This window comes from Mustela erminea, chromosome 11 (genome assembly GCF_009829155.1).
Source record: "Mustela erminea isolate mMusErm1 chromosome 11, mMusErm1.Pri, whole genome shotgun sequence".
In the NCBI taxonomy this organism is placed as follows: Eukaryota; Metazoa; Chordata; class Mammalia; order Carnivora; family Mustelidae; genus Mustela; species Mustela erminea.
The window spans coordinates 11117241-11189329 of NC_045624.1; the positions used below are offsets into that span (position 1 = coordinate 11117241).

Below are 72089 nucleotides of genomic sequence, written 5' to 3' on the forward strand. Positions count from 1 at the left end.
CTGCCTGAGTGTCTGCCTCAGCACCTGGAACGGAACTGGGTCTCTATTTAAGGCTAAATCAATACAGATTGACCAACTCATCCCAGTGACTTTTTTTTTTTTTTTTTGGGCTACTTATGGGATCATGGGAAGTTCTACTTCAGCCTCAGGAATGCAGATTCTGTTCCTAGCTTTCTGTGAGTGGTTAAGCCTTCCCTAGACATGTCCCACCAGCTTTATTTTCCTTTTTAAAATCATGAGGTTGTATGAGATTATCACTAAGGTCTTCATCTGTATCTTGTTTTTGTGATTTTGTGACACACCACAGAAAGCAGCTCAAAGTGATAGAGTAGGGCAGGGAGGAGGAAACAGAAACAGGGCGTAAAGACACACTCGCTGCCTTGAGGAGCTGAGGCTGAGAGCAGTGTAATACTCCTGGCAATACAGGACCCAACAAATAACAACTAAGATCTGAAGGCAGGGAGTGTAAGTGGAGGTCAAGAGTGATACACTGTAAGGAAAGGGCCCAAATTTAAGGCTTCTTTGGAAAAAGCATGTTGAGAATTCTAGTCCAGGAGGCAGGCAAAACTACATAAGTTAATAAAAGGCCAACACGAAGTGTGTGGGGGTGGGAAGAAGTGTCAGGGCGGCTGGTAATGCACCTGGGAGCCATACCCCCTCTCTGCAGCCACTACTTCCTCCCAGCCTCTAAATTCCATCTAGCCTTTCCTCAACCAGTGGGGCGGAGGAGCTATACCCTCAAGCTCTCCCTGTCCCCATTTCTTTCCCTACAGGTACCTCTGGGCAAGCCAGTGCATGGACAGCTCCAGCAATGCCACCATGCCCTGTGGCTTTCTCCTTCAGGGCTTCTCTGAGTTCCCGCACCTGAGGCCGGTGCTCTTCTTGCTGCTGCTGGCTGTGCACCTAGCCACCCTGGGCGGGAACCTGCTCATCCTTGTGGCCGTGGCCTCAGTGCCCAGCCGGCCGCCCATGCTGCTCTTCCTGTGCCAGCTGTCAGCCATCGAGCTCTGTTACACTCTGGTGGTGGTGCCCCGCTCCCTGGCCGACCTGGCCGCACCAGGCCCTGGCAGGGGCAGCCCCATCTCCTTTCTGGGCTGCGCTGTTCAGATGCAGATGTTCGTGGCTCTGGGTGGGGCTGAGTGCTTCCTGCTGGCCACCATGGCCTACGATCGCTATGTAGCTATTTGCCACCCGCTGCGTTACACCTCAGTAGTGACCCCAGGGCTATGCACAAGGCTGGCCCTGGCCTGTTGCCTTGGGGGACTGGCAGTATCCGTGGGGCTCACAGTGGCTGTCTTCCACCTGCCCTTCTGTGGCTCCCGCCTGCTGGTGCATTTCTTCTGCGACATCACGGCACTGTTGGACCTGGCTTGCACACGGAGCTACGTTGATGAGCTTCCCCTGCTGGGCGCCTGCCTGGTGCTCCTGCTGCTGCCCTCACTGCTCATTCTGTCCTCCTACGGCGCCATCGCTGCCGCCTTGCACCGCCTGCGCTCCCCTGGGGGTCGGCGCAAGGCTGCCTCCACCTGCGCCTCGCACCTGGCTGTCACCTTCTTACACTATGGCTGTGCCACCTTCATGTATGTGCGGCCCAAGTCCAGCTACTCCCCGCGGCGGGACCGCACACTTGCACTTGTCTACACCAATGTCACGCCACTATTGTACCCACTCATCTACAGCCTGCGCAACCGCGAAATCACTGCTGCCATCCGCAGGGTGCTGGGGCGCGGGCGGCAGGGACAAGGTCTGCGTGGGCCCTGACAGCAGGCAGGGTGCCAGGCCAGAGGGGACAGCTCTGCTCCCTAAAGTTTTCTCTGTCAGGAGGTGTCTGTGTCAGGAACGCCACCAGGGGGGACTCAATGACTGGATTGGGGAAAGAGAACCTGTAAAAGTGGCCACAAAAGAAGAGTCTCCCAGCAGGTGATCCATCCTCCAACCCCTCTTTTTGAGGAATGGCCAAAGACAGTGAGGTATAGACCCTAGACCTAAAGACAGTGGCCCCATCAGCACTTGCTGGTTCTCGCCATGCACTGGGCCCTGTGCAGGGTGATGGGCTCACAGTGATGAAGAAGGCACAACTCTTGGCCACTGGGGCTCACAGATGGGAGCAGAAGGGGTGAAGAGGCAATGGATAGAATGGCTCCTGAGGAGGAGTCTCTGTGGTAGACTTTTTGAGAGGAGAGGGAGTCAGGGAAAACCTCTTGTAAAACAAGGGTGACTAAGTGGATTACTAGAAGTTGAGTAGAGGCCAATCAGAAGAGGAGGGTAAAGAATGGTCGAAGCTACAAGGGTCCAACAGGGGCGGGGACATTGGGGGAAAGACCCTGTAAACAGCAGAAAGAAGTGAATTCCCAGAGTGAGCTGTTGACTGGCGGTTCCTGTGTCCTCCCTCTGGCCACAGTATGGAGAAGGACCCAGGCCCGTGGAGGCCTGTCTGGGGAGCTCCGCCCTATTACAGGAGAAAGGTGACGGAGTGTGGACAAGGTGATGGAGTCTGGACCAGAGGACTGACACATGGGATTAGGGACATGGAGTCAAGAGATATGCAAGACGTGGAGACTACAGAACCTTGACTGGATATGGAGGTGTGAAAGAAAAGGGAGCTAAGGAGCACTTCTAATCTGGGTCACTAGGAACGTGGTGGTGCCATTTGATAAAAAAGAGAACGCAGGAGCAAGTTGGAAAGGTGGTGATGGAGGCTTCTGGGTTGAACTTGTGGCGCTGAAATGCTGCCAGGACAAACCTGTGAAGATGCTGATTGAGGCAGATCCGGTAATCCAGAACACAGGCTCCAGAGAAGGGTAGACTTGGGTTTACAGATGTACACTGGGACCATGAACTAGGTGATGTCACTCACCAAAATGTTAATAACTGTTCCCTATAGGATGAGATTATGGATCATTTTTATTTTCTTGACTATATATTTCCAGATTTCTCCTAATCATTCTCAATGGATGTTACTTTTATACAGAAACAACTGTTACTTAAGAACAAGCATTTTGGGGGCCTGTTCATTGAATCATAGAGACTTCTTACCCTCCATCATGGAGATAAAGGCCTGCACCCGCTTGGCTAAAAACTGTCTCCTCACTAACAGTTCGGGAGTAGAGAGGAACTAGAGTAAGCTTTGCAGGGACAGGTCCAGTGTGTGGTACAGGGTAGAAATGTACCAAGGAACTTTAATCCACCCATGGTCTGCAGGAAATATTGCTGTCATAGAAACAGGGAGGAGACACTGAAAGGAAGAATTACTAATTTAGAATTAATTACTAAAGAATTACTAATCTACATTATGATGTAAAACCAACAAAGAAGATAAAGTCCCTTGATGTGACTGTTTCTAAACAATGTTACATTCGAATATCTTGGCATAATAAAGGGGACAAACAGGCACAAAACCTTAAGTACAAATGTTAGGGTACACTGGGAAAATCCCAGAAGCTACTCATTTATCTATATGCATAATAAATAGTTGTTTATTGAGTGATGGTTCCATGCCAAGAACTTGACAGTTAAGGATTCAACTGTGATTAAAATGCCAAGGATTTTGAGCACCTCAACCCAAATTACTCAAGGAATGAAGATGAAGCCCATGTGTAATTTAAAATCTATAGGGGACTCAGGCAAATAAATAGGCATTGCAATATTATGTGACAGGTACCATGATGGGAAAAATACATGACCCTGTGGGAAGAAATTAGCCTAGAGATGGGGTGGTAGGGGCATCAGGAAAAGGTTATGATTGAGTGATGTGTTAGGACCTCAGTGCAAGAAGGGATAGCTGAGCCAAACAAAGACAGCTGGGAAAGGAACATCCAGGCAGAGGAAAAGCATGGGCAAATGCACCAAGTCAAAAGAGACCATTATACATTCCAGGAGCTTATTGATGGGACTGACTCTAATTGGTGAAAATGGGTGGTTGGAGGGCTAAGTATTTCAAGTATTAAGAGATTATGCTAGCGGCACTGGAGCACACAAGCCTTCAAGCCATACTAAAAGTTTGGGCTTCACTCTAAAGTAAAAAGAGGAGAAAAGAGAAGGGGTGGGTGGGCAGGGAAGAGGAAAAGAAGGAAAAGCAGTTAAAGATGTTCAAAGGGGAAAGTGATATGATCCAATCTGAACACTGACTACTGTGGTAAGAAGGAACTGGGAAGGACATGACAAAAATATATTTTCTAGGAAGCCTAGATAGAAGTACAGGTTGGAGATAATGTTGGCCCATTTTAGGCAAGTGGTACTAGAAATGGAGGGCAGTGAACAGGGTAGAGAAAGATTTAGAAGGTAGCTATAGCAAAACTTAATGCAAATTGCTTAGGGATAAAAAAGAAAGAGGAGTCAGGCATGACACAGATTACCTGGAGAAGATGGCAGAACAGGCCCCCGGAGATGGAGCGCAAAGGAAGAATAACTAGGTTGAGGGCCGGACAAGGTAGAGAAGGTGAATTCAGTATGGATAACGTTGACATGGGGTGTGGAGCTATATGGTTGGCAGGTGGGTATAAGTGAGGAGAATGGGGGCTAGAGAAACATATTTGGAATTCACCGGCTTAGTCGCAACTGACACGGCCGCGAAGAACAGAAGAGACAGGAGGATCAGAGCAGTTCCAACAAAAGGACTATGAGGAACAGCAGCACTGAAGGGTGGACTGACTGAGCATGACACAAAACATATAATTTGTTAACTAGATGTAAAACAGCTTGATTCATGGGACACTACCTTAAACAAAATGAAACAAGAGATGAACTTCCATACTTAACATATGGAAGAGGCCCATTTCATAAATGCAGAAGGAATTCTTGCCAACTGGTAAGAAAAAGATGAAGACTCACAAAGAAGAAATGGGCAAAGAAAAAGAGAAGCAAGGTTTTTACTCATAGGAAAAGAATTTTTACCTCATTCATGAGAAAAGTTCAAAATAAAATTTTAAAATGCTATTTGGAGCATTTATTTAGATGATACTCGAAGGGCAAACACACAGCTTAAGGGTGAAATATGGACTCCCATACCTTGTTGCTGAAAGTACACATTTGTTCAATTCTATAGAGGGCAACTGGGTACATCAATTAAATATTAATTAGAATTAAAGGCACATATCATTTGTTCCTATCACTCTACTTCCCGGGTATGTCCTTACCAATGTTATCTGTCTTATGGGCAAATATGTATGTTCAGAAATATTCCTGTCAAAATTGCTTGGATCAGCAAAAAAAAAATTTTTTTATTTAAATAATAATATGTGACCAGTTAAGTACATTATGGTTTATCCATTTAATGGAATCCTATACAGTTGCTGAAAAGAAAAAGCAGTTTAATCAGTGACAGACACGAAGCCATCTTTTATGTGTTGTCAAGTGAAAAAGCAAGGTATACAGCAATAGTATACATTGTAGTCATCCTTGATTCTGGCCTTTTTACTTGTGATTTCCACTCCTGTGCTCTTCCCTCCATTTTCAGAGACTGGCTCTTTGTCATTCAGATGCTGTCTGGACTCAAATACTAATTCCTTGTAGAAGACTTCACTGATCGTGCAATATAATATTGCCTCTCTGTCTTCCATCACATTATCATGCTTTAATTTCTAATCATCTCTCATTATTTGAAATGATGTTTCTTTCTTTTTAATGTTTTAATTACCTGTCCCTCCCAGCAGAATATAAACTCTATGAAAATGGGTCTATTCACCACAGTATTTCCTGTTCCTAGACAGTGTCTGGCATGTTTAGCTTCTAGTACATTGTTGAATGAAAGAGTGAATAAGTCAGTGTTACGGTATAATAGCATTTATTTATAAAAACACATAGAATGCGTGTATGTACATATCACGTGTCTGTATATGTCCTGTATATTTTACATATACATACATATTGTAACCAAATTAAAAGTCTGGGGAACTGGAGCATAGGGTGAGACAGACCTTTACTCTTCATTGAATACCCTTCTTGCATACATATATTTTACTTATTCAACAAATGGTTTCAAAATAAAAATAAAAGCTAGGCAGAGAAGGCAGAACGCACAGAGAAGTTTGTTTGTTTGTTTGTTTGTTTAAAGAGCAAGCAGGAGAGTAGAAGAGAATCAAAGAGAGTGCGGCATCATGAAAGTCAAGGAAAGAGCATTTCAAGGATGGAGTGGTTAACAGTGCCAAATGATACTACTATTTCTAGAATAACATGGTACTGGCACCAGAGATATCTTTAAGGATGTCTAATCCAGCCCAGAGGGCACCAAATTCACCTGTACAAACCTCAGCAAAGGCCTCAGCACGTGCAAGTCCTGGAAGGCAAACAACAAACCCCACATCTAGAAATGCCATCTACTCAGGGATCGTGCAATGTCTCCCAGGCCTCAGCCAACATGGAAGAAATATGGAGAACCAAATCAAACCATGTTTAATCACCTGCTGGAATGGGAAGTAAAATTGGATTTCAAATGCTTCAAGTTTTGTACCTGGGATTTTTTTTTCATCAGATACCGTAAGGTAACAGACAGAGAGACAACTAGCCCTTGACAGTAGGAGTTTATTAGTTACAATTCCCAAGAGAAGGGATGCATCACACCATGAAGGACCACTTGGGGAAGCATGGGTCAGTCGGGAGGCAGAAAGAAGGGAAAGCAGGGCCTTGAGACTTTCTTGTGATTTCTGTGGGAAAGAATGGGCAAGGCAAGGTAGGAAAGCTTGAGCTTTCCTTATCCAAGTTTAATTGGATAGTTTGAATAATTTCAGGGGGCTCTGGGATATCAGAGGGGTCTCTAGCTGTCTGGTTTAGCTGACCTGGCCCTGGGGTTACAGGGCAGGCAACTTGCTGGTTTGGTACAGAAGAGTCAGATGAAGGGGGTAGTTGAGGATACGCGTTCAGAACTGGTCAGTTTGCATATGAAAGGCACAGTCACAGGAAGCTGGTTTAGTATCTCAAGGAATTAGCTAGCTCTGGGAGGGGCAGGAGGCCTATCCTCAACCAGCAAGGCCCCCAAGATGTCAGAAGATAAAGTATAGAAAATAAAAGACACAGACTCTAAGACAGCATGTGTAACTTCTCAAATACAGATCTGTGAGCCCTTAGAACTGCTGAAGAAGCTCTCACAGCTCTTCACGTTGGTGCCACTGGAATTTTAACAGATTTAGACTCAGCCAGAAATTAGCCTCCATCCACAATACATCGATTTCAGTGGGTCCCTCACTTGGCTGCACACTGAAATCACTGGAAGTCCTTTAAAAATACTGCTGTCTGGAACCAAATACTAAGGATTCTGACTGAATCGGTCTTATGAAGGTCAGGCATTGGAATTTTTAAAAGCTGCCCCCTAAGTAATTGTGAGGTGCAGCGAAGATTGAGAAGATTGAGTGGCAGTATAAGAGACTCCAGCCCTTCAGAGAGGTTGTCCCCCCTCACTTAAATGTAATCCTTCCGCCTGAGTTCCAGGTCCCATCTCAAACACTCATACATTTCTTACTGCTACTCTCTGCCAAAGCTTGAACTCGAGCATAAAAACATCTTTAAGATAGGAAAATTCCCACTTCTCTGATGGCACGAGGTCTTATCCTTGAAGTGGACAGTTCTAAGTGAGGGGAGGTGGCTAGATCACTAAGAATCACAGTTTGTGTCAGTGAACACTTCCACAAGCTAGGCCGATACCAGGACAAGCAGGTTAGAAGGGGCAGAGGGGAGAGAATTAGAATGTGGTCATGCAGACCGGATAAAGGAAGGTGACGTAAACATGGAAGATGCTGATTTACCTTTATGAAATTCCTCTGCATATGAAACTGTTTCCTACATCTAGTTTTAAGGCCCACTTACAGAACTAATACTTGTGTAGCCCTGTGGGGGCCACAAGTCTTCAAGAAATTTGAGACATAGATAACAGTTTAGCCATTCTATTAATGACTTAAATCTTTACCTAGAGTTTCTGACATTCCAGTTCCACGTGGTAGACAACTAAGATGTCTGTGCCTCCTGACAATGGGTACAAGCACCTTATTCATCTCATAATGATAGGAAAAGGCCTCATAACCATATAATCTTCCTTAATCATCAGGTATTCCCATCCCCTATAGGGTCGGTTTCCTCTTCTGGCTGTTGCTGGCATGTTAGTCTTAGGGCCTTATCGCAGAGGTCCAGATTGCCTCCAAACTTCAGCTGCTCCCTAAAGGAGTCACTACCCTTGTGGGAAACATCAAAGGAAATGAGCTTAATCCATTCTATCATTACAAATAAACACATATCCATGAAGAGGAAAGTAAAGCCCTTCACCAGAGCATTCCTGGAACATGGCAGCTATAGAGGCAAGGTAGACCCTCTTGGAGAAAAGTGGCAGTGCTATGACCATCGCTGGGGCATTGTGCCAGGCTACTTAGTTCTGAATTCCGGGCCCCTGAATTCCTAACTGTGACCTTGGACAAGTTACTCTAACCTCCCTGGACCTGTGAGTCTTCACTGGATAATCTGGAATTGATATTAGTACCTGTCTCATATCACCTATTGTAAAAATTAAAGTTAATACAGGAAATGTGCTAAAACAGTATCTGGCATTAAATCATCATTAATGGGGGATATTTTCTGACGGGCAGGACTGAACGCTGAAGTCTCAAAGTTATTCTAGGCAAAGAACATGTGTACCCCTACACCTCAAGCCCTATACCCTGAAATGGCATACATATATTAGAGGAAAGAGGGTGTATATGTAGTAGAGCATGGGCAAGGGGGTTGCTAGTTGGGATTACAGGAAAAGGAGAAAGCAGGCTGCATTCTACCCTTTTCACCTCTACTTGGGTATTTCTTGGGTAGGTCTGTCTACAAGCTCTTGTATATTTGCTCTCATTTTTTGTCATTGTTTTCCTGGATGAACTGAGGATCCCAAGGTGGTTGCAGTTTTTGTTTTTCTGGACTGCTTTCTGCCTCTCTCCTTACCTAACAAGGGAGTTCTGAGGTAAGAAGCCTAGTAAAGTGAAATCTCTGAAAAGACTGAGACCTGGCTTATGGATTGAGGTTGAGATCAACAGGTAGATCAGTAAGTATTTTGGTTGCACTAAAAAAATAATAACAATCCACTATTGTAATTTAAGCAATTTAAGCAAAAAAAAAAAAAAAATGTTTGTTATGGCTATTAAAATACCTGTAGAATCCCTAGGAGGGCTGTAAAGTTGGGTATGTTGTCAGTGAAGCCAGGAACCTACCTACTCCACCCAGCAGAATGCTTTGGTGAAGACTGCAAGCCTCTGCTTCTAGGACAGACCATGTATGATGCTGGGCACTGGATACCAGACCTGTCCTGAGAACCTGGATCCTTCCATCATCTCCTTCTCTACATGGGATGCCTGCTTCTTCACACTGCTCTTTCCAGAAACAAACTAATACATGGGCATCTGGCTGAGGAAGCCTAGGCTATGGGGAAAGAGGTAGCTATAATGGGCAGAGGGATTTCAAGGAAAAAAATCAAAAGACATTTAGGGTGATTTTTAGAAAGGCTTGCTGTGTGACATATGAGGTAGCCCTCACTTCCTCAATTTATCACACTCTACAGTGAAATCAATAACCTTTCAGTGCACTGGGATTTACAGTTCATGTGGTGGATGCAATCCTTAGAAAAGGAAGTCTAAGGAGTTTCAGTTATGGTGTGATTATGTTTGCAAAATATGGGCTTATTTCAGCTTTGTCTAATGTCACTTCTAAAACTGAAAGTAACTTATCATCGATAAAAATGTTTTTGCTGCATGAGTAGTTAAAATTAAAATCTTCAGCAGAAGAAATTCACATTTAACTATTTAAAAAAATATTTACCTATGATATTCCTGGCAATTTACATCTTCAGGTCGTGTATCATGCTATAAATTACATTTTCCTAAAAGAACAGTATTATCAGCAGATAATTCTCTATCCAAAAATTGTCACTAAATTAGTCCTCTATGTGGCCAAAAATAGATCATAAAATAAAAATAAATAAAACAAACAATTAATTAAAAATAAGTAAAATAATTTACTTATAAATTTTTACAATTCATAATTTTATTATTATATAGGATGCATAATATACACATTTAATAATTTAATATATTCTATATAATATAATAAATAAAAAATTTAAAAGATAAATAATAATAAAAATAAAAAACAAACTTTCTAAACAATTTGATGTGGTGAAATAAATATTCTAAAGTCTTATAAAGTGGGTATAAACCATCCCTAATTTGAATGTAAGGCTCCCAACCATAAAAGGCACATATAGATAATCTTAAAAACATAACTTATGTGACATACTTGATTTTTAAAAATAATATGCTAGCTTTAATAGTCTTGTTGTTTTTCTTGGAAAGAAATTTGGAGTAAATATTTGGACAATCTAGGTATCTTAAAATTTCTTGTCAAAGGTTTTGAAATAGGTATCTTTTTTTTTCTTTAAATGCGTATCTTTTTTATAAGCAGAAGCCTTCAAAATCATTCCACTGATCTTATTGCTACTTCAAACTGATAGTATAGGATTTTAAACATGTTTGATGGTGTGGTGGTAATAATGATTTTAGCACTGCTCCCACTAGATTCTTAAAAGAGCCAACCTACATTCATCAATAGAAGGACAGATAAAGAAGATATGAGGTAGCTATAATGGAATGTTACTCAGTCATGAAAAAGAATGAAAAAAAAAAAAGAATGAGATCTTGACATTTGAGACAACATGGGTATACTTAGAAGTTATTATGCTATGAAATAAGTCAGAGAAAGACAAATACCATATGATTTCACCTATATGTGGAATCTAAAAATAAAAAAAATTAACAAACAAAAAAGCAGAAACAGATCCATAAATACAGAGAACAAAATGATGGGGGGATGGACAAAAATGAGTAGAGAGCGGGAGGTACGGGCTTTCAGTTATGGAATGAATAAGTCATGGGGATGAGAGGTACCCCACAGGGAACATAGTGCTATTGTAATAGCATTGTTTGGTGACAGATGGTGGCTACACTTGTGGTGAAAAAAGTATAATGTATAGAGCTGTGGAATCACAACAGTGAACACCTGAAACTGCATAACATGGTGTGTCAACTATACTTCAATTTAAAAAGAAAAGAATAGACTTTTCCTAGATGGTTAGATTTGGCCATTAATAAATGCAAAGAGCCAATCTAATGTAGGCTGGAGTCAGAACCCTTGGAGTCAGATTTAGGAAATATTTGACCTTGGAAAAATTTATATAGCCCAATTCAGCCTCGATTTCTCCTTCCCCAGTGAGATAGTGCTGATGAAATTCCTTAAAAATAATTAAACACAATGCAAATGAAGTTTTTTTCCTTTTTTATGATGAAGAGAAGTTGAACCCCCATCTGCAAGAACAGATCAGGAAAGTCAGGTGACTTTCTTATGGCAGCTGAGGGAATTCCTTTGGATTTTTTTCGCCCACTGGACTTGGAGATAGATGGAGAGAGGGAAGAAGTCTATAAGGCAGTTTCTAAGACAGACCCTTCCATCTCCACCCTTTATGACACCAGCAGTAAGTTCACTGTTAATAGGAGCAGGGGCAAGATGAGAAGGGGTTCTTATCTCTGTGGATAGCTTCTGGACCCATATTTGCTCTTTGATAATCATTCCCAGCCCCTATACTCATTTTCTTTTATAACTTCCCTGATGCCTCAGTGTCCCCATACCCACCTCACCTGGCTGGAAGAAGGCTTCCTGAGCTGGAATCTAGCCTCTGCTTGTGGGCTAGACCCAGCTGCCCTCCACAGCTCCATGGGCCAGGAGTTCTGAAGCTTTCTGCACTTAACGCAAAGTTTGAGGGGTAACAAAACCATGGAGGCCATGGAAGCTTCTAAAAAGATACTTCCAAAATGTCTCACAAAATTCCCAAATCAGCATAAAACACTTTGATTTTGATGCAGAGAACTGTTGGAACAGCTTGTATTTTGCAAAAGGGAAAACTAGAAAAAATTGAGTTTACAAGGCTCAACAGGATAGAAGTAAATGTACGAAGGAAAAATTTTACTTTCTATTTGTAGCACTAGTTTGACTAGCACCTCTCTTCTAAAGTGTTGGTGGTAATTTTTCACAGAGCTAGAACAAACAATCCTGAAATTTGTACAGAACTACAAAAGACCACAAATAGCCAAAGCAATCCTGAAAAAGCAAAACAAAGCTGTAGACATCACAATTCTGGACTTCATGCTATATTACAAAGCTGTAGTCACCAAGACAGTATGGTACTGGCACAAAACCAGACAAATCAAGTAATGAAATGGAAGAGAAAAGCCAGAAATTGACCTATAACTGTATGATTAACTAATCTTTGACAAGCAGAATAAAATATCCAATAGAAAAAAGGCAGTCTTTTCAACAAATTGTGCTGGGAAAACTGAACAACAACATGTAGAAGAATGAAACTGGACCAGTTTCTTACACTATACCCAAAAATAAATTCAAAGTGGATTAAAGACCTAAATGTGAGACAGGAATCCATCAAAATCCTAGAGAAGAACACAGGCAATAACCTCTTTGACCTTGGCCATAGCAACTTCTGCTAGATATATGCTGCCAGAAACAAAAGCAAAAATGAGCTATTGGGACTTCACTGAGATAAAAAGCTTCCAGGGGCACATGGGTAGCTCAGTCGATTAAATGTCTGCCTTCAGTTCAGGTCATGATCTCAGGGTCCTGAGATGGAGCCCCACGTTGAGATCCCTGCTCAATGGGGATTCTGCTTCTCCCTCTCTTTTTGTCCCACCCCCCCTTCATGTTCTCTCTTTCAAATAATTAAATTAAATCTTAAAAAAAAAATAAAAGATAAAAACCTTCCAGGCAGGGAAGGAAACAATCAACAAAATTAAAAGGCAGTCTACAGAATGGGACAAGATATTTCCAAATGTCTTATCAGATAAAGAGCTAGTATCCAAAATCAATAAAGAACTTATCAAACTCAACACCCAAGAAACAAATAATCTAGCCAATAAATGGGCAGAAGACATGAATAGACACTTTTCCAAAGACATCCAGATGGCTAATAGACACAAGAAAAGATGCTCAACATCACTCAGCATCAGGGAAATGCAAATCAAAACCACGATGAGCTAGCACCTCACCCTGTCAGAATGGCTAAAATTAACAACACGAGAAACAACAGATGTTTGTGAGTATGTGGAAAAGGGGGAGACTTCTTACACTGCTGTGGGAATGCAAACAGGTGCAGCCACACTAGAAAACAGTATGAAGGTTCCTTAAAAGTTAAAAATAGAATACCCTGAAACCCAGAAATTGCACACAAGGTATTTACCTAAAAGATACAAAAATACAGATTAGACAGGGTACATGCACCCTGATATTTATAGCAGCCTTATCAACAATAGCCAAACTATGGAAAGAGCCCAAGTGTACACTGGCTGATGAATGGATAAAGAAGATGTGGTGTGTGTATGTGTATATGTGTGTATGCATGTATGTGTATGTATACATACACACACACACACACACACACACACACACACTGGAATATTACTCAGCCATCAAAAGAATGAAATCTTGCCATTTGCAGTGACATGGCTGGAGCTAGAGTGCATTATGCTAAGCAAAATAAGTCAGTCTGATAAAAACAAGTACCACGTGATTTCACTCATATGTGGAATTTTGGAAACAAAAAAGATGAATATATGGGAAGGGAAAAGCAAAAGAGAAAGAGGGAAGCAAACCATAGGCTCTTAACAAACTGAAGGTGGAGGTGAGCGGGGAATGGGCTAAATGAGTGATGGGCATTAAGGAGGGCACTTGTTAGGATGAGCACAGGGTGTTATATGCAAGTGATGAATAACTAAATTCTACTTCTGAAGCCAATATTACACTGTATGTTAACTAACTTGAGTTTAAATAAAAATTTGGAAGAAAAATTTAAAAATGAAGTGTTGGCAGTATTTCAAACATAAAAATACCTCACATTTGTGGGGGGTTCACCATAGACTAGACACTGTGCTCAGTGCTTTACATGGACTACCTCATTTAATCCTCATGAAAGCCCCACAGTCATGCAATGGCTGCCAGGTCCCAGCCAATAGTGAAAAAATGTGGAGAACCAACACAAATCATGTTTAATCACCTGCTGGAGTGGAAGTAACACTGGCTTTCATTTTATCATTCTTTCCTTTTGACATCTGAGGGGACTGAGGCAACAGAGACTTCAACTTGTCCAATGTCATAAATGTACTGGAGGAGAGCCAAGATTTAAATGCATGCATTCAGAGTTTAGAACTTATGCCTTTAGTCACCAGGCATTAGTACCTCAGCCAGGCCACGGTCTGCTAAGTAAATAAAACAACCTTGGCTACACAGAGTCCATCCAAGCCCGAAACAGGTTTGATAGTCTTGGGAAAAGGTCATGGCCAAGATGGAATTCCAGGCTTCAAACCACAAGATCTCAAGTCTATCATATTCTGGAAACTAAGAAATGGTTAACTGAACATGCTGAATTCTCAGAGTATTAGCCAACTAACTTTATTCCTTTTGACCCCCATACTCTCAAACCTACACCATGGGGATAGTTCTTCCCCCATTCCTGAACCAAATCCACAACATGGAGCATTGATGCCCTGGCTCCTCTTGGAAAGTAAAAACTCTCCAGGTGCTTTCAGTCCCCAAAATATTATTATTTCATTATTAAAAGTAGCTTTTTATAAAGCTATAGATATAAATATATATATCAATATAAAATACAAAACATAATAAAATAAATATGACTCTCATTCCAAGTCGACACTTCTCTTCACCCTCAACTCCAGAAGCCTACATTAGAAGGGTCTGCTTCTTCCTATTCTCTAGACTCCTTCCTCACCTCTGTCTCCTGACTGGTCTTCACTAGACTGCTCCTGACTTTTCCTAGGTTGGAGCAGGGGAAAGATACCAGTAAGAGGTGGAAATGTCTTTCTTGACCAGCAATGGTGCCCTTTGAGAGCAGATTCCCAAGGTCAGCTGTATTCAAAAGCACCTTCACAATTTCCTCAGAGATTCTTCCCTGGGTTCACTGCAGTTCCCTTGATGTCCTAAAAGTTTCTGCTCTCCCCAACAAATATTTCCCTCTTCTCCCCCAGCTCTGGTGACCACAAATAGTTTCTCCCTAAATCTCTGGGTATCTGAAGGTCCACCCTTCTGTGAGGGTCACATTTCCCTTCCAAGCAGTCTCTTGGGGAAGAATCAGTGACACCTGGCTGACTCACTTCCACTGAGCCCATGTCTGATCTACAAGAAACCTTCAACCAACTCTGTTGCACCTTCAGGTGAAAGGCCATCTACTGCCCTGCAGCCCTCTTCCTTCTCTGCTTTGCCTTCTCTAGCTTCTCTAGCCATGGCTCCTCTTACCAGTCCTTAGCTTCCCAAACTCAAGGGGTACAGAGTAACAGAAGACAACGAATGGCCTCAGGTGGGAGGGAAACCCTCCCATTCTTTATGCATGGAGGTGAGGGATGACAAACACTAACAAATACCAACTCTCTCCAAGAAACTCTTTTCTTCGATCTTTTCTCCCTCCTCTTCAATTTCAACCCTTTCATACTGGGCTGGGGGGATGGGACAAGAGCCACCAGTTGATTTTAGAAATCCTCTCTGAAAGCTCTGCAAAAGCTCTTCTCTTTGGAAAATTTGGACATAAAGCACTGATCTGGTTGTTCTCACACAGAGGCAAAACAGAAATGGAATCCATTTTACTGTTCTTTTATACAAGTTGCAAAGCCTTTGGAGAAAAAGGAGGAAGCAGCTGGGGTCTTCATAAGTAGCTTAGATGATGTAAAATGCCTCTGGGACCCAGAGAGTCAATAAGTCCTTGAGCTATTGTGACTTGTGTCCTGAAACAACCCCGCACAGGGGCAAAGGAGGCAAGAAGCTGAGCACAGACATGCCTGCACTCCACACTTACCACATGAAAGGCAGGAAGATCGGAGTCAGAAAAAGATGTGTTGATAGAAAGAAGAGTCAGCAGTGATATGAGGAAGCACTCACGAGTCAAGGAAGGCAGGTGGCCTCTAAAAAAGGCAAGGAAAGTGTTCTCTTCTGAAGTCTCCAAAAGGAACAAGCTTTGCCAACAGCTTGACCTGAGCCCAGTAAAAAGGTTTTGGACTTCTGACACCCAGAACTATAAGATAATAAATTTTTTTTGTTTTAAACCACTAAATGTGTGGTCGTTTATTTTAGCGGCAATAGGAATCTAATACAGATTCTCATCTCTTTCCTTATTCTTCACCCCGAGGTTCCCCTGCCATTAATTCACAATTAATAATGTTTCTACTTTGTTCTCTGTACCTTGCCTTATCTTCTTGCATCTGACCTTCTGCCTCTCCATCTCTGTCCCTCAGACTGTGGACTCTGTTTGCAGAATTTTCTGATCATCTTGTCCCCCAATAGACAGTACAAGTTAGGAATTCTGCTTTCCTCAGAATAGGTGATTCCTCCGCCAGCCTTAGTTCACGTTGAGGGACACTTCTTGCTGCCTCAGTTGAGAAGGGGCTCTAGCATTTAGTGATAATATTGGGGATATCCAGGACCATCCCAGATAATCTCCCCATCTGAGAATTCTTAACTTAATCACTTAACTCCTCTGCCATAGAAGGTAAAATTCATAGGCTCCAGAGATCAGGATGAAGACATTAGTGGGGAGATGGGGGCATTATTTAGCCTACCACAGGACCCAAAGTGTTAAGGCAAAATTGAGGCAAATGTTTAGGCCTAGAAGTGAGTCAGCAGACTTCAAAGGAAAAAAACAAGTCAGTTTCCTCGTATAAAGGCCAGGAAGCAACCATATCTAAGAGTGGCAGGAAACACCCAGTCAGAAACATTTTCCCTGCTCCTTTTGAGTATAAAGAGATATGGTTTTGCTTAATTGGGACATGGAAAAGATTCTGAAGCAGAAAGATACTGCCTCCCCTTTTGCATATCTCTATGTAGAGAATTTCAGCAAGTCAGAGCATCGAGAGACCTCCGCATTCTTCCATTTGCAACCACGTCATTTCAGAAAGGGAGGAATGGTGGAGGCAGAATGGTCTAGTAAAAAAAAGCGTAAGATTTGACATCAGACATATATTGATTCTCATCTGCACTGGTTCTTTACCAATTGTCCAGCTCTGGCCAGGTCTGTGTCTACCTGAATTTGACAGATTAATGTTTCCCTCTCTCATTCCTTAGGACACGGCACATACCCAGTCCCCAAGTTATGACCAACCCTGTATTAAGCAAGGGGAACTGAGAAGGGCCTCTCAAGTAGATTCAAACAGGGTCTTTTAGCAAAATATTTCACATACCTTTTGCTTAGTGATCACAATCTGATTGTCATGTTGTTGCTTGGTCCTGCAGTCAGATATGTTGTGGCTACATCCCTCCATCCCCTCCACCCATATGGTCCATAGGCCCAGTCAGTTGTAAACATGGAAGAACAGAATGGAACAGAATAGCTGGCAACCCAGGCCAAAGACCAAGAAGAAACTGTATTCTAGATCATAGCCGGGATGCATATGGAGCACAAAGACTAAAAGAGCTCATGGAGAGAGAAGTGAGGAGAATATCCTCAATGGAAACTGAGGGAGTTGAAAATGAAGATCCAACTTGTCCAGTGGGGGCAGGTGTGATGAGCTGAACAGAGGACAGAAGAGGTACCTGATTCCTCCTGAAAGATGGGCACTATGTGAAAAATAGTGGGTATAACAAATAATACTTTGGGATTATTCGTTTTTTGTTTTTTGTTTTTTGTAAGAGGGGCAGAGGGAGAGGGAGACAGAATCTCAAGGAGACTCCACACTCAGCATGGAGTCTGACGTACTGGGGTGCATCCTACAACCCTGAGATCCTGACCTGAGCCAAAATCAAGAATCAGATACTTAATCAACTGAACCACCCAGGCACCCAGGTATATCAGATTAATATAGTTTAATCTTGATTAATTCTACACTCCTTATTGTCCTGAAGCACCCAAAGTCTTTGGATTTGAATTATCAAACTGAGATTTTGATAAACTAGGAGCACAGGGAATTCAGGAAAGGATATAGGGGGCATCCCTGCATTCCTTAGAGGAGAAAAACCTTTCCCACTGACACAGGTATGGGAAGAAATAAAGGAAGAAAAAAGTAATGGAAGCAGAAGTCTAATATATGTGTCCTGACCATATCTTTGAGGGACAAGTTCCCCAAGGATAGAGAAGTGATAGGTGAGGAGAGGGTCAAGAGTGGAAATACTTTCCTGATCCCCACTGGAGACCTGTCAAGACATGATTGTTCGAGGTGGCTCAGAAACTCCAAAGAGGTTAAGGGATTTCAGAGCAGCAGTGGAGGAGCACACCAAATAGGTCAATCTGAGACATGTTCCTGGCAACTAGGTTGCAGGATATATGTCCCAATTCTGCATGCCTCCAATGTGGTATAGAATGAGACAACCTGCTAAGGGAGGATCAGCATTTTAGAAAGGAGGGGCAAAAAAATGAAGTTCCTTAGCTAGGGCCCCAGAAGGAATTGGAGTCGGTTCTTGGAGGTGGGGTGGTGGTGGTGGTGGTGGTGGTGGTGGTGGTGGTGGTGGTGGTGTTGTGTGTGTATGTGTGTATGGGGGAATCACATCAGAAAACGCTGATGGGGGACCATTTCAACACAAAGATTGCCACTGAGCCCTGACAATGCCACAGACTTCCAACAGTGATGTCAAGGGCAAGATCTAGATTCTCAACAGAAAGGCTATGTACATATTCATAGATAAGAGTAAATGCCCAACTGCAGAGAGGAGCACCAGTAAGAGCATGAGATAAGAGTGATTCTACACCCCCAGCCCAAGTCCTGCCATATTCCATAGTATCAGTTTTCTCTTCTACACAAACGTCACCTCAAGAAAAGGAGAAAAAGAAATAAACCATTCTGATCAAAGGTTAAATTTTGAATTAATTAAATATTTACTTGGAAAAATTATTTTAAGTTAAAAGAGACTGCACTGTAGGAAACTAAGATATTTTTAATTGGCATGCTATATTGTTTGCTTTTTCCCCTCTTTCCATACTACCCATCAGGATGTAGACTTAGAGAGATAAGATCATTACTGAAAACAAGGAAGGTATATTTTCACTGAACATCCAAGAAGAATGTATTTACCCCATCTAAAGGAAAGCTGATCTTTTTTTTTTTTTTTTTGGCAAGTTGATCTTGAAATAAAGGTTGTCTGGACGTCCTGTGTGCTGTCAATCTATTAAGGAAAGACTTCTTTTCCAGAAAGGAGCTGTACTGTACCTGTCCAATGTCAATACACAGTAAGGAAATTATATAAAGTTCCAAGGAGATGGTTCTTTTTTTTTTTTTTTTAAGATTTTATTCATTTATCTGACAGACAGAGATCACAAGTAGGTAGAGACAGGCAGAGAGAGAGGAGGAAGCAGGCTCCCTGTTGAGCAGAAAGCCTGATGCGGGGGCGCGATCCCAGGACCCTGGGATCATGACCTGAGCCGAAGGCAGAGGCTTTAACCCACTGAGCCACCCAGGCGTCCCCAAGGAGATGCTTCTTATACAGTGCTTGGTACTCATTAAATATTAGTTGCCAAATCTTCCCTTTCTCATCGCATCTCCCCTCCCTCCAACTTAAGGGGTTTCCCCCAAGTTGCATATTTGCTTAGGCGCAGAGAGAAGATCAAAGCACAGAAATACCATTTAAGCAATTTTACTGGGGTGTCCCTAAGTGGCTCAATCAGTTAAGCAACCCACTTCTGATTCTGGCTCAGCTCATGACCTCCTAGGTCCTGGGATCAGGCCCACCTCAGGCTCCATGCTCAGTGGGGAGTCTGCTTGAGATTCTCTCCCTCTTCCTCTGCCCAACCCCCACTCAGGCAATAGAGTTCTTTCTCTCTCTCTAATAAATAAATCTTTAAAAAAATGTTTTGCTAGTGTGTAGAAAGATAGGACACTGAAGAGTATTCAGACCCTCTCATGACAGCTAATTAGTAATAAGCTGTGTATCCAAGGCTATTAAAACTGCCATCAAGTACAGCAGTCATCAGCCTTCCTGTCAAGGTGCCTCTTGACATTTCATTGGGGAAAGATGGGAAAAAGCTAATTCTGGTAAAAAACAAACAAACAAAATAAGACCAACCAAGTGGAAAGAAATGAATGGGAAATGTGCATAACTGGAAACCAGATATAGTAGTTCAATGGAAGTGAATAAACTATTCACAGCAACAGGAAATTCTTGTGGCAAGGAGATACTGGGTGGAGAAGTAGGGGGTAGAGAAGTGGGTGAGGGCACTGCAATTCCAAAAGAGTAAAGAGAAAGATCTGACAAGCAGCAGGTCTGGGGCTCCATAGGCTGTGCGGGAAGTGAATTATCTCCAAGGGCTAGGGGTCCCAATAGTATATAAAATACTGATTGCCAATGAAACTCCTGGTGTGGATCAGGCTCAAAGGAGACAATTACTCCTAGCTCCTCAAGACCACAGTCTGGAACCCACAGCAGCCTATTCCAGCCTCAGACCCCATTTCCAGGATGAAAGCAGAATACTGTAATGTCCACACTAGTAAAGAGACTTCCAGAACTGCAGAATCCTTAGCAGTCTAATACAATCCCTGTTTCACAAATGATGAAACTGAGATCCAGGGAGTTTAAATGACGTGCCCAAAGTCACAGAGCAATTCATACCAAAGCCAGAGCAAAAAACAATTGTCCTGTCCCTGGTCCAGAGTGTCTACCACAATAGGCTATTTATAAATCCAACTTACATGGTCTAAATTACATAAAACCTGCCATCATATCTACTTTCCTGAGGCAGAATTATAGTGATACCTTCCTTCTACCATAATACTCACCCATGTTACTCAAAGGCCACTCAGTACTGATAGACTTGAGCCAGTGAACTGATTTCTCAGCATTCCTGTCTCATTAAGCTACACCTATATCAATAATAATCTTTAAAACATCACTGGGATTCTTCTTAGAAAAAATATTATGTTTATTGTAGATATTTTTCAAAATAGAGATGAACAAATATAAAAATACCTGCAAACCTATTACCAGAGATAACCTGTTAATAGTTTTGATCATGCTTCCAGTTCTTTTGCATTTCTAACTTTAAATACATCGAACTGTATCTATATTATTTTATACAATATAGGATCATACTGAACCTATAATTTGCTAACCTTATTTTTTTCATCCAGTTACAGACACCTGTGTTCAGAAAAGTAGGAAAGATGCATTTTTATTTTGCCAGCAAGGAGATATTTTCATTAGATGATCATACACTACGTCATCTGGGGAAGATGGTATCCAAAAGTTCTTTTCCTTTATACTTGGCTCCTCTACATCAGACCATATTGAGTCTACCTTCGATGTGCATCACAAGACCCACCTGGCAGGGGTCACTCTCTCTTCTCCTTCATGGTATCCTCAGACTTCTACCTCTGTCATCCTCCTCAACTTTTGGCTACAGCTCTCAGACAGAAGGTCACATCAGCTTTTGCTGTCAGTGGACCTTAAGGTTAGGAACAGCTTCAGGTCCTTAGTGTCCTGAGCTTTGTTATGTGATAGGAGGAGCAGAGGTGAACCTGAGGGAAGAAGAAATAAAAGTACCATTTCCCAGTCTGTTGTCATTAGAGTAACAAATCTTCAAAATAATTAAGTCTTTATCTTGTGGATACTGATTATTGTAGAAAAATTCTAGTAAGTTACTTGCTAATAACATCTCTGTTTTAAAAAAAACTAAATTCTAAAAAAATGTGTTTTTTGTTCCTATCTTCTCAAAGACTTATGTTCTATTGCACAGAACCGATAGTAAGTATTGGGAATAAAACCCATCCTGACCCATTGTTTTCTCTGCTCCTTCTAAGTAATTTCAGTAAAGAAATTAAAACTTTGTGGAAGATGATCAAAAACCAGGAAATCAAGCTTAGTGAGACATAGGAAAACTTCTGGTGGTATGAAAATATGCAAAGGAAACACAACTTAACAGAAACGTGATATCTGGGGCGCCTGGGTGGCTCAGTGGGTTAAAGCCTCTGCCTTCGGCTCAGGTCATGATCCCGGGGTCCTGGGATTGAGCCCCGCATCAGGCTCTCTGCTCTGCGGGGAGCCTGCTTCCTCTGTCTCTCTGCCTGCCTCTCTGCCTACTTGTGATCTATGTCAAATAAATAAAAAAAAACTTAAAAAAAAAAAAAAAAAGAAAGAAAGAAACGTGATATTTGAGACCACTGAGGAGTCTACAGAAATATTTTCATGACTGTGAACTTGGAACTTCTCAGTGGCTTCTAGGCCATAGACATGGTGGTTTTACCATGCAATCTTACTCACCACTCCCTGGTCACTAAAACTAGGTATGTGGAAAGAAGGGAGAAGGTGCACTCATCTTCTTGCCTTAGAAAGACCGGGCTCTGAAATTTCAGCTCCTCTTCTCTTTCCCAATTAATTTCAATCCCTTACCACCAACTCAGAGTAAATATTTCTGTCTCCTGACTCATCAAAAGTTCTCAACAATGCCATAGCCTTTAAGGACAGTGAATGATCCAAAAGTCAGAGAAGGAAGGGCTCATTAGTCTGAGAACTAGAAGGACAATTAAAAATGGAGATAAAATATGTTCAGAATGTTTATCCCATAGGGAACTAAGAAGAATGGGGAGCTGTGGTTGCAGGGAAGTAGCTGGGGGCAGGGGTGAATAAAGGTACACACCAAGAACAAGTAATTGGCCTCTGGAGATTCTCATGTTCTAAAAAGTTACCAGCTTAGACTGAGAAAGTAAAAAGTCCATCCCCCAGAAGAGAATGGACTACTGCTTCAAGGCTTTCTAAGAAATGTGCCACTTCCTCATTCAAAAGGAATTATGTACATGAGACGAGCACTGAACCTCGGTGAGTCCCCTACAGGAAGGTTGAGAGGAGGTGGTGAGAGAGGAGCCCAAATTCCTGGGAGCAGTTAGGACTGCCCTGGGATTCTCCCCCATGTTTTTCTCACTATTATAGTTGGAGGCTCTTTGATTTTTCCCATGACCCAGAAAATGTAGCTCATTGTTTTCCAGCCCCTCAACAGAATCCCGGGTCTTGGTTAGTCACCCAATCAACAGTATAAACTGAAGTGCTCAGTATATACAGAGACACATTCGAAACACTCAAGAGAAAGACAACTATCATATGATCTCCCTGATATGAGGAAGTGGTGATGCAACATGGGGGCTTAAGTGGGTAGGAGAAGAATAAATGAAACAAGATGGGATTGGGAGGGAGACAAACCATAAGTGACTCTTAATCTCACAAAACAAACTGAGGGTTGCTGGGGGGAGGGGGATTGGGAGAAGGGGGGTGGGGTTATGGACATTGGGGAGGGTATGTGCTTTGATGAGTGCTGTGAAGTGTGTAAACCTGGCAATTCACAGACCTGTACCCCTGGGGATAAAAATATATGTTTATAAAAAATAAAAAATTAAAAAAAAAAAGAGTGGAGGTCAAAAGGGATACATCTCTTTTCTGAGCCTCAAGACACTTGCATTATGTTGGAGATAAGAAGGAATACAAAAGGGCTGAGCTTCATTACTATAAGAACCAAACTTAGACATAAGCCTATCTTTTTTCGAAATAGAGGAAGGTGAATATTCTTATCCATTAAGAAGCATAATGCTTTGGCGAAGGAAGGTAGGTATGTTAGGGGTCATCCAACTCTGGGAATTCCCTGGGTCCAGCTTTGGAAAGAAGCTTTGACCCAAGCGGATGTTCCATTTCTGTCTGCAAGGCTCCTTCTCTATTTCCTGATCTTCTGATTCTCAAGTCAACCTGATCCCATTCAGTGGCACTTCCCCATAGTTACGTGTGATATGAATGCTTTGATCCCCAAACCCAATAACCTATAATATCTTAGTGCCCATAGCCTCACTAGCTATGCATTCTTAGAGTAATCAAAGATTGAAGGATTTCTTTTCCCCTCTTACATTGCTTTAAAGTATAGCTTACATATATTCACTTTCTGCAGACCGTTAGAGCTGGAGAAATCTTGGTGTCTACCTTACTTGCTCATTCTGCAGATGAAGAAAATATGCTTCATAAAGGTAGGGGTCTACAATGATATCTAGATGGTTTGTTGATACAGGTAGAAACCCAGGCCTCCTTACTACCCGTCTACGTGAACCTTAAACTGCATCTACTTTTTCAAAAAGCAAATGCACTGGTTGTTTCTTTATTCAGCTTTATTATTTCTACATATCTGCCTGGGTATTTAAATAGTCCGACTCTATGTCTCCAATTACCAGACTTGGTAGCTTCCTTTGAAAACTCTGGTAAGTCATGATAACTCACCCTCTCTATCCTTTGGCCAGGCTGAATTCTTGGAGAGGGAGACAAGGCTGCAGTGATCTTGTTACCCAGCACCTGTCACTGGACCAGGCATTATTTGGTGCTCAGTAAATGTTCTCTAAGTAAATCTAAGTGGAATGAAATTCTCTAATCCCATAAAGCTGAGAACAAGACCATCTATTAGTAAATAATAGTTTATAGCCATCTAAAAACAGCATATTTCAAATTTTATTGGGAAAAAATATATTGAGTTCATACTGCTTGTAGAGCACAGTACTACCCACTGGGGATATAAGCAAACTCACTACCTTAGTTCTTTGCTTATTGGAACAGGGTCTCTATAAGTAAGTTATTTAGGCACTAGGATGTATTGCAAAGGGGATTTATATTTATTTATATACTGTTAACTTTCTGGCCTCTACAGCACATATTCATACTGTTTCTTGTCTCTGTATCACTGGGCAGAATTTACTCCAGTGAAACTGACATGCTGAGTATAACAATAGCCAGTTATAATTACTTAGTACTTTACAAAACACATTCATGATCATTTCTTCATCTAATCTTACTCAAAATATTGTGAGGTAGGCATTATTATCATTCCCACATTTCAAATGAAGAAACTGAAGCTCAGGGAGGTCAAGTAACTAGGCCAGGAGACTTAGCAGGTTAATAGAAGAGGCAAATTAGAACTTGGATGCCTTGACTTCTCATTCAGAGCTTTTCCCACTCACTACACATATTTCTCTACATGGAAAGATAGCTGTGCTGGGCCTCTAATCTAAGATTCCTCAGGTATCTCCCTTCTAGTCCATATGCTTCCACAGCTCCTTCCCACCCCTTACTACAGGAGCTGAGAATGTGCCATGCACACTTAAAACTTGGTGCCAGCTTGGTTCCCAGGAAGATACAACACATGGGCTGACCACCTTACTCCTGTTCTTTGGTTTCCTCATCTATACAATGAAATGAATGAAGTATGTGATCTGTATGGCTCCTTTCGCTTCTCACATGCTTGATTTTCTTATATAGTAACCAGGCTCTTATGAAGGGAATCTGAATCCATGACAGTAACTCTGAAGGGTTGAATACTGGATGCTTAGCAGCCTACAGATCATAGAAGATCAGAGTGGAGCTATTTCCTCTGGCTGATACAAGGACTTGGCTTTTCGGGCAGCCAAATTCTCCCTGGGGTGGTGTTCAAAACCCAGCCACCAACCACCATCTTCTGGTGAACGGGGCCTCCAAACCTGAGAATTTAGTGTTAATTTCTTTTTTTTGGTTTGTTTCTGCAGTGAAGCCCTCTGGCCACTGCAGGACCAGAGCTGAAGGGAAAGCGAGAGATGCCTGCTCCTTCCAGGTTCTCTGCTCTCCACAGGCCACTGTTACCAGCCAGAAGAAATCTCAATCAGATTACCCTTTTCAGTTCTATTGTACTTGATTCTGTGGATCCTTAATGTTGATGTATTCCTTTTGTCCTTTCTTTGGTTGACTCATCTGACAGTCACAGATTTTATTTTAAAGTTTCTTATTTTATTCTTTTGTACTGTTGATTTTCTAAATGTAAGTTCCTAACATTGAGAGGCATTCTATGCTAGAAGTTGGATGAAAGCATAGTGCCTCATAGACTCAAATATTTTTACTAAATGAATTAATTTATTAATTGTTTTAAGAGCAGAAAATACACCTTGAGATTATATTCTATTAAGAAAAACTGGTGGCATTTAATTCTATTTTTATAGTGGGCTGGTGAACATGTTGGAAGGGAGTTAATCCAACACAATCCTAGCTAAGAAAGGAGAATTCATTCCCTCTGAAAGATTCAGTGGATTTCAGTCAGTTCATATTCAGTAGGAATATGATCATTGGTTTCCAAAAGCCCTCACTGCATTATTTCGTTAATCATTTACTTAAGCATCTAAATAAAGATCTGCAGCTTACTATGTAAATTGCACATTATTGAGAAGTAAGACACAACCAGTGGTAATTTAATTATAGCCACAAATTTAATTAAACTAGTAACCTTGTTCTTCTCTTTCAAAATACTTAGCACAATTATACTTAATTAATTTTTGTAATTATTAATTTAATCTTGGTGTTCCTGATTAAATTACAAGAACCAAGAAAGCACGACTCAAGTTTCCATCTTTCTTGTTCCCAGGCAGGTGTCTGATATCTAGCATAGGCCCTAGCATGCACAGAGACTAAACAGATGCTGGCTTCAAACCAGATCTGCCTTTCTTCCCTATCTTCCACTTCCTTCCTTTTCTGATGTCCAAACTTTCTTCCTTAGCTTTTCTTTGTTTTTTGACTTTCTTTTTTGTCTTTCCTTCTTTCCTTTCTCTACAACTTTTTTTTCTTTCCTTGTACTGTGAATGATCACCTCCTCTGTAATTATAACCATGCTGGGTCCTAGCCACAAAAGGATGACCAGAACAGGGACTTTGTCCTTAAGAGAATCTCAATCTAGTTGAGAGTCCAGCTGTCCCTTCCTCCTAAAGTGAGACCTTTACTTACCCCTCTCTGCCTTTGCTTCTCTCCTGGCAGCCTGATCCACCTGCTCTATGAGGAGGGACAACCTGACCTGGGAAAGTGAGTTTGTCCTCCTGGGGCTCTCCAGTGACAGGCACACCCAGGCTGGACTGTTTGTCCTATTTGGGGCCGTCTATCTGCTGACCCTGCTGGGCAATGGGCTCATCATCCTCCTGATCGGACTGGATGCACGACTGCACCTGCCTATGTACTTCTTCCTCTGCAACCTCTCGGTGGTAGACATTTGCTACACCTCTAGCGGCGTCCCCCAGATGCTGGTGCACTTCCTGCTGGAAAAGAAGACCATCTCCTTCACCCGGTGTGGGACCCAACTCTTCTTCTCACTGGCCCTGGGGGGTACTGAGTTCTTGCTGCTGGCTGCTATGGCCTATGACCGCTATATGGCTATCTGTGACCCCTTGCGCTATGTGGCAGTGATGAGCCCAAGGTGCTGCATTGGGCTGGCAGCTGTCTCTTGGTTTGTAGGCGTGGTGAATTCTATGGTGGAGACAGTGGTCACCATGCGCCTGCCTACCTGTGGACATCACGTGCTGAACCATGTGGCCTGTGAGACACTAGCATTCGTCCGCTTGGCCTGCGTTGACATCACCCTCAACCAGGTGGTCATATTGGCCTCCAGTGTGGTGGTGCTGCTGGTGCCCTGCTGCCTGGTCTCACTGTCCTATGCCTACATTGCGGCAGCCATTCTACGGATCCACTCTACTGGGGGACGCCGCAAAGCCTTTGGGACCTGTGCCTCCCACCTCACTGTGGTTTCCATGTCTTATGGGATGGCCCTGGTTACCTACATGCAGCCCTACTCCACAGCCTCGGCTGAGCAGGACAAGGTGGTGGTGCTCTTCTATGGTGTGGTGACCCCCATGCTGAATCCACTCATCTACAGTTTACGGAACAAAGAGATGAAGGCTGCCTTGAGTCGAGTTCTGAGGAGCAGTTCTGAATCAAAACTTTAGTATACAACTTTGTCTTAAGAGGCCTCACTCTGAAGACCATAGATCTTGGAGTGTGTGTCTTCAGCATAATGGATGCATGTGTCTGTGCATGTGCATGGTGTAAGGGAGCAGGTAGGAGGACCACAGTCTGTTCCACTCACTATCGTTTGAGGTAACAATGAAATGGATTATATCCCTGGGCTTTATTTTTGGTCCCTAACTTACAAAAATGTGAATTATAGGGTGCCTGGGTGGCTCAGTGGGTTAAGCCGCTGCCTTCGGCTCAGGTCATGATCTCAGGGTCCTGGGATCGAGTCCCGCGTCGGGCTCTCTGCTCAGCGGGGAGTCTGCTTCCTCCTCTCTCTCTCTCTGCCTGCCTCTCTGCCTACTTGTGATCTCTCTCTGTCAAATAAATAAATAAAATCTTTTAAAAAAAATGTGAATTATAATTTACAAATACATACACACTACAGAAAACTAAATTAAAAAAAAAAAAAAGATACCCCAGCAGCATATATGAATTAGAAAAGAAGATCAAATCAGAAGTCAGGTCAATGCACAAAACTTATGCCAGGAAAGTATATTTCCTTCAAAAATCTACAACTGTATGTTTAAGCTTTCCTATAATCAATGAGAAAAGAGAGGGAAGGTGGGAGCTGTAATTTACAAAATTCACTGTGCCCAAGGGATGGAACAGGCACTGGGCCAGAGGTGCAAAGGTCACCCATGTGACTCACACATGGTCCAGCCCAGCTCAGCAGGGTGGGGAATTCACACAGGGACATGGAGCCAAAGACACAGTAATAATCCGCACAGCCCTGATGAACAAGACTGGACTGTGCATGAGTCATCTGAACATCAGTCTACATGCCTCCACGCTCTCGGGCTTGCAGTGGTGGCAAATGGCTGGCCAAAAAGTCAAGCCTTCAGAACCTCAAACACATACTTTCTACACAATCAGGTCTAAGGATGTACTCTTCTGAAAAGAGAGATGTGTTCAGAATTCACAGTTGACTATCATGCCACACACCATCAGAGGTGAGCCAAGTGAGCTACTCAGCAAGGAATCTGTTTCCATGTTTGCTCTACTCTGGTAACACAATGAGTGACTGAGCACTAAACATTCTAATCTGGAAAGTGAAATAGAGATAATTTTGTCCAGAAAAATATTTAGAACATTTAAAAATTAAAGTATCTCTTACCTAAATATTACAGATATCTGGTTTGTCTTCCCATAAATAAATAAAAAAAAACATAAATTGAGCGGCGTCTGGGGTGGCTCAGTCCAATAAGCGACTGCCTTCGTATCAGGTCATGATCCCAAGGTCCTAGAATGACAGCCCCACAACAGCATCTGGCGACCTACTCAGCAGGGAGTCTGCTTCTTCCTCTCTCCCCTCACCCCACTAATGTTCTCTCTCACTCTGCTCTCTAAGAAATAAATAAAATATTTTAAAATTTAAAAAAAAACATAAATTGAGAGTAATTCAAACTTCTAATCAATCTGCTGAGTAAAGGCCAAAAGTTTGCGGAGGAGGAAATGGAGTATCTTTTTATTTTTTTATTATTTTTACTTTTTTAAGTAGGCTCCATGCACAACATGGAGCCCAATGTGGAGCCAACACAGGGCTTAAACTCAAGACCTGAGCTGAGATCAAGGGTCAGATGCTTAAACCACTAAGCCACACACGTGCCCCTGGAGTACCTTTTTAAATTCTAGTAAAACCTTTTTTTTTAATCGAGATAAAATTCACGTAACATATGAGTTATGATTTTTACCATTTTAAAGTGTACAACTTGGTAGCATTTAGTATATTCACCATGTTGTTCAACCTTCTGTCTCTCTAGTTCTAAAACATTGTCATCACTCCAAAAGGGAACCTCATACCCTTTAAGCAGACCTTCTCCATTCCTCCCTTCACCCAGATGCTGGCAACCCTGATCTGCTTTCTGCCTTTATGGATTTGCCTATTTTAGATACTTAACGGAAATGGATTCAATACCTTTCATCCCTTCATCAGCCTCTCTTCCTCCCTGCTCGCACTCCCATGGAAGGCACTCAGCCCCATCTCCAGTCAAAATGTTTTAACTCATCCTCATTTTTAGATTCTTCTATAACTATTAAGTTCTCTTCCCAAATCGACAAATTATCTTTTCCTTTCTCTAGTGCCTCCATGTTTAGGTGTTTGTCTGCTCTTTGCCAGTGTCTGCATTTTGCACAGCAAGGAAACCTCAGTTTTCTCTTTAGTTAGTAAGGAAGAACAAATCACAAGCTCTTACAGTTTAATGTATTTTCTTTTATCTTCATCACATACCAGTGGAGCATCTAGCACCGAGCAGTGTGATACCCTAGTCTACGATAAAATGGAAGGAGGTCAGGTATCTAATGAACTGGGCCACCAGTCGGCTGGCCTCTCCAAACTGCTTTTCAGCCAGTTTCCTTGCATCACTTTGCAGCAGCTCCAAGTCCCCCCAGAGCAGCATCTTAAGCACTACCCACTTCCTGACATTACCCTCCCCCCAACAAAAATCAAACCTGTCACACAAACCATTCTGTGGGTGTGCTGCTCCCCACCACCTGCTGTGATACACTCCACCCTCCAAGTGATCACACACATGATATAGCGGGAAGAACATGGAATAGGGTCCTCTGATTCCAGACCCAGTTCCAGCTCTGAGCTTAGCTGGCAAAACCACCTCAAAGAATCACTCCTGCTCCCTGAACCTCAGTTTCCTCATTCTGCAAAATGACAAGGTAGACATGAAGATCAGTTCTTTCCAGCTTGTTTTCCCTTCTGTTCTCATTTTGCATTTCATTCTCTTCCCTGGTAAGAATTTCAGTTAATGGTGTTCTGGACACTCAGGAGCCACATTTGGGAAGTAAATTTGGCTACTTACTGCAGTGTTGAAGGAAATAGGCTCAGTGGGAATAGGGCTCCATCTCAGTGGGGTACCCTGCCAAAGCCAGTCTATTCTTAGCATTTTCTACAGTGACACCTTCTGGACACAGAAGGACTGAAAGGAGGGAAACTAGCTAGACAGAGGTGTGTCCAGGGACTCCGTGCTCTTCACCCCCATCCAGCCATAAGCCTAATCTTTGAGTTAGAAAGAGAGCCTGGTTAGAAAAACTTGGGTTGAATTGTTTTCATTTCCATATCATTGGATTCTGTGACTCATCTCTCATTATCTCTCATACAGATCCTTCTCATTTAGATAATTTATGAAGGGTTTTCTCACACAAAATCTCACTTGATATTTACTACTTCTTCCCAGGGTCTAAGATACTCTGAAATACTGTTTTTGGGCAAGACCTAAGAAAGTAAGACCAAGGAAAGACCCAACACACACACAAAAAGGCAACATACCAAGGATCACTTTTTCACTGATCCAGTGGAATTTCAGGCGAATCATTTAAACTCTTGACCTCAACTTTTTCTAACAAAGAATGAGAAGTTTAGCCCAAAAGATCGTTCCTCCACAAAAACTTTCCAGGTTTATCTCAAAACATATTCCTCTCCCAAAAAGAATATGTCTTGAATCTTCAAAAATAAGATTAAAAGGTTCTGTCTAAAGCAGTGGGTCTCAAACTTAGCTTCACATTTTAATTGTTTGGGAAATGTTAAAAGTTACAAATATACTAATATCTGTGTGTCACTCACCTGAGATTGTGACTTAATTGCTCTTGAGTTTTTTCTGGGCTTCTGGAGTCTTCTAAGTGTGCCAGGTGATTCTACTGTGTAGCTACTGTGGCAGGCACTGCCCTAGTGTCCACCATGGGTTGTGTGGGATTTTCATAGGCAAATCCTAATATGTATAGTTTTTTCCTTCCATCTCAAGCTTCCCTAGTGAGCATCCAAATGGGCTTTTCCAGCAGTCAGACTCTTCTCCATGTCTCTGTGGTCTCTCCTTATTCCTAAACTAGCCAATAATGCTATCTCCTCCCGCCATGTTGCAAAGATACACAATGTAAATATGGCAATGGAGCTAGTGGGACTTGCTATTAATATATAGATAAAGATTATAAAATTGCTTAGTACATTTATACTGCAGGAAAATATGACATCTTATCCTTTGGTAGAGGCTAAAGACCAGCAAAGTAAACAGGGAGGTGTTCCAAGGGCAAACCTGCCTCTGCTATGACAGAGGATTTACACATAACAAAGCTCAAAGGGTTTCAGAGGCACTCCCTTACTGACTCCCATCTGTGGGCACCGTCAGGTTCCAAATGCTATCACTGCAAATAAGTGATGTATGCATTCACCTTTTATAAATCACTTACTTTACCATTCAAATAAATGCCAGCATTTCACCAAGGAAATAGCATAATCACAAGAAGTTGGGACATAATTATAGTTAATATAATTGAGGCCCTGATCTTATCAACCCAGGAATAAGCCTTATTAATCAGTACAATGAGAACCAAGTTGAGCGATTTTCTCTGTCACTGACCTAGCCTGGCTTATGGGAGGAACAGGAAGAACCATAAGCTCCAGTGTGAGCAGTAAGGACAAGGAGGAAGTCCAGAACATAAGTCCTATATCTTAGGATCAGAGAATAATCCTCAAGGCCACTGCTTTTTTTTTTTAATTTGTGTATTCAACAAAAATTTTATTGTGAAACATTTGTTAGGAATCTTTGCATACAAAGAAAAATCACAGGGGCACCTGGGTGGCTCAGTCATTTAAGCATCCAAATCTTGATTTTGACTCAGGTTATGATCTCAGAGTCCTGAGATTAAGCCGTGGGTGGGGCTCCATACTGGGTATGAAGCCTGCTTAAGCTTTCTTCCTCTGCCCCACCTCCACTCTGCATGCACTCTCTCTGTGCCTCTCTCCAAAAAAAAAAAAGAGAGAGAGAGAGAGACAGAGAGAAAGAAAGAAAAAAAAAGTAAAGAAAGAGAAAATCACCAAAGATCCCTGATTTCAAGAGGCTCAGAGTCTAATAGAGAAAACATTCAAGTTCTTGCAGTTCTGCTTACAGTCCTTTGTTCAGGCCCAAACTGAATTCTGATTGATTCTGAGCTACCTCCTCCTGCTGGCCACCTACTCTACGTGCTTCATGAGGAGGGACAACCTGACCTGGGAAAGTGAGTTTGTCCTCCTGGGGCTCTCCAGTGACAGGCAGACCCAGGCTGGACTGTTTGTCCTATTTGGGGCTGCCTATCTGCTGACCCCGCTGGGCAATGGGCTCATTGTCCTCCTGCACCTGCCCATGTACTTCTGCAACTTCTCAGTGGTGGACATTTGCTACACCTTTAGTGGGGTCCCCCAGATGCTGGTGCACTTCCTGCTGGAAAAGAAGACCATCTCCTTCACCCAGTGTGGGACCCAGCTCTTCTTCTCGGGGGCTTGGGGGAGTACTGAGTTCCTGCTATTGGCTGCTATGGCCTATGACTGCTACATGGCTATCGGTGACCACTTGTGCTACATGGCAGCTGTCTCTTGGCTTATAAGCCTGGTGACTTCTGTGGTGGAAACAGTGGTCACCATGTGCCTACACACCTGGGGACACCACATGCTGAACCACGTGGCCTGTGAGTGTCACACACACCCAGTTGTAATGGTGGCTCCAGTGTTGTGGTACTGGTGGGGCCCAGAGCTGAATGCTGCGCAGGAAGTTAGTTGCGCTAACAAAGAAATATAGACAAGCTGAGAAGGGGAAAGAGAAAGCTGCTTCCTAAGGACAGTGAAACTTGTACTAAGGGAAACAGTATTTGTGCAACTATGCACGTGTGTGTGTGTGTGTGTGTGTGTGTGTGTGAAAAATGTACTCTTTGTTTTTGAAGGAATATAAATAATGACAAGTTCTGAAATCTTTGTAGCTCTGACTAGTTCTCATCAAGACTCAAAAGCAGTTTACACCAATCAGAAATGTTAAACATTTGTTGACTGGATGAACATCAAAATAATCCCAACAACCACTTTTACCCTTGCCCTAAATGTCAACTTCATCTTTACAGTCAATCACCAAATACCACATTTAATGGACACCTCTTCTGTGCCCAGCCCGAAGCCGTTCCTCACCTCAGTTATCATCCCAACACCCTCCTCCCAGATGCTAGGAGCATGATGGACCTGGGACACCATTCAGGTCTCAGAAAGAAATATCAATCAGTAAAAAGATTTGTGTGCAACACACCACTCCAGGTACCATAAGAGACACACAAAGTCTGATAGGAGATCCTTCCCAGCTACCTGGAGACTATTTAAAAAGATAAAAGATAAGTGCCAAAAAAGAAAAAAGAACTTAAAACATAATCCAACAATGCAAAAAGTTAAATAAGGGGATATTTGGTTAATTACTAAATACAGGTCACACATTAAAAACCCCACTGAACTCATGAAATTCCCCCATGAAGGGGGGAAAAATCTGGATAGTTTGCAAAGGGATTAAAGGAGGAGTACCTTGGTGACTCAGTTGGTTAGGCGTCTGCCTTCTATTCAGGTCATGATCCCCGAGTCCGGGAATCCCCAGGATGAAGCCCACGTCTGCTTCTCCCTCTGACCCTCTCCGCTCTCATGCTCTCTCTCTCAAATAAATTCTTTAAAAAGGGGGGGCAGATTAAAGAAGAAGAAAAAATTATTTGGGGCCTTAGAAAATGGTCAGATTTTGACAGCTGAGGGAGTCGAGAGAGAGATCTATTCTTGGTGAGTGGGGGAACGACACAAATGAAGTGAGGAGGTTGAAAAAACTGAGGTTTGTCTGGGAAAGAGTGAGCAAACCAGTTTGGTTAGTGCAAAGACTTCATTCTGAGGATTTATGAGGCGAAGTAAGGCTGGAAAGAGGGGGTTGACTTGGTAGGGGTCTGAAAACTAGGCCAAATAATTAGTTTAGCGGTCCTGGCATAGGAGAGTTTTTGATATGGTAAAGTAACATATCTTACAGGGTGTTCCAGAAGCTGTCCTGTTTCTCTAGAGCAGGACTGTTAGACTAACTAGACAAAAACAAGTAGCACAGACTTTTTCTTCCCTTAGTCCAACAAATTCTCTATTTCATGCTTAACTAGAGGGAGTAAGTGAAATGGCTATTCGTAATTCAACTTCCTCTAATTAGGGCAGACTTTGTAGAGCAGGTAGATAAGGTTTCAAAGACCAAAAGAGTTGGGAAGAATATAGACTAGAAATTATTTAAGAGATAGGGAAATGTTAAAAGTAAAAGTGAACAGATCTTGAAGTTGAGACTGAACAGAGGGTGTAACTATAAAGTGCCTTCCACTTTCCTTTTTTTTCTTCTTTAAATGAAAAGTTAGCCATTCCATCTGATTAACACTCTGAAGCCTGAGTAAAAATAAAGAGTTTATTTGGTGTTTTTGTAAGTGGTGACAACCCTGTTTTTTTTCTGATCTCATGCCATGTCTCAAGAGGTAACCCTCTGGTTAGACAGGTCCCATTCTGGTTAAGGAGGAATCTGGAGTCTGCTTTTCTAATATTGATTCACAAAACGGGTCTGAGTCTCACCAAAAGCACTAGCCTGGCAAAGTATTCATACTTTTATCTTTTTTCATGGAGAATAAGCCAATGTGTGAAGAATAGGAGAGAAAAACTCAGGTCTGAGCTGGGAACTATATATTAGGGGAGTATTTCTAGAGTCACTCGGAGACAAAGGAAGGAGTAAATGGGCATGTGGGAACGTTGTTCCGTGGCCATCCTGAACAGACCTGGGAATTTCATGGTAGAGGATCCCTGATGGTAAGACCTCCCTGCTTTGTCAGGAAAGCACAAATCCCGTCTCTTCCATCCAGAACAAAAATCACCCCCTACTAAAGCACTCTTTGCTTCACACTATCACACAGCCAAGATACCACCAGAGAGAATGCTTCCCAGACTGGAATTCACTGACGGGTTTCCAGGTCTACAAGCACCTGGAATTGTGTGTTTAAATGTCATCTCATCTACAATGTTATCACCTGCTGAAGCATTTGTAGTGATATGCTCATTTATATGACTAGACACTTTGCCAGGCTCTCCACGAGACTATAAACACTATGGGGATAGAAACACCATCTGTAATGCCCAGTACTTTATCCTCAGCATAGGGCGTGTCTACAGATAGACACCCCAAAAATATCTGCTCACCAAATACATTCTCAAGCAATCTGTGGCCTTCTACAATGTTAACACATCGTGACTTATATATTGTTTTGCATTATGTTTTTAAATTTTACAAAATGTCTTCCGTGAAACCTTTGGCAGTGATCTGTGATATCTGCCATGGATCAATAAAGATAGGGATTTTAGTTAAGCTTTCCTGATACCACAGAACTGAATTTGCCATTAGGAAATTTGCTACCAGAAGAGGGCTGAGGAAGGTCTAGCACATGGTCCAAAGTCCACCAATCAATCTGATTTCCCGCTGGTTTAATCTCCAATACATTTTCTCAGTCTTTTCATTTCTTTTCGCAACAGAACAGCTCAATATAGTGACATGACAAGGCATAATATAGAACATGGTTTAAAGACAGCTAGATAATGTTTAGTAACTCTTACTGTTCCTATCTGGTTTTTCCCTTTCCCCTTTATGTCTTCAAAGTAAAAACACAACTCTTAGTTCTTTCTTTCTCTCCCTTAGCTGATGTCAAAAGCTACTGAAGTGCTAAGCAAAATAAGTCAGTCAGAGAAAGACAAATACCATATGATTTCACTCCTATGTGGAATTTAAGAAACAAAACAAATGATCAGGGGTACCTGGGTGGCTCAGTCAGTTAAACTTCCAACTCTTGATTTCAGCGCAGATCTTGATCTCAGGGTCATGAGTTCAAGCCCTGTATAGGGGCTTGAAAAATAAACTTAATGAAAAAAGGGGAAAAAAGGGAGAGAGAGGACAAACCAAGAAACAGACTCTTACTACAGAGAACAAACGCGATTACCAGAAGGGAGATGGGTGGGGGGATAGGGGAAAGAGGTGATGAAGATGAAGGAGTGCACTTGCTGTGATGAGTACTAGATAATGTATAGAAGTGCTGAATCACTATATTGTATACCCAAGACTAATACTACACTATATCCTAACTAACTAGAATTCAAACAATTTTTTTCAAGCTGCTTAAGTGAACTGTTCTCTGAGAGTCACCCACCCAGTGAATCTCCAGTGACCTCCTTCAGCATCAGAATCCCTTCTCAAGTGACTCCTTACCCACCACAAGTGGTTTTTCTTTCTCTCACTCATATTTAACATATTGTCCTGATTTAGTAGTTGAAAAAATTAAAAGAATGGGGAAAAAAACAAGAGGAGTAAAAAAAAAAAAAAAAAACCCACTAATTTTTCCTGGTGTCTAGAAATGTCCTCACCATACTTGGGTTTCTCAACTTTCTTCATACTGATGCAGATACAGAAAATAATTTTTTTTTAAGAATTTTTTATTTATTTATTTGACATAGAGAGATCACAAGTAGGCAGAGAGGCAGGCAGAGAGAGAGGAAGGGAAGCAAGCTCCCTGCTGAGCAGAGAGCCCGATGTGGGACTCGATCCCAGGACCCTGAGATCATGACCTGAGCCAAAGGCAGTGGCTTAACCCACTGAGCCACCCAGGTGCCCCAATAATTTTTAAATAATATTAACTATCTAATACTCTAATTATTATTGTTAATAATATGAAGAACACTAACATGTCATGCACATATATTACCTACTTTAGTCTTTGCAATTACTTCGAGACAGTTGTTATTACCTCAGTGAATATGCCAGGAAACTAAGGCATAAAGGGTTAATTATACATAAGCATTCACATCACATCATGTAAAAGGTATGCATTTTAAAAAATTAAAACACTACTGAAAGCAATAAAAGAAATCATGACTAAATGGAAAAGCATACTATATTTTTGAACAGAAAGATGCAACATCATGGATATGTATGACTCCTTATGTTGAATTATACATTTAGTTATATCCAACTTAATTTTCCTAAAAAGGAATTTTTGTTTGGGACCAGACACTATTATATTTTAAATAATGGCCAAGAAAGTTAGAAAAGAAGATTAATGAAGAAAGACTAGTTTACCAGTCACTGAAACATCATAAACCTAAAATAGGCAAAATGCTGTAGTACTGGTACATGACTAGTGCACATCAAGGTAGCAAAACAGAATAGAAAGTCTGGAAATAAACCAACATGTATAGGAATTTAGTAATAATAAAAAGTAGCTTTTTAAATCAGTCAAGAAAAAAAATTATACAATAAAAAGTGTTAAGGCAACCATTAAATGGTTAAGTTAACCATTAAATGGTTAAGCTAAGCATTTTGAGGAAAAAATTATGGATATAGGATATCTTGTATCAGAATACATCCCAGAAGGGTCAAGTATTTAAATATAAAAATGAGAGCACTAGAAGAAACCAAAAGGCATTTTTTTTTTAATATCACAGTGAGGAATACCTTCAAAGTATGAGACAAAATGCCAGCCTTCATTATTGTTTTAAATAAATTCAACAAGGGATGCCAGTCAGTTAAGCGTCTGCCTTCTGCTTGGGCCATGATTTCAGGGTCCTGGGATTGAGTCCCACATTCAGCTCTTTTCTCAGTGGGGAGCCTGCTTCTCCATCTGCTCCTCCCCCCGCTTGTACACACGCACATGTGTGTGTATGTGTGTGTGAGCTCTCTCTCTCTCTCTCTCTCTCCCCCTGACAAATAAATAAATAAAATCTTTAAAAAAATTTTAAAAATATATAAATAAATTCAACAAAGAAAAAAAATCTGCATGGTGAAAGCCAATGTTATACACTCAAAAAAAAGATAATCATGTCAAGAAATGGGCAGAAGACATGAACAGACATTTCTCCAAAGACGATGTACAAATGGCTAACAGACACATGAAAAAATGTTCATCATCATTAGCCATCAGGGAGATTCAAATCAAAACCACATTGAGATACCACTTCACACCAGTTGGAATAGCCAAAATTAAGAAGACAGTAGACAACTTTTGGAGAGGATGTGGAGAAAGGGGAACCTTCTTACACTGTTGGTGGGAATATAAGTTGGTGCAGCCACTTTGGAAAACAGTGTGGAGATTCCTTAGGAAACTAAAAACAGAGCTACCCTATGACCCTGCAATTGCACTACTGGGTATTTACCCCAAAGATACAGATATAGTGAAAAGAAGGGCCATCTGTACCCCAATGTTTATAGCAGCAATGGCCACAGTTGCCAAACTGGAAAGAACCAAGATGCCCTTCAACGGACGAATGGATAAGGAAGATGTGGTCCATATACACTAAGGAGTATTATGCCTCCATCAGAAAGGACGAATACCCAACATTTGTAGCAACATGGACAGGACTGGAAGAGATTATGCTGAGTGAAATAAGTCAACCAGAGAGAGTTATCATATGGTTTCACTTACTTGTGGAGCATAAGGAATAACATGGAGGACATTAGGAGAAGGAAAAGAAAAGTGAATTGGGGAAATTCAGAGGGGGAGACAAAGCATGATAACCTGTGGATTCTGAGAAACAAACTGAGGGTTTGGGAGGGGAGAGTGTAGGGGGATAGGTGAGCCTGGAGGTAGGTATTAAGGAGGACACATATTGCATGGAGCACTGGTGTGGTGCATAAACAATGAATCTTGGAACACTGAAAAAATAAAATTAAATAAATAAAAGCACCAAATAAAAATGCACAGGAAAATACTGGGAGAAAAAAAAAAGACCATTGTTATAAAAGTAAAAATAAAAAATAAAAAACACAGGGAGGGTACAATGCAAAGGGGTAACATGAAAGAGTTCCTTTGTGATGATGGAACAGTTCTGTGCCTCAATCGTGGCTACATGAACTGTACATGGAATAAAATTGTATTAAATCACACATACATGAATGCAGGTTTGAAAAAGGGGAAACTGAATAAGATCTGTAGACTTCTTACTGTAATGCACCTGTATCAATTTCCCAGTCTCACTATCGTACTGCGGCTATGTAAGATACTACCATCGGGGGAGGCTAGCTGAAGGGCACCTATGACTCTGTACTGTCCTTACAACTTCCTGTGATTTTATAATTACTTCAAAATAAGGAAAGTTTTAAAATTAATATCGGTATCAAGAAAAATTAAAATAAAAAACACTGAGGGTAGGAGAATGTTTTGCCACTCATATCAAAAACAAAGAGTTAAATTTTCTAAGGTATAAAGAGCTCTTACCAGCCAATAAAAAAAAAAGCAAAAATCAGGGGGCCTGGGTGGCTCAGTGGGTTAAGGCGTCTCCCTTCGGCTCAGGTCGTGATTCCAGGGTCCTGGGATCAGGCCCTGCATAGGGCTCTCTGCTAGACGGGGTGCCTGCTTCCTTCTCTCTCTCTCTGCCTGCCTCTCTGCCTACTTATGATCTGTCTGTCAAATAAATAAATGAAATCTTTGGGAAAAAAAAAAAGCAAAAATTCAAATCTAAATGTAAGCAAAGATATAGACTGTCTACAGAAAATACACACACAAATGGCTCTAAACATATAAAATAATAATTAACCTTACTCAAAATAGGAACCATACAAATGACAACTATACTAATAGGGCATTTTTTACCTAGATTGGCAAAAAAGAAAGTATGAAAATAAGTGCACTCCTAAATTGCTAATGGGGAAGTAAATTGATCCAAACCTATGTAGGGCAATATCTGTCAAAACTCGAAATGCAAGGTGAGGGGATGGGGTCACTGGGTGATGGGCATTAGGAATGCATGTGATGTAATGAGCACTGGGTGTTATATGCACCTGATGAATTACTGAACTCTATATCTGAAACTATGATATACTATATGCTAATTAAATTTAAATAAAATAAATTAATTAAAAATATTAGAAATGCACATGCCACTTGACCCAGTAATCTCATTTCATGGAATTTATCCTACAGTTAATTGACACATGTGCAAGATTGCTTATGTAGAAGATTCATACAACAGTGTAACACTGCCGTAATAGCAAAAGACAAGAAGCAACCTAAATGACCACTAACAGGTAATCAAAGACACTATGGTGCATCCTTGTCAAAACAAAAACCAGAAAACCTCAAAGTGAGGAAATGCTGTGTTCCCACATGTGTAGATCTCCAAGATATATTAAGTAGAAAGAGCAAGGAGCAGAAGAGCATGCATACTGTGCAGCCATCTGTGTAGAAGGACACAAGGAGAAAGGACATAGCTAATAAGTTAGTTAGTTAGTTAGTTAGTTCCTGGTGTGGAATACATAAGTAAGTACATAGGTAAGTTAGTGGAGTGGTCTGGTAGTTAACTATTAGTGGCTTTCTGCTATAGAATGAAATATCTCTAGAAGGACAGATACAAAACTGATGAGAATGCCTCAGAAGGAGAAGGTAGGAGAGAGATTTTATATATATATATATATATATATATATATATATATATAATATATGTATTACCTATTAAAAATAAATGTTTAAAGTAAAAATATGGAATAATCTCCACAGAGATTAGTTCATGAGTGCACTTTCACTCAGCAACATATACCCTAATCAGTAGGAAAATAACTTACAGTCTCAGAGGACATTAAAATTTCTCTCTACCAGGCATCCAGTTGTGAGTCAAATTCTGAAATTTGAACACTAGTGCCTTTGAGCAAAAACTTTTAAGCCTGCCTTAGAGGCACCCCACTCTAAATAGAAGCTTTTCTAAAATTATTTCTAGAAATGTTTGTATAGTAAATGGAGCAAGCTATTTCAAAATAACTTTTAAACATAAGATTTAATAGGATGATTCTTTAAAACAAAAAAAGGTTAGTTTTTGGACACAAACTAAGTGAAATTCTTGAGTCTTCATTTTTCAGAACTCAAAGTACATGTTTATTCAATTCACATGTGACTTTGTGACTTGCTTGAGGAAAAACAAAAAAGTTCCAGAGACAATTTGAAAATGTGGAAAATCACAATGTGTAATTCTAAAAGAGAATAAACATGGAAAAATTCTGGCTGCCACTTAGACCTCAGAGGGGAGAAAACTGAAGGCAGCACAATGGAAATAATAATGAGAAAAGAGATGGGTTGGTATAAAGAAACCCTCCAGTAGTTTTCATAAAATTAAAACCAAATTCTCCAAGGATGGTGAAGGAAAAAGGATCTCCACAGAAGGGAAGGCTATTAGACATAACAGCCCTGAGCACTGCCAGCTACAACTACCAACCTCTGGGGCTCCCATGGCAACCATTACATTATCTTCAAGAGGCATGCTCCTTCCCTATCCACAGCTCAGCCATAGACACATTTTCTCTTCATTCCCTGGGAGGCTACTGAGATCACATGTACTGTTAATCAAGATTTTTTAACCTAAAGCTGCCACATAATGAAGGGGATACAAAACAGAGAGTAGACAAAATTTTATATTCTGAATTTCTGAACAATACTGGCTCTCTGAGCCCTGTGTGGCCCTATTTTAACAGCATCCCAAGGAAGGAATCTCATTCAGAATGCCCAGATTTGATTTCCCTCCTCTCCTTCCCAAAGGAAGAAGCCCAGAGTAGAATCCAATGGATATCTGCTTGTGACTGTATCTCCATGTAAGTGGGCACTGACTGGTTCAATCATCATCCAGGGCTTTGGACGCGACCATGACACCTAGGACAGCTGGAAGCCCCTGGCTAACAGAAGTAGCTACCTGCACAACCCTCAAAGCTGGAGGTTGCTGAGAATGAGGATGTAGCGATGGACGGATGTGCCCAGGTAGGTTAAAATCTGCCATGGCCAGTACCAGTCATTCTCTGAGGAGAAGAAACCCACACCATCAATGACCAGGGATGCAAAAGACAGAGCAAAAAGAATGAGGAAGGAGATGAGAGACTTCAGAGCTCTGGTGTGAGCCTGGCCACTGGGGTCCTGTGGGCTATGGGCGCTGTGCTGCGTTCTCCCTGTATGTCACCTCAGAGAATCAACAGCGCAATTGAGAACAGAAAGACAGGGCAGGGAACTGACAAGGTGATAAGTTTCAGGGGCAAGAAACAGTGAATTTCCAGCCTCCTGCTCCACTCCTGGTCATGTTCCCAGGAAATTTTCTAATTAAAAATCTTTGATACACAGCGTGGTCTCCCCAAGAGAAGAGCAGGGTGATGCTGAAAGAGATCAGGAGAGAAGCCATGAAGAGCACTGACCCTGGCAACCTCCACTTCAGCCAAAGGAAAGTCGGGTGGGTGAAGTTAACAATCTTCATACAGAAGAGGACACTGAGCCAAGAGCTGAACCAAAAGGAGGCCGAGTTCAGGAAGTCCCAGTGGAGACCAATGAGCTGCCGCGCAGGACCACTGCTGTACTCATTCAGGTAGAGGAAGTAGTAGAAGCTGTTCACCATCCCAACCACTGCAGGCAGAAGTGAGAGGCACCCAAGCTAATGAGAATCATGTCAGAGGGAAGCGGCCTCCCACGCCACATCATTTCACTGCTCAGCACCAGCACAATGAAGCCATTGGCCAGGATTCCCAGGAGACACAGAAGGACAAAGAGGAGCATGAAGAAGGCTGAGAGTGCTGGCTACATTTTCGCCCCTCCAAACACCACTCTGAGCCTTGTGTCTTGCTCCCTGGCCTCCTCCCTACCCCCACCCACAGCCCCTCTTTTGATCTTTCCTGGGAGCCTGAGAAGACTGCTCAGGCTCTACATCTGAACCACAGCTCACTTAGAAGACAAATGCTCAGGCTACAGGGGAAAGATGAGCTCAGTTCAGTGAGGATGCAAATTTCCCAAGGGTTCAGTTACCAGCAGCCCCTGATTTGCCTTCTCTGGTTTTGCCTGCATGCTACCATCATTAGCATCAATGTAGAAGGTTTTTCAGTGTCTCTGTGAGTGAGTTCCATCCTTTTTACTTCCCCTTTGGGCCCTATAAACATAACCTCTCCCATCAGATCATTCTTAAGACGTCAAGTATATAGGTAACAAGTATATGGCACTTTCATGGCTAAGACCTAAGCAAAACAGTGATGACAGACAAGTCTGTCTCTAGCTGAGCTTCCCTGTTACACATCCACTTCATCTACAAGTAGTCATCCCCTTTAAGGTCAAAAGCCTTGGTCCACATTTCTACCATGTAGAAATCCTTCATGAACTTAAATCTTTCATGGACTCTGAGGTATAAATGATTGATAATGGTTTAAACTGGTTTTATGTTGCAGTGAGAGAATTCATTTCCTTGTGGTTGTGGAAATGTGGTCCACATTTCCTTGTGGTTCCGTGTGGAGAGAATTCATCTCCTTGTGGTTGTTCCTTGTGGACTGAGAGCCATCCGCTTCTTGCTGCATGTTGGTTGAAGGCTGCCTCAGATCCTGGTGGCCACAGGTGGTCTTTGCCAAGTGAGCTGCTTCAACATGGCACCTTATTGCATAGACACCAAACACAGTCTATAGACAGAGCTGGCTAGCAAGACGGACTCTCAAATAGCACAGTATAATCACAGAAGTAACATCACCTTTACCATAGTCTATTGCCTAGAAGCAAGTCCAGTCTGTAGGGACACTCAAAGGGCAAGGTGTTACAAAAAAGTGAAGATCCCAAAGTTGGAGGTCATGGGAAACCATCTTAGAGTCTATCTGCCACACTAAGATACCATAGCATACAAGGTGTGTGTGCTGTCCTGTCCTCCAACACCAACATTAAAAGAGATCCCTATGAGACCATCTTAAAAAGCAAAACTATTTTCTTGGAAGAAAATATAGTCAAGTTGATCTAATTTGTCCTTTCTCCACATTTATTTGAAACTTTTTTTATGTGTTTCCTTTTGGATTGTGACCTTGTAATGAAAGAAAAATCATTATGCAAATAATGTAAAAGTTGTCACAACCACAGTACCGGTGTAGAATTATATTAAAATACATAATCCACAATAGAAAGAGAGATCTCACTGAAGTTGGGTGAATATGCATTTCTCCCACTCTCAGATCTATGTTGCTCAGTTTTTACACATTCACTCAGCAAATATTTATTGAGCACTTATATATACAGAGTACCTATTCTAGTCATTGCAGATAGAGCAATGAACCAAGGAGATGGGATTCCTGCTTCTATAGAATGTGCAGTCCAGTGGAAGGTAACTGACAATAAGAACACATATGAACAAGATACTTTCATGTAGTAATCAGTGCTGTGAAGAAAACAGATGAGTAAGATTACCAGAGAATATTTGGAGAGGGAAAAGTTGCTCCCTCAGACCTGCAGGCAGGGGAAGGCGTTCTCAGGGACATGCGCTAAGGGACCAAGCAAGTACAGTCTTTGCCATGTATGGCTGGCTGAACTCATAATATTATCAAGTCATAATTTCATTCATTCTTAGCCACCATATCTTCTAATTTTACCAAGTGAGGCCTTCTTCTGCCAGAGAATAAGGACTCCAGCAGGCCACACGTCTACATGTCTTACCAAACAGATTATCCCAAGATCACTTTAAGCTACAAAAACACCTCAAAAGAGAAACTGGGTGTTTCTGTCCAACACATGAATACAAAAATGACAAGACAGCTGCACCTTCAACCCCTCTGGGATTAGTTAATGCAGGTAGATAATGGAAAAGGGGCAGGGAGAGTCTTACTGGACTAGTTCCAAAGACTTGTACTTTTCACACCTAGCAGATATTGAATGCTGATTTTCCTTCATGACGAAATTTGGGGGCTCTGGAGGTTTCCCACTGGGCTATCTCTCTTGCAATTCCCTTTGATAGGGAGAAAGCATCTCTATTTGGGTGATCCCTTGAGACTCCTTCCTCAGCCCCTAAACATTTGCCGCCAAATTACTGCTTCTGGAATTTCCTTACTCCACTAGACAGTCCTATTGGTCAAACCTTAATATACCCACACACACATGCTCTCTCCTTTGGGACCCACAACTGGTGCCCTAGCTCTGCTACCACAGTTCTAATATGGCCACATTCTCCTGACTCTGCCCAAAAAATAACTAGTCTGTTTGTCTATCATTATCTTAATCCCACAAACAGAAAGACCTTAGCTTACTATATCTCCCAACTGAAGCAATAACAAAGCAAGTTTTATAAGTGGCCCCATGGAAGGTCTAGAGCACCACCAGGTTTGAGATAAGTCCTCCTTGGTGGAAGATGGACTGGGTTTCATTTCATAGCTTTTCTATATATTTATTCCTCACAAAATCCTTTCTTTTCTACTCTCTAACTCTTTCATTTTATCAAAGTGTGTCAGGAATTAAAACAGGTTTATGCCCATTTTTTTTGAAAACCTGAATATTGTGAACTTCCGAAATCTCCTGTCACTAAATCTTTGCACCTAGAAGAAATTTCAACTTTTACTCGAAGGGCAAGATCAAGAAAGTCATGTTGGTCATGGTAAGAAATTGGAATGTTATTGTAACATAATAGAAAGCCACTAGAGAGTTTTAAACAAGGGAATAGCATAACCTAATCTATGTTTTTAAACAGATCCTTTGGAGAATGGAATTGGGAAGGCAAAAGGATAGAGGAGAGCAGTCAGAGGCTATTGCATTAGTCTATGCATGGGCAGACACAAGCTTGATCCCACGTGGGAGCACTGGAGGTGGTGAGCAGTGATAAAATTCTGGCATATTTTGAAGACATTTAGTAGGATTTGCCTGATATGGGGATGAAAGAAAAAGAGGAATCAAGGGGGTGCCTAGATGGCTCAGTCAGTTAAGCATCTCACTTCAGCTCAGGTCATGCTCCCAGGGTCCTCGAATCAAGACCTGCTTCAGGGTCCCTGCTCAGCAGGAGTCTGCTTCTCTCTCTCTCCCTCTGCTTCTCTCCCACTGCCCCTCCTTGCAGTGTGCTTGCTCACTCACTCTCTCTTTCCCCAAATAAATAAAAAAATCTTTAAAAAAATAAGAGGAATCAGGATGGATCCCAAATTTTTTACTACACTCACTGGGAGAATTTATGGAGTTATCTACTGAGATGAAGAGCATGTTTGTGGGAGGAACTCAGTTTGGTCATGTGAAGTTTGAGACAGCTCTTAGATATCTAAAATGAGGCATGCGGCAACAATTAAAATGTAAGTCTGGATCTCAGTAAGGCTGGAGTAACAGGTTTGGGAGTCATCAACACTGACTTGGTATTTAAAGCCATTACATTAGATGAGATCTTGTGGGAAAAACGTGTAGATGGAGACTACAAGAGGCTGGGAGTGAGCTTTCCACCTTCAGTTTTGAGGGGCAGAAAGCCAAAGGGTACAGCAGAGGAGATTTGGTTGAGACTGATATTCGAAAGCAACTCTGCTCTCCAGCCTCATGCTCAGGAATAAGAGAAGGAGGAAGCAAATGGAGAGGAGGGTGACACAGGAATGAGAACTATGCTGAATAGATCCTAGTTCTGCATGGTGATCTAATCAAGGGTTGCATGCTGTGTGTTCTGGGGAGATGCCCTAAGGTAGATACTGTCAGTGTGTTCTAACTTTGAGAGGGCCTCTGGTCAGGACCTAAGCCAAGCCCAGCAGAATGTCAGTGTTGAAACTGTGCTTTACCCTCTAACTGCCTCAGCAGAGAAGTTCTACTTATTATTCATCCATTTAACAAAATCCATTCAGCAGGTACATCAGGCACTGGGCCAGGCACGTAGGCATGAAGACCATTTTTGAGGGAGAAGGACAAGTAGACATATGACAATTTCATATAATAAATGATAAAATAATAACTAATATTTACTCAGTGCTGCTATGCATACCCATGTACTTTTAAGTGCTTTACATATGTTAATATTTGATACTCATAAAAACTCAAAGAGTATCAAAAATGGTGCTGAGACACTAGAAATCCACACACAAAAGAGAAATTAGACACCATACACAAAAATGAACTCAAAGTAGATCATAGGACCAAATATAAGACCTAAAACTTTAAAATTCTTAGAGGAAAACATAGGAGTAAATCTTCACGACCTTGGGTTAGACAAATCCTTCTTAGGACATCAAAAGCACAGGTGACTAAAGGAAAATAGGTAAGATAGGTTAAAAAAAATTAGTTGGATTAAAGCAAAGTTTAAAGACTTTTGTACTTCCAAGGATACCATCAACAAAGTCAAAAAACCGGAGATTGGAAGAAAATATTTGCAAATCATATATCTTCTAAGGAACTCACATCTGGAATATATAAAGAACATTTATTACCCAACAATAAAAGGACATAACCCAATTTAAAGTGGGCAAAGGATTGTAATAGACACTTCCCCAAAGATGACATACACATGGCCAGTAAGCATACAAAAGATGTTCTACATTATTAGTTACTATAAAAAGGCAAATCAAAGCAATGACATACCACCTCACATCCATTAGTGTGGCTAAAACCAAAAAGATGAGCAAGTGTTCAAAAGAATAGAGAGGAATTGAACCCTTCATGCACTGCGGGCGGGATTACAGAAAATGGTGCTGCTGCCTTGGAAAACTGCTTGGTGTAGCTCCTTACAGTGTTATACACAGTTACCATATGATCCAGAAGTTCCATGTCCAGCTATACAGACTATCTTCAATTTACCATTATCCTCAATCAATGGGGTTATGTCTGGATAAATCCATCATAAGTGAAAAATACTGCAAGTTCAAAATGCATTTAATATACCTAATATATCAAACATCATAGCTTAGCCTAGAAAGCTCCAGGTGGGCAAAACTATCCAACACAAAGTCTATTTTATAATAAACTGTTGAATATCTCATGTCATTTATTGAATATGGTCTATTTATTTCAATTTCAAAAGATCATATTCAATATTTATTGAATATGGATATGGATATGGATATGAATATGAATAAATATTGAATATGGTTTATTGAAAGTGTAAAACAGAATGGTTGTGTGGACATAGAATGGTGTTATCAAAGGAGTCAAGATGGTGGAGGAGTAGCAGGCTAAGATGACATCAGGTAGCAGGAGTTCAGCTAGATAGTTATCAAACCGTTCCAAACACTTACAAATTCAACAGGAGATCAGAGAGAAGAAGAGCAGCAATTCTAGAAACAGAAAATCGACCTCTTTCTGAAAGGTAGGACTTGCAGAGAAGTGAATCCGATGCAACAGGAAGATAGACCACAGGGGGAGGGACCAACTCCCAGCAAGCAGCAGAGCAACGGAGCACAAAATTAGAACTTTCAAAAGTCTGCTCCACTGAGGGACGTCGCTCCAGAGGCTAAGTGGGGGTGAAGCCCTCGTGTGGACAGCATGATCTCAGGTCCAGCAGGGTCACAGAAGGATCGGGGTTGTGAGTGTTGCAGAGGTCACAGGTATTAGACGGGGGAAGCCAGCTTCAGAGACAGAGCCAAGGAGTGAGCTCTCAACTCAGGGTAACCTTTAACTGTTATGCGTGGCACAGTCAGACCACTGCTCTTTGAGAAGGGACCCCACAAGTGGCAGATCTGGGAAAAAACCCTGGAAGAGCAACAGGAATCTGCTGGGTTTGGAGACTCCAAATGGGGCTGTGCGCCAGAGACAGAAATACTCGGTCACAGGCTGGGTGAGCTCGGAGCACGGCTGGAGACCAGGGAGACAGGAGTGATTGAGCACCTTTCCCTGAGGGTACACTGAGGGGTGGGGCCCTGAGCTCTGGCTCCTCGGGGCCGGAGGGTGGGAGGTCACCATTTTCACTCCCATCTTTCAGAGCTCTACAGAAAACGCTCACAGAACAAAAGCTCCCAAGAGAAAACCAGAGCAGATCATTTAGCCCAGCCCCTGGTAAAGACAAAGCAATTCCACCTTGGGCAAAGACATTTGAGAATCACTACAAGAGGCCCCTTCCCCCGAAGATCAGCAAGAATATTCAGCCAAGACCACACTCACTGATCACGGAGAATAGCGGAATTCCAGAGGAGGGGAAAGCAAAGCATGGAATTTGTGGTTTTCTCCCCATGATTCTTTAGTTTTTCAAAGTTAATTAAATTTTTTAACTTTATTTTTTTCTTATTCTAATTTTTTTAACTTTTACCCTTTCCTCTTTTAATGTTTTTTGAACAACCTCAATGTGAGACAGGAGTTCATCAAAATCTTTGAGGAAAATACAGGCAGCAACCTCTTCAACCTCAGCCTCTTCCTAGGAACATCACCAAAGCCAAGAGAAGTAAGGGCAAAAATGAACTACTGAGACTTCATCAAGATAAAAAGCTTTTGTACAACAAAGGAAACAGTCAACAAAACCAAAAGACAGCTGACAGAAAGGGAGAAGATATTTGCAAATGACATATCATATAAAGGGCTAGTATCCAAAATCTATAAAGAACTTATCAAACTCAACACCCAACGAACAAATAATCCAATCAAGAAATGGACAGAGGACATGAACAGACATTTCTGCAAAGACGACATCCAGATGGCCAAAAGACACATGAAAAAGTGCTTCATATCATTCGGCATCAGGGAACTACAAATCAAAACCACAACTGAGATAACACCGCATGCCAATCAGAATGGCTAAAATGAACAAGTTAGGAAATGACAGATATTGGCGAGGATGCAGAGAAAGGGGAACCCTCCTACACTGTTGGTGGGAATGCAAGCTGGTGCAACCACTCTGGGAAACAGCATGGAGGTTCCTCAAAAAGTTGAAAATAGAGCTACCCTATGACCTAGCAATCGCACCACTGGTTATTTACCCTAAAGATAACAAAGATAACAAATGTAGTGATCTGGCAGGGCACGTGCACCCAAATGTTTATAGCAGCAATGTCCACAATAGCCAAACTATGAAAAAAGAACCTAGATGTCCATCAACATATGAATGGATAAAGAAGATGTGGTGTTTATGTGTGTGTATGTATATATATATATATATATATATAATGGAATACTATGCAGCCATCAAAAGAAATGAAATCTTGCCATTTGCAATGACGTAGATGGAACTAGAGGGTATTTTTGGCGAAATAAGTCAATCAGAGAAAGACAATTATCATATGGTCTCCCTGATATGAGGAAGTTGAGAGGCAAAGTGGAGGGCTTGGGGAGGGGGGGATAGGGAAGGAAAAAAATGAAAAAAGATGGGATTGGGAGGGAAACAAACCATAAGAGACTCTTAATCTCACAAAATAAACTGAGGGTTTCTGGGGGGAGGGGGCTAGGGAGAGGGTGGTTCAGTTATGGACATTGGGGAAGTTATGTGCTATGGTGAGTGCTGTGAAGTGTGTAAACCTGGCAATTCACAGACCTGTATCCCTGGGTCTAATAACACATTATTAAAAAAAATTAAAAAAAAAAAAGAATGGTGTTATCAGTTGTTTACATTGTCATCATGTGGCTGACTGGGAGTAGAACTTGTATGTTCTCACCAAAAAAAAAGTAACTATGTGAGGTGTTGATTAAATTGACAGTGGGAATCTTTTCATAGTGTATACATACCAAATCATCACATTGCACACTTCTTATATATTACAACTCTTTGTCAATTATACTTCAATAGAACTGGAGTCAATAAAAAAAAATAACAATGAATATAGTGGAGAAATGGAGAACACTTTGTTATGTGATAACTATTGTATTAGTTATGTCCATAAGATACACAAACACATGATCTGTGCTTATAAAAGAGAAAGAGAACTGCTAATACTTCGGATGGAAAATAGAAGAGTCATAATAAATGTCCCTCAAGTGACAGAGAATCAGTAAATATAATCCTTGGAACATTCTTAGATAATTCTTAGATAATAAAATTATCTATAGTGGTTAAAAATAGTAAATATAAAGTCAGCATACATTAAATCATGCTTTTTGGTACACAATGTTAAAATGCAGAATACCACTACCTGAGAATCTAGGGTAGAACTGACCCATGATTCCCTATTTGAAGAGAGGAAATGGAATGTTTAAAATGACAGTTAGCACAATATAGACTGCAAAATAATGAGCAAGGATATAAAAACACTGCCTGCAATAAAATCTTCAGAACCTGTGCCTTTTCAGACTGTCCTGCTGAGTTCTGGAGGGAAAACACCACTGTGGTGGAATATGGAATGACATTACCAAGTTTATTGTGTCCTGGTTCCATTTAAAATTACTGTAAAAGACTTAAAATTTTGCTTATTCAACAAAGTTATTGAATCAAACATTTTTACTCCTAAGCTTTAGGTTTCTCCATATTCTATGCCATACTTCCACAAAACATTTGAGTGACCTAGAAAAGTGCCATCTGTGAGAACAAATGGTGATTCTCTTCTGAGAAATTAACAACTATTTTGTTCATTATTTTTTTAAAGATTTATTTATTGATTTTAGAAAGAAAAAGAAAGAGACAGATAGCAAGTTGGGGGAGGGGCATAGGGAAAGGGAGAGAAATCCCAAGCAGACTCTTCACCGAGGGCAGAGGCCAACACTGGGCTCAATTCCAGGACCCTGAGATCATGACCTGAGCCAAAACCAAGAGTAGGACACTTTACCAATTGAGCCACCCATGCACCTGCATTTTATTCATTATTGATCATCTTATTGTTCATGCTTTTTCACATATAAACCTCATAATCTCTTTTGATATTTATCCAAAAGTCTTTCTTATGTCTGTCATGACAGAAAAAGGAAATAATCATAATATCTTGTATTTATTTATTATTCCAATTTTGTAAAAAGTTATTTAAATATGTGAAATATTAATTTTATTTATTTTTGTGTACACTTATACATACATGCAATTCTATGTAAGGAAAATGTCTAAAAGGAATAATGAGTGTTAATGATAGTTATCTTGGGTAATGAAAGTCTGAGTGATTATTAAACTTCTTTATAATATTCTGTATTTTCCAAGTTCCTACCATAATTATGTATTATCAAAAAGAACAAGTGGAGATGCAATATGGGGGGTTAAGGGGGTAGGAGAAGAATGAATAAAACAAGATGGGATTGGGAGGGAGACAAACCATAAATGACTCTTAATCTCACAAAACAAACTGAGGGTTGCTGGGGGAGGGGGTTGGGGGGGTGGGGTTATGGACATTGGGGAGGGTATGTGCTATGGTGAGTGCTGTGAAGTGTGTAAACCTGGCGATTCACAGACTTGTACCCCTGGGGATAAAAATACATTATATGTTTATTTTAAAAAATTAAAAATTTTTTAAAAAACAATAAAAGAGAACATTTAAGTTTTAAAACTAATAAATCATTTGTACACAAAGTAAGGGAGACCAAATAACTCTACTTCATTGCCAACATTAAGCTTAGCCTATAAGACCCTATGATTTGAGACCAGTAAGAATTGATTCATTTGGTATAGAGCAGGCAACTTAGGGCAGAACAGAGCAGGATAGAACTAGAGTCAGTGTTCAAGATTCTACTAGTACACAGAGTTATATACTTATCCTCCAAAGACTGACTTACTGCTGTTTACCTACAGATCTTCTATATAAATACTAAGCATTTAATTAATTGGTGCAATGAACTTTTTCAGTACATCTGCCCCTCTGCCCCCTGCATACATATACCACCACCATCAACACCAGCACTACCATCTGACAGCCACCATCAAAACCTGAGGATCTCACCCTTTTCTCCCATCCTACAGTAAGAAAACTGAGGTCCTAGAAAGGTTATTGACTTTCCCAAGGCCATAACATTGATAAAAGGCAGAAAAGAATGAATTCTTAAATTCAGATCTTACTCCAAGATCCTGCACCATGTCCCCCAAGAGGCTTTATGTCGTTGGGTTAATTCTTAACATCATCAAAAGTTTCATGCCTTGTAAGCCCTTTAATTTCCAAGATAGAGACCAAAATTGGGATCTTAATAACTTCCACTATCCAAATCTCTGCCAGAAGAGTCTGCAGTAGAATATAGGGTGTGGGGCATGAAAGCAGTGTTAGTGTTTGGTCCTCACTTATACTTTGGGAATCAGTGATTAGGAGGACAATCAGCTGTGATTAGGACTCTTGACAGGTGTATTCCAAATTCCCAGGTTCTGACTCCACAGGATTTCCTAAATTCATGGAAACCATTCACAAATTTCAAGTCAGAGAAAAGAAAAGAACCTTCTTGAGGTTTTGGTGATTTCATTTCTCAGGGCTGGGTTATCAGTTACCATAAAACCAGGCTGACCAGGAGAAACTAGGATGGAATCCACCCTAGTCCATAAAGTTTGATGCTGTCTAAAGGCAAGTACAAGGCCAAAATAGACCAGTCTTATGAGTCAAAGACAGAAACTTCCCAGCTAGAACAAACTGGATAGAATAGGCCAGCAGAATCCTCCATGCAAAATCAAGTCACTTTCCAGATGTCTCTACAAGACAGAACCAATGCAAAACAAGCAAAGAAATGTGAATAGATAGCATAGTTAAGCAGAAGAAAACACATCAAGGTTTAATCTGGTTTTTACCCAAGGAAATAAGCTACTGAATTTAGGATAGAGACTGATGCCTTGAATTCTGTGCTTTTAAAGCCATTCTTGATGTGAGAGAACTAGAGTTTCCAGCATGTGTGCTCCAGAGGGGAGTGAGGCTCCATCTATCAATGCCTCTGCCTACCACTGCCTCTGGGGAAACTCTAGGTTCTAAGAGCAATGGCTGAGCAGCTCCCGGTAGCTGAAGGACAATGATATGTCATATTCTTTATAGCAAAGATACTCTACAGCGTGTCTTTCACAGCTCTAGTTAAAAAAAAAATTTTTTTTAAAAAGATGTTATAAAGAAGTTTCTGGTTCTTTCACCCATCAGCAACAGTAAATATTTTAATTCAGCGCACCCCAATGAGTCTTCCTCATGGTGTCCACTCAGATTCAAAAAAGCATTTTGTTGGTCTCAAACAGATATTTGTACATCTATGTTCACTACAGCATTATCCACAAGAGCCAAGAGTGGCAGCAACCCAAGTATCCTTCAACAAATGAATGGATAAATAAAATGTGGTCTACACAGATGATGGAATATTATTCTGTCTTAACAAAGAAGAAAATTTTGACATCTGCTACAACATGGATGAAACTCAAAGACATTATGCTTGGTGAAATAAGCCAGACACGGAAGGACAAATACTATGTGACTCCACTTAAGTAGGGTGCTTAAAGTAGTCAGACTCATGGAGACAAAAGAAAGAGAATGGTGGTTGCCAGGGGCTGGGGGAAGGGGGTGTGGAGAATTGGGCATTTTTTGTTTAACAGCTAGAGTTTCAGTTGGAGAGGATGAAAAGTTCTGGAGTCTAATGGTGGCAATGGCTGCATAACAATGTAAATGCACTAATGCCACAGAAATGTACACTTTACAAAGGCTGAAACGGTAAACTTGATGTTAAGTGAATTTTGTCCCAATAAAATATTTTCTCAAAGCATATTTTCTGGACACAGTAAAAGGGCCTAATCTTTTAAATGCATGCTTCAATTTCAGACATTGCTTTTGGGCTAATAGAAAAGTGTGTTTTTCTTTTAAAGCACAAAGACTGTGTCTTCTCCAGTCCCCACATCTCCCACACAGTGAGCACAAAGGAAATATATGTTGAATGAATGGGCTTGCTTGTTTTCCTTTTTAAAATAATCTTTATGTGTCACCCTTCTACAAATTGCATTACTGACATATCTTGCTCAGATGCTTTTAAATTTTTGGTTGTTTCAGGAGACTGAGTTAGCAAGACTTTTATATAAATACTATAATAACAGGAACAATAATACTTATGTATTATTATTCTACCTTGGAAATGCTGAGAAGAAACATGTATGCTGTACATATAAAGATGTTCTGTCTTGTTCGCAGGAGCCCTGAAAATCTGGTCTTACTACTAAAGGCTGGTGATTATTTTCCCAAAAAATAACAGATTCGTAGAAACTCAGCTCCACTAATACATGTAACGAAAAAAGTGTTGCTGACTCACATAAATACAGTCATCAGCTTTAATTTGAGAAATGCAGCTGTGTCCCCAGCTTCCTTATGGATTTCACTATTACAGTACAAAGGACTTAGAATCTAAATGTTTTCAAATTCTGAACCTTAAGACCATCTATTTTCCATCTCCATTTGAAACTTTTCAGCAATAAGGACAACAGTCTCCTAGAATCTGATCCCTACATGACTGAAGGATCCTACTTCTGGTGATGACCCAAATCCTAGTACACCCACGGACTTTGTCAGCAGGGTAAGAAGCCACCAACCTCAGTCCTAATCTTAAGAAAACCATAGTGCTCCTTAGAGGCAGAAATCCACATTGCTCTCAAAACTATTGTACTTTAGGAGTGCCTAGCTGGCTCAGTCGGAAGACTGCGTGGATCTTAATCTGAGTCGTGAGTTCAAGGCCCACATTGGGTGTAGAGATTACTTAAACAAATAAACTTAACAACAACAACAACAACAACAAATTGCACTTTCGTTCTGATGTAAGTGATATAATCATGTAATGACAAAGGAGTGGCTTCTCATTTTCAAAAATCACCTTGAGCAATATAGAGAATGAATACTGTTCTGTAAATACTGTATCTTAAATAGTTTATTCAAGCTCTTCTAAAAAATGGTTCATTCTTACTAAAAGAAAAACAAGAGTCCTCAAAAAACACTGCCACCCCCTCTAGTTCTCTGCTACCCCACCCTGGGTTTGCATCACTGTAGTCCAGGATTAGTATCATTTATAGTTAAAAGACATGTCAGCTCAGCTTACGAAAATTTAAAATGCATTCAGCTGCCCACTGCTAAAGCCCAGTTTCAAACCTTTCATCTGTTACCAAGGCTGACTCTTCAAACCACTGGAACTTAGATTCATTACAAGTCTGAGCCAGAGGCCCGCCACGTGAGCAGCCACCTCAAGCCACGTCCTGGCTCACTCCCTGCTGCACGATTCTGACCTGATTTCAAAGGTTCGGTTCCCTCCCAACTCTCCTCCCACGCAAGCCCTCATTCTTGTGACTTTTTAAAATCTTGAGATTATCCCTCTCCTCTTAAGTGAACCACAAAAGAGTGGCCAGCAACGCAGGCCCCAAGTCTGTAGGAATTCAGAACAGGAGGCCATTGGTGACATTAAAAAATGTCAAAATCAAACAGTGTTATCAAAGATAGATGGGAACTCCCCTATATCATGTATTTGAAACATATAAAATTTGCAGCAAAACATTATAAATAATGCTGGACAACTGTGTCTGATTCATTTGTATTCTAGAATTCTCTCAGAACCAGGGTCACATGGGAACTAGTAGTATTCGATAGTGGTCACTCCAGCGCTTAACTGTTTTGTATCCCTGTAACTGGGGTGTGTATGTTAGATGGTAGATTTCTTGAATGTGGGAGATATAGACCTAAACTTCCATATCTAGATGCTCAATAAAATTCTTGTTCAAATGGCAAAGAATCACAGTGACAATCAGCTCTCTCTACTGATGACTACAGAAAAAGTGAAGGCTAGCTGCTATGTCAGTGAACCAGCAAAAATCACCGAAGTGTCTGAATTTATAAGACACTCTTCATTGCTGAGATGCCTGGGTGGATCAGTGGGTTAAGTCTCTGCCTTCAGCTCCGGTCATGATCTCAGAATCCTGGGCTCTAGCTCCGCACTCTGCATCCGGCTCTCTGCTCAGCAGGGAGCCTGCTTCCCCCTCTCTCTCTGCCTGCCTCTCTGAAAATCTTACAAAAAAAAAAAAAAAAAGACACTGTTCATTGCTGATCCAGTTTCTAGCAGCTGTAGATACTTCTATGGGCATAGAAATAATGAATTCTTGCATTAATTAAGTAATCTAGTTAATTATAATAAGATAATGCTTTCCTGTCTTCAACAAATATTTATGGAGTGCCTGCCACTTGCCAGGTGGGAAGAAAACAGACACAAATTGCTATCCTTGTGGCATTTACATCCCTGTGAGGGAAATAAATGATAAAAAATGTAAGTCTAAAATAGAGAGCGATGATGCTGAGGAGACAAAGCAGGGCAGGGAATGGGAGTACAAAGAATGGCAGTTTATAGAGGAGATGACAATGTCTGGAGCAGTGAGGGAATGAGTCATACCAACATGTGGGGAAGCAGAGGGGTCCCCAAATGTTAAGGCTCAGAGGAAGGCATATGCCTGCTTTATTCAAAGGACACCAAGGGGGGCACCTGGGTGGCTCCAGAGGTTAAGTCTCTGCCCTCAGCTCAGGTCATGATCCCAGGGTCCTGGGATTGAGCCCTGCATTGGGCTCTCTGCTCAGCAGGGAGCCTGCTTCCCCCGCCCCCATCTCTCTCTGCCTGCCTCTCTACCTACTTCTGATCTTTCTGTCAAATAAAAAAAATAAAATATTTTTTTAAAAAAAAGTACACCAAGGAAGCCAAAGTGGCCAGAGTAGTGTAAGACGGGGATAGAATAGCCCAGGCAACTATCATACCAAACAGTATCATAAAGGGCATTCTAATTCATTACAGAAACTTGGGCTTTTTCTCAAGGTTGAAAAGCAAGTGGAGAATTCTAAAGGAAACGTGACATGATATGACTTATATTGTTATTCATTTAAGTTTTATTTATTTGAGAGTGTGCATGAGCAGGGGAGGGTCAGAGGAAAAGAGATAGGGGAAGCGGACTCCCTGCTCAGCCCAACACGGGGCTCGATCTCACAACTCTGAGACCATGAAATGAGCTCAAACCAAGAGCTGGATGCTCAACTGACTGAGCCACCCAGGTGCCCCATGACTTATTTTTAAAGGAGACTGCTAGCTGCCATGCTGAATATAGACCGAAAGCCAATGAGAGTAGAAGCTACAAAACCAGTTAGAAGGTCACTGCAATAATCCAAGCAAGATGTAATAGTGGCTTGCACCAAAGTAGGGGCAGTGGAGGTGGTGATAAATGGCAGAATTACAGATTCATTTTGAAAACTGTTGACAGATTTTTTTCAAACTCTTTTGTCAGGGGCCTACTTTCAAGGGATTGCAGTGGAGGAGAAGGACCTGCTTGCTACATATGAAACCCCAACCCAGAAGTAGCTTATCTAAACATCTATTTAGTAGCCTATTCAATAGTTTAACATCAGGATTACTGAATGATTGTACATGGAATGTAAAAAGATCTGTTCAAAGAACAGGAAAAATGGCATTGCCATCTACTGAAACAGAATTTTTTTAAAAGGTGGTGAGAATAGCATGTTTGAAGTAGAAAAATATCAGGTGCTCAGGCTGGGATAAGATAAGTCTGAAATGTCTATTAGACATCTGTGTGGATGTCTCAAGAAGGAATATGCAATGTAGATCAGAGATGCAGTGAAGAGCAGACTACTCAGACCAAGCTATCTAGAAGCAGAGCCCATAGGGGTTCTTGCACAAGTGATTTCTGACTAACTGCTTTCTGGAGAAAACTGTAGGGAGTTAAGAAACACAAGACTGGGCAGGGGACAAAACTAGACCAAAAAACACAAAGGGGATTAATCTAGACTTGCTTTGATATTATGAGGAGATATGGAGTGTACACTGCTGCTAGAAACTTGAACCCCTAAGTTCTGTCAAATCTTCTTTACCAATAGAGGCAACTCTTCCTCTCTTACTGAAGAAGCTGGTCACCCCTTCCCTGCCAAGGTTGCAATGGACTCCCCTCTATTAGCTTCCTTGCAAGGCACTGCTGATCCTACTAATGACCTCACCTCCTCTCATTGCTTCCAGACCTATAACCAGACTCAAGGCCCAGCAGGCCCAACAGGGTTAGATACAAATTGTGACTGATGAAAAGGTGTGATATACCCCCAAATCCTGGGGAGCATCACTGAATCAAAGGGTGTATGCACTACTAAATTTGATAGATATTGCCATCTATAGAAATTATACAAATTTATGCTCCCATCAACAATGTATAACAGAACATATTTCCCCAATAATTTGGTTAAAAAAGTGGTTTCAATGTTTAGTTTTCCCAAATGGATAGTTAAAACTGCTCTCAGTATAGTTTTAATTTGTATTTCTCTTATTATACATTAGATCAACTACCTTTCCTGTGTTAAAAAATCATTTGTATTTCCCCTTTTCTGTAAACTACATATTCATAAGTATTTGCCTTTTCTCTTTTTATTTTGGGTTACTGACTTTTTTCCATCATTTCTAAGAGCTCTTTATATATTAGAGATTAAACCTTCCTAATGAATGCAAATATTTTCCCAGCTTGTTATATTTTTGTTAAATTTCCTCTAGATTTTTACTATAAAGAATTTTTAAAATTTTAATTGATCAAACTTTTGTGAACTTAAAAGACTTTCCATACCCCCAAGGTTTTGTTTGTGTGGGTTTTTTGAAGATTTATTTCTTTTGAGAGAGAGAGAGCGAACACACATGAGCAGTGGATAGGGGCAGAAGGAGAGGGAGAATCTCAAGCAGATGCCATGCTGAGCATGGAGCCCAATGCTGAGCTCAATCTCACCACCATAAGATCATGACCTGAGCCAAAATCAAGAGGTGGACACTTAACTGACTGAACCACCCAGGCACCCCCTCTTACGTTAATTTCTTAATTTAATAAAAGACCTATTAAAAATGCCAATTTACTGCCTCTTTTTAAACCTTTAAAAATAATACTAACATATTCAAAGGCTATTATGGAAGTTGAAAGAAGCCAAAAAAGAAAACAATGAAGGCAGACAAGCTCTATCATATACTGACATATAGTGTGAATCTCAACATTTAAGTGTTTATAGTTATATCCCAGTAGGATAAGTAATCTAGAAGCAAATACATACAATATGGGAATTTAGTCTTAATTCAGTACAAATAAATGTAATATTCCAGATCTGAAGCAAATGGATTATTCATTCAATAACTGATATTGAGATATCAATATCAGGATAGCTCGGGAAAAAATTAAGGTATTGCCACCTCCAGCTGCATACCAGGATGAAGTCCAAATGAATCAAATATTTAATGTTGAAAAAAAACAATACAACTACTAGAAAAAAATGGGAAGATGAGGATTCTGTTAAAGACTTGGGGAATGGCTGGGGCCATATGCTCCCTGCTGAGCACAGAGCCCAGCATGGGCCCCTATCCCACAACCCTGAGACCATGACCTGAGCCAAAACCAAGAGCCATACGCTTAAGCAACTGAGCTACCCAGGCGCCCCAAGAATATGGTATTATCTTCCATTCACTCGTGTCTTCCATGTCTACCTGGGTAGCTTCCATCATATAGGATGTCTTTACAATTTATATCTGGGTATTTTGCCCTCTTGTTATTAATGCAAATAGAATCTTTTCTTTCATTCTATCTTCTAACTAGTGATTAATGGTTTATATTAGAAAATATTATTTTTATATATTTATTTTTCACCCTACTACCTTACAAAATTCTTATTGTTCTATAGTAGTTGTTACGTTGTTTAGATTTTTCAACTATACAAACAGATATTTTTACATCCCACTTCCAATGTCTGTATCTAATCTGTTTCTCTTAATTACATTAGTTATTATCACCATTAATGTATAAATAGTGGTGGCAGTACTCATTCTTTTAATATTCTTGAGTTTTTTAAGAATGCCATATTCATCAAATATGATGGAGCTTTTGGGTTGAGATACATTTTTCATGTTGTTGGATATGTTATTGAGTATTTTATCAAAAATTAGTATATTGGGGCACCTGGGAGGGTCAGTGGGTTAAGCCTCTGCCTTTAGATCCAGTCATGATCCCAGGGTCCTGGGATTGGGCACCGCATCGGACTCTTTGCCAGTGGGGAGCCTGCTTCCCCACTCTCTCTCTGCCTGCCTCTCTGCCTACTTGTGAGCTCTGTCATATAAATAAATAAAAGTCATTTAAAAACAAATAAATAAAAATTAGTATTAAATTTTTCAATTGTCTTTCAGCATTTTTGAAGGTAACTATATGAATTTTCCTTTAGATTAATAAATAAGATTGGTTATATTAATGGATTTCCTAATATTGAATCACCCTTAAAATTCCTTCAATAAATGGTGCTGGGAAAACTGGACAGCTATATGTAGAAGAATGAAACTCGACCATTCTCTTACACCATACACAAAGATCAACTCAAAATGGATAAAAGACCTCAACGTGAGACAGGAATCCATCAGACTCCTAGAGGAGAACACGGGCAGTAATCTCTTCGATATGAGCCACAGCAACTTCTTTCAAGATATGTCTCCAAAGGCAAAGGAAACAAAAGCGAAAATAAACTTTTGGGACTTCATCAAAATCAAAAGCTTCTTCACAGCAAAGGAAACAGTCAAGAAAACAAAGAGGCAACCCACGGAATGGGAGAAGATATTTGCAAATGACAATACAGAAAAAAGGTTGGTATCCAGGATCTATAATGAACTCCTCAAACTCAACACACATGAAACAGACAAACATATCAAAAAATGGGAAGAAGATATGAACAGACACTTCTCCAATCAAGACATACAAATGGCTATCAGACACATGAAAAAATGTTCATCATCACTAGCCCTCAGGGAGATTCAAATTAAAACCACACTGAGATATCACCTTACACCAGTTAGAATGGCCAAAATTAACAAAACAGGAAACAACATGTGTTGGAGAGGATGTGGAGAAAGGGGAACCCTCTTACACTGTTGGTGGGAATGCAAGTTGGTGCAGCCTCTTTGGAGAACAGTGTGGAGATTCCTCAAGAAATTAAAAATAGAACTTCCCTATGACCCTGCCATTGCACTCCTGGGTATTTACCCCAAAGATACAGATGTAGTGAAAAGAAGGGCCATCTGTACCCCAATGTTTATAGCAGCAATGGCCACGGTCGCCAAACTATGGAAAGAACCAAGATGCCCTTCAACGGACGAATGGATAAGGAAGATGTGGTTCATATACACTATGGAGTATTTTGCCTCCATCAGAAAGGACGAATACCCAACTTTTGTAGCAACATGGACGGGACTGGAAGAGATTATGCTGAGTGAAATAAGTCAAGCAAAGAGAGTCAATTATCATATGGTTTCACTTATTTGTGGAGCATAACAAATATCATGGAGGACAAGGGGTGTTAGAGAGGAGAAGGGAGCTGGGGTAAATTGGAAGGGGAGGTGAATCATGAGAGACTATGGACTCTGAAAAACAATCTGAGGGGTTTGAAGTGACAGGGGTGGGTGGGAGGTTGGGGTACCAGGTGGTGGGTATTATAGAGGGCACGGATTGCATGGAGCACTGGGTGTGGTGAAAAAATAATGAATACTGTTTTTCTGAAAATAAATTAATTAATTTTTAAAAATTCCTAGATTAAATTCTACTTGGTGATAATATAACATTTACTGCACTACTGGACTTTGCTTTCTAATTTTTTTTTTTTTTAGGATTTTATATGCATAAGTGAGAGTTGCAGTTTTCTGTTTTATACAATTTTTGTTAGCTCAGTTTTCACAAATATTCCACTGGTATTTGCAAAGAAGTTGTGTTCTCTGGGTGTGTACAGAGTTTAATATCTATCAATAAAACTAACTTATTTGGTTATACTTTTTTTTCTCTGTTTGACAAAGACAGTCTTTTGTTTTTAGTGAATCTGTTCAAATTTTCTTGTATTTCTTATAATTTCTGCTTCATAAATGTGGCTGCTATGATATTTGTCATATAGATATTCACACTAATTCTACATTAATTTTATATTTTACCACTTAATATTAAAAACCTATTATCATTTTAGGTATGAATTCCTTCTGTTTGCATTCACTGGACATACTATTTTTCATTTTTTTATTTTCAAACTTTCTCTTTTTTATGGATCTTAGAAATATAGAGTTGTGTTTTGCTTTTTGAGCCGATCTGAAGACCATTCTCTTTTAAGTATAAGCCCATTTTTACTTAATTTTATATTCCCTATGCTTCATCTTAGTTCTAGCACAATACTTTATGTTCTGTGTTTTGTTTATAAAATTTATGGGGGGGGGTAAATTATTGTCTTTGTATTCACTGTGTTTCTTCATTTTTGTCTGTTCTATTAATCATAAGAAAAGTGTATTTTTTGTTCTAGTGCTTACCTTTGTAATCATAATTTTATATAAGTTCTCTTAGTCCTCTTTCTTTTGACCACATCTATTGGCTACCACCAAAGAGCAATAATGAAAAAAATAATTAACTAGGTTACAAAGTCTGTGACTTTTGTCTTAGTGGTACTCTCTCTTTTGCAAATGCTCTGGGGCCAGTACATCTATTTACTCAAATGAAGTCAGATACTTTAAGAAGAGCATTATGTTGCAAGGAACTGAAGGAGGCCTCCAGCCAAAAGCTCATGAGGACCTGATGCTTCAGTCCAGTAATCCATGAGAAACTGAATCCTGCCAGCAAACAGGTTTGCTGGAAAGTGGCTCCTTCCCAGATGAGCCTGAAGTTGAGTACAGCCTGTGACAGGTAAGATATGCCTGGCTTCCTGATCCATAGAAGCTATGAGGTTATAATAAAGGTTGCTGTAAGCCATTAAGTGTGAGGATAATTTGTTATGCAGCAATAGATAACTAACACATGCATACTAAGGGTTAAGCATCTGACTCTTGATTTCAACTCAGGTCATGATCTCAAGGCCATAGGTTTGAGCTCCATGTCAGGCTCCCCACTTAGCAGGGAGTCTGCTTGGGATTCTCTCTCTCTGCCCCTCCACCATCCCTCTGTGTGCTTTCTCTCTCTCTCAAATAAATAATCTTTTTTAGAAAGTTTTAAATTTACCAATTAATTCCATTACAACTTGGTATTTCAAGTTTTACTAAGAATGCTTAAGAGGGGCACCAGAGTGGCTCAGTTTGTTAAGCATCCTGCTCTTGATTTCAGCTCAGGTCATGATCTCAGGATCCTAGAACCAAGTCCCACATTGGACTCCACACTCAGTGGGGAGTCTGCTTGAGAATTCTCTCTTTCCTTCTGCTCCTTCCCCTGCTTATGTAAGTACGCTCATAAATACATAAATAAATAAATCTTTAAAAAATAGAAGGTGGCAGCCTAAGAAAACAGGGATTTTCTAGATTGTGGAAGCTGAAGACATGTACACATGCTACAATGTCATCCAAAAAGGTGGGGGAGAAAACAGCCAACATTTCTGTCACATTTAAAGGCAGTATTTCATGAAGCAAAATACATGAAAAATTGAATTATCAAAAAAAGGGGATGTTTTAAAAAAATTAAATAAAATTCAGACTAAAATAATCTATCTGCAATTGAGGGTGAAATATTGGCTCTAACTATATTTTTGTTTTTCCAACTATAGTACCAATACACTGCAACACAATGAAATGACCATTTTTCCCTCACTGACTTAAGATGCCTTACTTATCATATATAATTCTCCATGTAACTATTACCTGGACTATGTATTGATGCATTTATCTATCCCTGCATCAATACCACACTATTAAAGGTTATAGCACTAAGGTATTCTACTTCCATCATTCACTGGCCACAAGGCCTAAGTAATCTTCTCTAAGCCTCAGTTTCTACTTTGCAGTGTTGTTTTCAGAATTAAATATATAAGGGAGGTCAGTAAATAAATTTCCTAGTCCCACGCCTCACATAAAATAGGCATACATAAATGACTATTAGTAATATCATCATAATGCACAAAAAATTAGATGACAGGCAAAAGTTAATGATAATAATAAGCTATGTATTTTTAAAATATAACAAACCTTGCTACTCTTTTATGTTTCCCTGTGTGTTCAAGCTCCATGAGAACTAGTCCCTGTGGGGAGATCATTTAGATTCTGGTAGATATTCTTTTCCCCCAAGCTAACAATGTGAAAAGAGGAAGGAACAAAGATTAGCTTATACAGGGTGCTTTGGAGACGGAGACTGGGTCAGTAAGAAAAGAGAAGTGGCACTTCACTAAGATTCCCATAGGAAGGAGCTAAGCTAGTCATTCACAGTTGCTTAGCAACATGTAAATGCTCAAGAAAGAAGCAAAGTACACCCATCACAAAATCGGGCATATCTTACTCTCTCACTTACCCATTTATTATTTCTACATTGAGGATTAGTCAAAGAGAAACAGAATATAAGTCTGACCTCCAAAAATAAGCTGGCCAGTCAGCAAAGGAAATACAGTTCATACATCAACATAAAAATGTACTAGGTAGCCCAGAAATAAATATACAGACAAAAGCCCATGTACTTACGGCTGAGTTCCAGGGGCCATAGAATTATTCTGTTCAACGTAAAAAGTATTTATAAGTGCTTCAGGGGACACATAGAAATGTACAAGGTAGCCTATGCTTTCAAACACTTTAAAAAATACTAGGAAGGAGTGCCTGGATGGTCAGGCACTTAAGCATCTGACCCTTGGTTTCGGCTCAGGTCATGATCTCAGGGTCATAAGACTGAGCCCCACCATCTGGCTCCACACTCAGCTCCACACTCATGGAGTGTGGTTGGGATTCTCTGCCTCTCCTCTCCTTCTGCCCTTCCCACTCACACTCTCTCTTACTGAATTATACACATAAATAAAATCTTTTTTAAAAGAATAAAATAAAATAAACTATGGAGAATAAAGCATGAATATAGATCATTCCACCACAAAAGAGAATTCAGCCCATGACTGAGGAACATCCCATTCATATGTACTCAAAGGTCAGAGAGAGCAAAGCTTAAGGGGTAGCAAACCAGAAAAGCTTCCCTGAAGAGAAGCCATTTGAATTAACCTTTAAAAGTTAAACAGGGGGTGGAATGTATAGGATTTTCACAGGTAGATATAGGGATAAGAGAGCACATTTCAGTATGTCAGGGAGAAAGCTCCTGGTATGTTGGGAACAAGGTTAATCCAGATTTTGCTACAAAATAGGATTCTGCTAGAATAGACACAGAGAAGATAAAATTATTGCCATATTGTGAAGGTCTGTGAGTGCTTAGGGACCCATGTTTCATTTCTCACTCAGAGGCAGTGACAGTGTGGGTGGAATGGTTAGTTATGCCTTCAAGAGATGAATCTGGGGGCGCTTGGGTGGCTCAGTGGGTTAAAGCCTCTGCCTTTGGCTCGGGTCATGATCCCAGGGTCCTGGGATCAAGCCCCGCGTCAGGCTCTCTGCTCAGCAGGGAGCCTGCTTCCCCCTCTCTTTCTGCCTGCCTCTCTGCCTGCTTGTGATCTCTGCCTGTCAAATAAATAATAAATAAAATCTTTAAAAAAAAAAAAAAGAGATGAATCTGGTAAAGGTAGTTCTGATTAGGAGGGAGGGGAGAGGTAATGGAGCAAGTGGTGAAGAAGACATTTTAGCAGTCCCAGTGAGAGGAGGACAGTCTAATCTAAACTAGAATCCACAGAAATGGGAAGAAGGAGACAGACAACAGAGACACTTCAGAGGTTGCATTTGAAGATAAGCTGCTAATTAAGTTCAAGGGCTCAGCAGAGATGGGGAGTGAAAATTATCTCAGAGGTGGATATAAAAGAAGAAACAGATGCAACTGAGTGTAAAGGGGGTTGGTGGAGGGAAAGGAAGAAGGGAAAGGACATTCATTTTGAACTACTAAATTTGAAATGTTCATGGTACTATCAGGTGGTGATGCCCAAAGTGGAAGAAAACAGAGGTTTGGAATTCTGAGGAAGGTCAACGTTCTGATGACTGACTATTCACATGAAGGTCATAAGTAAAATTATGTGAATAGTTGTAAACACAAAAGGAAAAGGAGCAGATGAATCCCCAAGAACAAGATGGTTGGATACGGAAAGAGCTGGCAGGGAAGGCACAGGAGGATGAGCACGTAGTGAGGGAGACACAAGAGGAGCAGTAGAGTGAGGAGAAGAACCTATGCAGCATCACAGGACCTTCAGGGAGATCCATGGATGGGCAATTATGAGTAGTGCCCATTTTCCTTTTTTTTTTTTTTTTTAAAGATTTTATTTATTTGACAGACAGAGATCACAAGTAGGCAGAGAGGCAGACAGAGAGAGAGGAGGAAGCAGGCTCCCCTCAGAGCAGAGAGCCCGATGCGGGGCTCGATCCCAGGACGCTGGGATCGTGACCTGAGCCGAAGGCAGAGGCTTTAACCCACTGAGCCACCCAGGTGCCCCCCATTTTCCTTTTTTAAAAATCTTCTATCAAGATCAGGTTTTACTTTTGCAAAAGTATCGTTAATCAGTTTTTTTTTTTAAAGAAATCACTTGTTATCAAGAAAAGCAAATACTATAGAGACATAAGAAGATGAGGGCTGATGGGGCACCTGGCTAGCTCAGTTGGAAAAGCTTGCAACTCTTGATCTTGGGGTTGAGAGTTTGAGCCCCACACTGGGTGTAGAATATTGCTGAAATAAATAAATAAACTTAAAAAGAAGATGAGGGCTGAGGATAACATTACATTTAAGAATTAGGAACTCCTATGTGTCCTTTAAAAACACATTTTTTTTTTTTTTTTTTTTAGAAAAAAAGGGAGCAGAGAGGATTGTAAGGCAGCATGGGGTGGTGGGTGATTCTCAGCACGTGACTAGCAGAATGGCTACTTGAGGGGGTAAAAGAACTGGGGGGATCTTTTTTTCAGGAAAAATGATAAGAGGCACATTTGTTGAGGAAAGTAAGGACAGTAAAGAGGGAAAGTTTGAAGATTCGCAAAGAAGTGGGAATCCTTGACAGAGCAGGGCATAGGAAAGAAGCAAAGAGAACCATGAAAAGCCAACAGCCAGTCTTCTAGAAAACCTATCTTCTAATGAAAAAGTGGAGATGAGTCGTAGAGGTTTTAATGCAAATAGAGAGAAGGTTGGGGACCTCAGTTTGAATTATTCAAAAGGTAACTGAGTTTAAGGAAGGTTTGAGGTTTATGGAAGGCAGAAAAGCAGGCTGCACCTTCACCAAACCAAAATCAAGTCTTTCTTCTTAAATCTTATCAGATAGATATAGGTAAACTTCCCCAAATCAAAAATTTCAGTAGGTCTCAGTCTCAGCATAAAAGAAGTCACTTATGGGTTCATCGACCTTAATAGTCACAGAGCAGACTAACAGAGTAGGCGATGGCAGAGAACATAAGCAATATATAAATCAGAAATCCCTAGCTTTCATAGGGATTTCCAAAGGTCATCTGCAAATATACAAATCCCAGATAACACACGCTGCCACACAAGTGCACAAACGGACCATGGTCTGTGAGAAGAGTTCAGACACCAGGAACTCGTGCACAGGAGAGAGAGGCTTCACTGCAACAGATGGGTGGAAAACAAGGACGTGATAAAAAGAAAAGGGAGAGGGGAGGACAGGACAGTGAGGGGAAGGGAGAGAAGGGAAGGCGAGGAAAAAGAAAAAAGAAAGGTGGCTTATAGCATGGAGCCAGAGGAAAATCGAGGCTCCAAATATCTTCTCCAGTCTACTCAACAGATAAAATTTGAACTATGTGTCAGGATCCTTGCATCCAGTTTCCAGAAGGATAATTTTAAACTCCAAGAGATCCATCACAGGGAAAATAAAAGTTTCCTGATTCTTTGGCCACACCAAGTCCCACAGGGAACCTAGCTGCATTAGCTACACACTTGCTGAGTGTAAATCGGTGATGCAAGCCCATTATTTCAGGACCTTCGATCTCACCCTGAAATCCTGTTTCACTGAAGTTATTCTCCTCGTCATTAAATAGAGCAGAGAGGAAAAGAGCATTAAAAGTGGCAAAAAGATTTAAAGAAGCCACGTCGCATTGTACCATCCCCTCTGCAGTAGAGTCTCTGAGGTTTTTCCATTAATTGCGACTCAAGATGCCCAGCACCATGCACAGCTTCCCCCCTCCAGCACACCTCTCAGCCTAGGGCTGCTCAAGAGCAGTCATGGGTGGACAGCTGTGCACAGATAAATCACTGTTTGCCATATCCAATGCCTAAATTCCAAGAAGGAAAAACACCTGCAGCACTGAGCACCAGTGACAGAAAATAGGAGGTGAAGAGCATATAGTGAAGGAGATAAGAACCAGAAGAACCCTGATGTGCGCCTGGGCACTGGGGTCACGAAAGCCGCCATGGAGAGCAGGACCTTCATTATGTCTTTCCAGAGAGCAAAACCATGCCAACGAGAAAGACAAGAGTAAAGATTGTTCAGGTAACAAGGTTTAAAGAGAACAGGGATTTCTCATATGATCTTATAGTATTCCTAGTGGCATTCCAAGATTGCAACCCTCTCCTTAAAAAGTACTGATATTAGCTTTGGTTGCCTATGAAAATAGGATGGTGCTCAATATGGAGACCCCACAGAACTGAGCAGCATCTACGGAACCAATCCAGACACCTTCTGTTTTAGCTACAGGAAGATGGGGAGGGTGAAGGTTGTGGTCTTCATGCAACAGAAAGCACTGAGCTAGATGAAGAAGCATAAGGTGGCGGTGTTCAGGAAGGCCAGGTACTGCAATACAGAGTTGTATGGGAAGGCCAATGAATTCTGGAAAATATAAATGCTCTTCCCCATCACCACTCTGTTGCCACTGCCAACAGAGGCAAGAGTCCCCCACACAAGAGTCCCCCAGGCTAATTTAGCACAAGGTTAACAATGTTCTCTGTAACAACCACTCCATGCTCAATGTTACAGTGATGAACACTGCTTACTGCTGTCACCAGGAACAAAAAATAAAATAAAATGATAGCCAGGGTGATGGCTCTCTTATCGGTCAGTCACTGGAGGTTCTGGAACCAGGTCATCTCCATTCATCTCTCCTGTGGACAAGATGGATCCCCCCAGACTTCAAGGTCTATTCCTTTTGGGTGGCTCTGGAAGGTCCTGCCTGATGTTTGCCCCTCTTGCTGCCCTCAGGTGTAAAGGACGGAGTAGAGGACATGGGCTATCTCCTGAGGGTAAAGAGGTTTCTTCTTCTCAGGATAGATGCAAATATTTCTAAGGCTCGGTTTCAAAAATCTCCCTGCCTATCCCTGAATTTGTGTGCCCTTCCTCTGCCCGCTCTCTGTCCATGTCAACATTGGTGTGAATAATATGCCAGGCAGGCACTTGCATTTAGCATCCCTTACACAGAGGTTCTACTTCTCTGAGCTGACACCCACATCACTGCACACCTGCTGGCAGCTCTGTGAGGAAATCCTCTACCAAGGGTCAGAGCTCACATTCCTTGGTTGATAGTTTGTTCCAGGCATTGTTCTAAGTGTTCTCCACTGTGTTAGTTCTCAGCATGACCTTATGAAATAGGTGTTTTTGGAATGGCTCTATAATAGAAAAGTGAGCTAAACCTCTACTAAAGAGGTTAGTTTCAAGTCCTATAACTTGTCATGACCATCAGCATCAAAAACAACACAGGAGACAATATACATTATCACGCAGGTGACTTTTCTCTTAAAACACTTTATAATTAGTGACATTTAAAGTGTCATTTCATGAAGGGATCCCTACCAGAATAGCAATAAAAACAATGGGATGTGGCAGAAAGAACCTCAGACAAGGACTCACCATGAGTTACTGAGTATGTTATTAGCCACTCTGTACCTCAATTTCTCCATCTGTGAGATACAAAAAGTATCCTTTTTTAAAGGTCATATTTATTTGTCAGAGAGAAAGAGAGAGAGGGAGAGAAAGCACAAGCAAGGGGAGCAACAGGCAGAGGGAAGGAACCAGAGCAGCACGCCGAGCAAGGAACCAGATGCAGGACTCAATCCCAAGACCCTGGGATCATGACCTAAGCCATAGGCAGATGCTTAACTGACTGAGCCACCTGTGTTTCCCTACTTGTTTTATTTTTTGTTTTGTTTTTAAGTTAGCTTTTTTTTTTCACTTAATCATAATTTTTTTTCCTCTTTTTTAATTAATTTATTTATTTTCAGAAAAACAGTATTCATTATTTTTTCACCACACCCAGTGCTCCATGCAATCCGTGCCCTCTATAATACCCACCACCTGGTACCCCAACCTCCCACCCACCCCCGTCACTTCAAACCCCTCAGAGTCCATAGTCTCTGTTTTTCAGAGTCCATAGTCTCTCATGATTCACCTCCCCTTCCAATTTACCCCAGCTCCCTTCTCCTCTCTAACACCCCTTGTCCTCCATGATATTTGTTATGCTCCACAAATAAGTGAAACCATATGATAATTGACTCTCTCTGCTTGACTTATTTCACTCAGCATAATCTCTTCCAGTCCCGTCCATGTTGCTACAAAAGTTGGGTATTCGTCCTTTCTGATGGAGGCATAATACTCCATAGTATATATGGACCACATCTTCCTTATCCATTCGTCCGTTGAAGGGCATCTTGGTTCTTTCCATAGTTTGGCTTTTAAGTTAGCTAACTTAAAAGTACCATGTACTTGGTACATGGGTGCCAAGTACCCACGATGGCACTTAACTTACAACCCCAGGTTGAGAATCACATGCTGTTCCAACTGTGCCCGCCAGGTACCTGAAGTATTATCTGTTCTAAGTCAAGATTGAACTAGAATCTAAGACTAGAATCTCAATTTTTAGAGTGAAAGAAGACATTAAAATAATATCATAAAACAAAGAAATTAGGCTTCAAATTATAGATTAAGAGTCTCAGCTAAGGTCATAGTTAAATGGAGGGAAGACCAAGACCCAAACTGATTTCAGAACCAGAGATCCCTGCCATAGTTAGCAACACATCCTTTACTCTGATCTCCTTCATCCCTAGCTGAAGACAGAGACCAGGTTTTGAATCTTGTCACAATCAC

At 40.9% G+C, this 72089-nt stretch overlaps 5 protein-coding genes across 5 annotated transcripts; 3 read left to right on the forward strand and 2 right to left on the reverse strand.

The window, feature by feature from the left end:
• Positions 1–795: 795 nt before the first annotated feature.
• LOC116569523 (olfactory receptor 10AC1) lies at positions 796–1761 on the forward strand. Its single transcript, XM_032305817.1, has one exon. The coding sequence runs from the start codon at positions 796–798 to the stop codon at positions 1759–1761; it is 966 nt and encodes a 321-aa protein (XP_032161708.1).
• Positions 1762–26810: 25049 nt separating this feature from the next.
• LOC116569524 (olfactory receptor 2F1-like) lies at positions 26811–27752 on the forward strand. The gene has a single exon (XM_032305818.1). It carries the CDS (start codon positions 26811–26813, stop codon positions 27750–27752), a length of 942 nt encoding a protein of 313 aa, XP_032161709.1.
• A 5037-nt stretch (positions 27753–32789) lies between these two features.
• LOC116569525 (olfactory receptor 2F1-like) lies at positions 32790–33374 on the forward strand. Its single transcript, XM_032305819.1, has one exon. It carries the CDS (start codon positions 32790–32792, stop codon positions 33372–33374), a length of 585 nt encoding a protein of 194 aa, XP_032161710.1.
• An 8908-nt stretch (positions 33375–42282) lies between these two features.
• On the reverse strand, positions 42283–43194 carry TAS2R41 (taste 2 receptor member 41). Its single transcript, XM_032304931.1, is given in 4 exon segments — positions 42283–42593; positions 42596–42694; positions 42697–43017; positions 43020–43194. Coding segments are annotated over 4 exon segments (906 nt in total).
• A 25970-nt stretch (positions 43195–69164) lies between these two features.
• TAS2R60 (taste 2 receptor member 60) lies at positions 69165–70906 on the reverse strand. Its single transcript, XM_032305820.1, is given in 6 exon segments — positions 69165–69301; positions 69304–69358; positions 69361–69463; positions 69465–69625; positions 69627–69885; positions 70893–70906. Coding segments are annotated over 6 exon segments (729 nt in total).
• Between the last annotated feature and the right edge of the window lie 1183 nt (positions 70907–72089).

What these genes read in the sequence shown, in the direction of transcription:
- LOC116569523 (XM_032305817.1), top strand. Translation starts at nt 796, where the DNA reads ATGGACAGCTCCAGCAATGCCACCATGCCCTGTGGCTTTCTCCTTCAG.
- LOC116569524 (XM_032305818.1), top strand. Translation starts at nt 26,811, where the DNA reads ATGAGGAGGGACAACCTGACCTGGGAAAGTGAGTTTGTCCTCCTGGGG.
- LOC116569525 (XM_032305819.1), top strand. Translation starts at nt 32,790, where the DNA reads ATGAGGAGGGACAACCTGACCTGGGAAAGTGAGTTTGTCCTCCTGGGG.